Below are 72,089 nucleotides of genomic sequence, written 5' to 3'. Positions count from 1 at the left end.
ATAAGATGTAGTTAGTGCAGTGCACAGGCTTCTTAATTACACATATATTGAAGCATTTGCCTTAGTGTGATTAACATCCACCACAAGATTTGTTGGTCTTACCGATGTACTTTAAGCAAAATTCATAAAGGTAGCATTTTTGAATTCAGAGATAGTCCTACCATGATGCTTTTGCATGAAGACAGCATCATGGGGCCTGTCTTTGGGGCAGTGCTAGATGATAATGAGGCAATCCAGGGGAGATGCATATGTTGATTACCTTCCAGAAAAGCATCCATCACTCACTTGTGTAGTACAGCCATTTCTTGTACCCTGTGGTAGTGGCCAAAAGGACATAATCATCTATTGCTTGGGAGTTTATGGTAAGTTAGGTTTAGGAGATGTAGCGTGAGTGTATGTGAGAAGCTGCAGATGTGAGTTTTTCTTGCAGTATGTGTGTTTGCCTGATAGATAGTTGGAGAGTTAAGGGGAAAGTTAGACAGGTGTGTTTGCGTGTGTGTGTGTGTGTGTGTGTGTGTGTGTGTGTGTGTGTGTGTGTGTGTGTGTGGATGGGAAGGTTGGGGCATAGACTAATGAGCAGTTTTTGCAGCATTGCATGAAGAAAAACACTAGTTACCTGGAAAAACACTTACTTGTACCTGAGTAGCACCTAAATGGTATTGGGACTAGGGGTGAGGGAACAACCAATCACCAGTAGAACACTTACACATGTATGACCAGTAGCTAAACATGACAGGGATCAGGGGAGGGGTGGGCTGGAGCACTAGCCACCAGAAAACTGTTACTCATGCCTGAACTGCACTTAAGCAGAACAAGGATTGGTGGTTGAGGGGAACCACTAGCCACCAGGGAGAAGTCCTTAAGTGCCTGAGCTGCATGTAAAGAACCTGGGGATGGGGAAGCACTAGACTCCAGGGTACAAAATATGGCACATCTGAAAAGCACATATTTAATAAAAAGTACAGGGGACCACTAGAATCTAGGAATAAGTAGTATTACATAAAGGTCCCTAAATAGGTTTTAGACCCTTCATTCTCTCACTGAGAATATTAGTTCCATGTGCCACCTCTAGACACAAGGGATTAACTTTTAATATAAATAAAAATATGAAGGGAAAATAGGGATTCAAACCATGCACCTTTGACAAAAGGCACCCCTACATTAACCTGATGTACTATCTGATAAATCAGATCAATGTTTATTTTTAATATGTATTGAGGATCTTGGGCATTATGCAATGGTAGCAACTTGTCGTGACATATGAGGAAAAGGGACAGAAAATGTTGGGCATACCTGTCATCCTTGTAGCATGCATTTACTGATGGATATGAAGTGTAAAACCCAAATGTCTGGTATTCAGGGCAGACTGTACTTATTCATGAATTACTATGTAAGGGGAAAAGGAGATATCATGGAATTTTTAGGTTAAGTAGAAAGTGTACGTGTCTGTTTCACTGCGTGCTTGTATGTGTCGGAGAGTGACTGGGGGGATGGGTGCCTGTGGCAACATGATGCAGACAGTACTGTTAACTACTGCAGGAAGTACTGACCTGTACTTCATGATACTTGTGTGATTCTAAAACATGCAAATTAGTCAATAATAATGTTTTACTCACTGTGGCTAATGCATCTATAAATCTCAAAAAAACACATAACGGAAACAGGTCCTTTTTGCTAGGGCTTTGGAGCTATTTATGAATCCCTGGGTTAGAGTTATCAGGGCCTTAAACGCTTATGATGAAAAGTGTAACAAGATGTTTGTTGCATTAAAGTTTAACACCTCAACAGAATATGTCTTAAGTTTATGTGTCTTCATAGGGTGTGTGATCAGAAACTTGACATCCAAGTGTTGAAAGAGTTGCTCTATAACAAAAATGCATTTTTGTTGAATGAAAATCAGGTTTGACCTTTTCCCAAATGCAGCCACAGCTACAGTGAAGTTTATATTAAGTTCAGATATTCAGGAGGGTACAGTTTAAAATAAGGAGTGAGACATTTGCCCTCATAGAAGAAATGTATTTTTAATAACTGCAATGATTACTTTTATTTCCATACAGAAAAGTTTTTGATGAATTAAGTTTGATTTCCTACTATGGAATAACACTCACAACATTTGTTTGTATAATATATATATATATATATATATATATATATATATATATATATATATATATATATATAGCAGTGAAACTAAGGAAAGGTAAAGGAATCAATCTGAGATCACACCATTTTCAGTACGAATGAATACCGTGTTCTGCATTAAGCACCACTGCCACTGAAATTAGTAGAGGATGCTTAAAAGAATGAATATCTTCTTCAGTTATACATGACTAGGAGTTGTTGAATGTGGCATGTAGGAGACTAAACTGAGAACAGAAGCATGGTGAAGTTATCTTGATATACGAAGCATATAGAATGCATTTTAATACCCATTACTTTGTATTACATGATTAACAGTCAAACCAGCTCAACAACATGTGCATGCAAAAAATAACAGGTAAGTCAAAATAAAACTTCACTTAGCTTTATTAGCCTACAAGCCAGCAAAGAATTCTCATTAAATTTTTCTTTGAAAAAGAAGCTCTCTGATTTCCTGTTTGAAGTAGCTGCTGTGGAAAGGAAGCCAGACAAATCATCTCCCTGTGGAGACTGTGCTTTGTAAAGATTAAAAGCTCAGTTTTTCCAAGCAGCCATTATTCTTTGAAATATAAAATGGAATACATTTGCAAAAAATTTTAATTACAGCTGATGACAAAAATGACAGTCCACTTCCCTTTTCTTTGACATTTATCACAATATTTTCCTTGAAGTGTCAATTGCAGTAACCAAAGCGCTTGATTTTCTGAAACTACATCTCAGTAAGCTGTCAACAAGTATGCTTTGCGCACTATCTTTTCATAACTAGTGAGTGGCAAAGTCAGAGTGGGGTCCTTTTCCACAAGCAGGGTGACAAAAGAAATCCACATCCCATGTTTTTACCCTCATCTTCCGCTTGCTCTTTGCCCCTGCTGCCAGTTCAACCAGTACATGCCCTACTTTGGGATCAGATTCTTTCAGATGTTGGGTTTTATTCTTCTTGGGTAAGAAATTAAAAAGACTGGTATAATCTTTCCCCAGACAGTCTCCTTAGGAACCTATGAAATACATCCCCATAAAGGTTTATCCCATTGTCCCAAAAGATTCTTTCCATTCTCTTTTCCCATTTCTGCATTGTCCCAAAAGATTCTTTCCATTCTCTTTTCCCATTTCTGTCTCCCTGAACTCTACCTGACCACTATTACTTTCCATCAATAGCACACCGTCTTACTTGCTGCACTGCAAGTGTAAAGACCTCCTTGTTTGTTCTAACAATTACCTTGTCTGCAGCAGATTTAGTGGCTACAAAAGCATCTAAAACATTATCTACTTATCTATTTTTGGATGCTGAATGGAACATGATTTCATAAAATGTTCCTGAGCCTTCCTTTGGAATCTCAATTAAAATATCCATGATTCAAATCAGAGACCATCTTATCTTACCATATGGATTTTCCAAGGATTCCCCTGGCTCTATGACTTTCTGAATCAGCTGGCTGATGACCCTGGCAGTCACTTACACTGTTTCCTATAAAAAAAAAGTATGATGTGTACCCAGTACTCTGTTCTTCCATGTCCCAGTTATGTAGTTCATAATATCCTTTGCCGGAGTGCCAAGCTCCCTGCTTTACCATCATTCAGATTTTTAAGATTTGCTTTTTTGTGTGGCGAACTTGTTCACAGAAGTAATGTGACCATGTACTCTTTAACTTGTTTGGCATCAAGTTCCCTGCAAACTTTTATTCATTCCCACCTTGCACTGGCATACCTTGTAGCTTTTCTTTGTTTAATACATGTGTGTGTTTGTATGTCTGTGTCTGTGTCCTTGGCATGTCTACTTGTGTGTGTGTGTGTGTGTGTGTGTGTGTGTGTGTGTGTGTGTGTGTGTGTGTGTGTGTGTGTGTGTGTGTGCGTGTGTGTGTGTGTGTGTGTGTGTGTGTGTGTGTGTGTGTGTGTGTGTGTGTGTGTGTGTGTGTGTGTGTGCATGCCTCTGTTTATTATATGGTGAGTGTTCAGACTACGACTAAGTGGATGACACAACAAAAAACAAACACCGCTATTTAAAACTATGTTAAACATGCAGAAATAGCACTGTGTTCTGTACAAATCAAAATAAAATGGGACTGTGAAATTTGACAGTAAGCATAACTATTTTACATGCTTTTAGGGGGGCAAACCCTCTTTTAGATCCACACTGGGGACTGTGTCCCTCACACTTCCACAACTATGTATAAACTCTGGGATTGCACAATAGAGTGGAAAAAGAATACATTTATATGTATTTTTATAACTATATATATATATATATGTGTGTGTGTGTGTGTGTGTGTGTGTGTGTGTGTGTGTGTGTGTGTGTGTGTGTGTGTGTGTATGTGTGTGTGTTTATCTATATGTGTATCAATATCTCTATCTATATTTATCTGTATGTGTGGGTGTGTGAGCACATATACAGCATGTTAAGTTACTCACCTTCGCACCACTAGCAGCCTCTCTACTTTCAAAACCTTGATTAATTCTTACCTAACAACCCTCTGGAAATGCTTCTGTTCCCATCCCACATGAATTCCCCAGTAACACACCTATTTATATCCCCACTCTCTATCTTCTTCCCCATCCTTTCTCTATACTGTCTTTCTCCCCACTTCCTTCCTTACTCCCCTTCTTCCCTAAACTCATTGCCCCCTTACCCCATATACCCAATTCTATCTCTTCCTCCTCCTTCATATTTTCCTCAGCAGAAATACTCATTCTGTAAATATCTTCTTATAGCTGTATGCATTTGCAATCATGGAATTACATATTTGTAAATATCGTAATATTCACTTAGAGAGCTTTTAATTCTGTTTTTGCATCTTACTAAATTGCACCTTCAGATAGCATTGTTATCTGTACTATTGTTATTCTATACTAATGAAATATTGCTGTTCTATTCATTGTATACTGTGGCACTTTTCTCCCCAGGACTCCATTGAAAGTGGGCACTTCTGGTCCAAATGGACTATCCTGGAAAACAAACTTCAAATAAATAAATTAGTACTATGACTGTATTTTAGCATTTATTTTCACTTGAATCCAGGGTCCTCATCAACTGAATGATTCTTTACTGAGAAGTAACAGTTGTCTGGGACATGAATGATCTCACAGTTGACAATGGAAAATATGTAGATGTGGTTACAATATGAGTAACTATGATTTAGCTGACAGAACTTGCCGAAGATCTGAATGTGAGTAATATCAAAAAGAAACAACCATTTGTCAAATCAGAGTAAGTCTGTTGGAGTGCAATATGATATGAAGAATTATCCAAATTGTGTGACAGTAAAAAGGCTTAGTAAAGTGATTTGTCAGGTTATGCATTTAAAGCTCAATGTAATCGAGATGAGCAGACACTTAAGAGTTCAAGAGTGAAATATTATCCAACATTATGGAGAAAACTAAGACACTGTGGACTGCTGAATCATTTCTCTGAAATGTGCATGGATAAAAAGATGAAAAAAGTCACAGAAATTAGTTCAAATAAAACTGTTAACTTACTGAGTTAATCAACTCCTTGTTCACCTCACACCATTATTTGTCATCTGTTTGTAAATGCATTTAGTATGTATGTTGTGCATACTGTTCTTCAGAAAGCTTAGAAATACAGCATTAGCATTATTGTAAAAAAATGACTGGACTAAAATACTGTCTACAAATGCTTCTAAGCTTGATTCCAATCCAAAATATAATATTCTAAATTATAGTGTAGTCAGAGAATTAAGCTTGAATAGCATTATATGTCAGTCTAAATTTATACTATGGATTATTTTGACTAAACATTAACAGAATTAGAGCAAAAGGATCTGTATTGTGTTTGTAAAGACAAAATCTGCAAACTGCTATGTCAAATTGTGCCACTACAACAGACAAATAATTTGGGTAGATTGGCTTGTGAGCAGTTAGGTATTATTAAATGAACATACACTATGCACTTATAGTAACATTACACTAGATGGTAATATTCAACCAGTCATGCCACCTACTTGCGCAGTTGAGCAATAGACAATTCACTGAGTCAAAGTGACTGCATCTTGTAGGTATATGAAATAGTTACATTGCATATTCAATCAAAAACTGATTGATTTGTGAAGACAATAATTTATACAGCCATGATACAAATTATTTGCACTTTTGTGCAGTGCGGTGTATTAAGCCAAAGTAGCCACATTCAGTGAGAAGTGACTCTGAAAATTGCAATACAAACAAAAAATATGCACTCTGTAATTTCCTTTGATTTTTTTGGACAACATGTTGACTTATTTACAGGACTTCATAATATTTTATAATGATTTATTCAATGTGCTTAAATGAACATTAAAATATTTGCTGCTAAGAAATGTGGTACCATCAGGATGACCAGATGGAAAGAAGAAAGTTTAATTTCTCATCTATATGTACTATACTTTCTCATGTGAAATTTGTATTATTTGAATTCAACAAAGTTATAGTATCAAGACAATTGCATAACTAGGTGTTATATGGAAGATGTGAAGCATGTTTGGGTGCAAAATATAAGGAGAGAGTAAGCAACACAATGCTTTGATATAGTATATCAACTCAGATAGAAATGATAATGGAAACTGTCAGATTTAAAGTATGCTTCATAAATTAAATTAAACATGTCAAAGAGGAAATGTTACCACTTAAAATACCTGGTAGGCCAGACTAAAGTAGCTACATATTTGTTCCATTCCAAATACTATCATTGTCTCACTTTTCTTGAATGCTAACCAGAACATCCAGAATTCATAAAACTATGTGATACAGTATCAGATTTAGTTGTCATTCTTCTGAAAGCATTTTTCTCATCCTCAGTTTCCAGATATCCTTTATTCTGACAATAGTCTACAATCTACAAATCAGGAAATTGGTTAATTTTCAATTGAATAACAACACAACCATATAACAACAAATTGAGATACACAAAGTCAAATGGGCAAGCAGGAAAGTAACACAGACTCCCAGATTTAATAAACTCCATGTAGGAATAGTGTAATTCCTACACAGATTGTGTGGTGGCCATGTCCACAGCTCCCCCTTGGCAGCACACCTTGCATATTAATGAAGGCATGCTACTGAGGGACAGCCATGTACACGGTTACTGAATCAGTCCTAGGGGGTATGTTACAGCACTTGCAGATGTATAACACACCCCCTGCAGTACGAAAATGCCATATAGCACTAAATCAAGTTGTCCACGGACACTTATTCATACATTTGTTTAGTTATTTCACACAGGAGGTATGTTACAGTGTCCATAACAAACCCACTGCATTGTCAAAGTGTTGTACAGCACTAACACATGAAAGAAAGTGCCCTCAGACACTTATGAATTATTTTTATATTTATATCACACAGTGGATGTGTTACAGCATCCGTAACACACACCATCTACTGTCAGAGTCCCATATGGCACAGCAATTAAATGTTCCAATGTGGTTTTTCCTTTTATGTTTATTTATTTATTTTTTCCAAGTTTAAGTATAGCTGAGTGTGTTGGCGTGGTGCAGCACATTACTTAGTAGTGCTTAAATGTAACAAAAAGCTATATAGAAATGTATAGCTGAAATCTTCACAGTTGAGTTAGCTGAATGGTTTGAGTCATGGCTTTGTGTGCAGTCAGTGCATGGTTCGAATATCAAGACAGGCTATTCAGCTTTTACATCAGAAATCATTTCTATTTATATGTCTATTTTGTTTTTTATTGCCCTAGTTATTGATATTTGTCAACCAGGTTAGTTGCAGCTGGTCTAGAATCCCAGTGTCAGTGGGGATATGAGGTGAAAAGCTACAGTTAAACACAAGTGTGCAATACAGTGCAGTGACACACCAAGGTAGTGTAATTAAAGTAAAATGCAAACACATAATAATAATAAAGTATCAATCATGAGTAATTAATAGAAATATATATTTATGTTATTATGTAAAACTCGTTTGCCCTTAGCTAAATTTTGCTAAGCACTGCCAAACCAAGCTAAGCAATACTTAAACAGGACCTGTCTTAGCAATACTCAGCAATGCTTAGCTCCACTTAGCCAGTTTGAGTATTGCTAATCAGTCCCCTTCTAAGCAGTCCTCAGCTAAGCTAAGCAGATTTGCACACCGCTAAGCACTGCTAAGCATTTGCCACTTTAAGCACTGCTAAACTCAACTTAGCAGGTTTGCATACTACTGAGCTTTGCTTAGCATTATTAAAAAATGGCCCAATTGCAGCAAAGGGCAGAAAAATAGCCTTATTTAAGCTGCACAGGCAGGAATACAGCCAGAACCTGTTGGAATTTGACCAGTGCAGGAAATATATCAGGAGTTGGAGGCAGAGCATGCTTTTGGACACAGTGTTGGGGCATGTTGGAGTCCAGGGTCATGACTGGACTGCTAATTAAAGACCATGACACCAGATTGTTGCAGGACCAGTACCAGTGCTCCGAATACAAGTCTAAGACCTTAGACCATCTGGCACAAGAGCTCACCAATTCCACTGGAATCCCCCACACTGGTGAACAGGTGCATCATGATTATGATGACCTGAAGTGGAGGAATTGGGAGCACTTGGCCTAATGGATCCAAGATGCTCGGGACGGGAATGTCCCAGCACTTTGTAAGTATACGAATCAGTGCTTTACCAAATTCTAGCATGAATATTTGATAGACAGGTGTACATAATGGTGTGCTTCCCCCTACAGCTGCATAGGAGAAGACACGCAGTTTAGAGGCCCATGCCAGGCACCTGGTGAGGATGCATGAACAGTGTGGTGAGTAGAGATCTATCTTGCAATATATAGTACAAAAAATAAGAAAGAGTATATTGTATACTGCCAGTAGGTATAGTGTGTTCTGAGTGTACTGCAAGAAAAGTATCCTTAGACCCACATTGATATAAGTGAGTAATGCCAGGTACTGTGCAATACAGATGGAGGCATAAAACAAGCTACTATTGATGAAAGAAAGCTAATACTGTAGCAATACTGTGTAGGAATGACATAAGTATATACAGTAGTAATATTAAGGACCTTGTAATAAAGTACACTGTGACTGAAACTATAAAGGTAATAAATCACATTCATTCATCAGCTACAGAATATGCAGCACAACTGAAGTCAGAATGTTGAATGTAATAAACCATTGTGTCATGTCACCATCAATAAAGTTATTTCCAACAACTGTTGTGTTTATTTTGGCCTGTTGTTGAAGAAATACAATTGTACAGGTGCTCCACAACAAATATGGCTATGGCACCATGAATTGAGTGAAGTTTGGCTGATAAAGAACTGTTATGCTAAAGTGTAGCTGTGGAGCTATAATACAAAATACACTGCAATTTGATATACGTTCTGCACTAAGATCTGAACCGTGAATAGTAATGTGTAATGTATTATAGGGTGTTCCCTTCAGAATTGTTTTGTGTTAACCTGTGCATTTGTGCATTTCAGCTATATGTATTCCTGAATGGAGGTGCACTAATGCAGGCATGTATGAGACTGTAATAGGTGGAGATAGCAAATATACAATGTGCAAATATATATGGTTTGGGTATGCAATCCAGCATCCTGCTATGGGCTGTACATATCACACATATGCACATCCACTAGAGGTTACATGTGTACACCTGCATACAAAGTATTAATACACAGTTCACCAGATATCTCTGTCATACATGAATCTCATGCATGTATGTTCAACTGGCACTGCAGTCTTCTGTGACACTCTACTGACATTATAAGGTTAGACTCTGTAATCAAGTGACTTTTAGGCACAAATCAGTCAAGCAGCTGACATCAGTAGCTCAGTGTGATAAGAAATAGACATGTTCATTTTTGCACACACAGGCCATGGTTTGAATCCAGGGACTAGTACTAAGATGTATTTATAGTTACAGGCAAGCAATCCTGACCATTTGTAGAAACAGTCATGTAGTGTTAACAGATATCTTCTCCACAGGGCTTACAGGTAAAGAAATGTTTGTATTAGCTGTATGAAGGATATACTAAGAAACTGAATACAGATGTACTAGTGTTTGCCTGCTGTGTCTGTGAATTTGTGCTGAGAGTCCAACACCATGCCTACAAATGACAACAGGATAAGAATATACATCATGCACTCTTCCCGACACATCTCTCAAGTGTCACGCTGTCAGAGCTAGTGATCACTGTTGCCAATAATCTTGGACACAGATATAAATCCATTTGCAGTATGTCAGTAACACACTCACACAGCATCTGTGCAGGCTACACCTTGTTAGTCATATATGTAACCTTGACATGTATGAGTCCCCTGTAGTCATGTACCTATAGTTCTCACAGCTTAGCCCATACCATTCCAGGTTGACAACTTAACAGGTATATACATGCTACAGAAGCTACAGGGAACAGATAGATGTAAAGTATGGGCAGACCTGTAGAGTATTGAGCATTACTGTTGTGAAACATATAGCCTATACAGTTGTTAATGGAATGTTTTTCTCTCCTCCACCCCTTATCTGCATCGCTGATTATCATTCATATATTACAGGTATGTTGTTTTCAAAACCTAATGTTGGGACTTGTATTATTGTTCATAAATTTCAATGGTTGCATATTAACATACCTTGTTGAAATTCCACTGTTGTTGGCCTGTTGCCGTAACTGTTACTGGCATGCCATTACAATAATGACTGTTATTCCATTTATGCATGTGTTCTGTTTGCTATGCAATGCTATTCAATTCTGTTGACTGGGTTAATTGGAACACCCATGCATGCTGTTATAACTAATGTTGAAATTTTTTGTTCATGTCTAACCAATACACTTTGACAACCCTCAACACCATAGCACATTTGGGTAGGTAGATCCCAGCAGATCCACCTGTCCTGCCTCATCTGGCCACAGCACCGGGTCCCAGCATGTCTGAGATCCATCATCCAGCTGCCACCTTCACTAGTCTTGCACCATCCTAGGGTGGAACCACCTCAGAGGATGGGGCCTGTCTCCCCCCAGGCATGGGCATGGAGGGGACCCTGTCACCTGACACCAGTTCAGAGGTATGGTGCACAGGGTCATCCAGCAGTATTTGGATGACCACCTGCACCAGATAGAGGGCAGACTGGTGCACCTTGAGGGTCAGGCTAGCTCCAGTGCCAAACCCCCAGTACAGTCACCTTTGTGGCCGTGAAGGGGTAGTGGTGATTGCCCATGGATGGGGACCTCAGTCCCTCTGTTTCCATCTGGGAGCACTTGTTCCTCTGATTCCCAATCACACTCCACATCCAAGGTGTCTATCCCTTCACGTATCATACACTGTTCCTATCTACTGTCTTGTCTGTCTGCAAATACAACCTTTCCTACCCATCTTACCTCCCCAAATGTACCTATAACCCTTCCCCAACATCCCACTGTCACCTTAAAAAAAGGGCATCTGTCCAAAAAAAATGTCGTCCCATACACAGCTCTCCATTTCACCCCCACGTACACTGACATTAATCAATTTACCCATGAATTAATCAACAAATTTATGTCACCCACACCCCATCCCTGTGGGGTGTGAAGTCCTAAATTCCAAATTGTCCACATTATGCACAGCTGTTGCTGCACAAGAAATGGGGAGCAACAGTCCTTTCCTACACCTGTCCCGCACATCCCTAGCTGCCTTTCATAAAGTTTTTCCCCCTGCTTGCCCCCATTTTACCACTCTCCTATCACCCAATTTTTCTTTTCTTTTTTGGGAAATAGCGTGGGTTTAAGTGGGCTTAAGCACCGCTTGGCATCACTGCACATCGTGCAAAAACACACAAACCTGCTTAAAACTGCTTTAATTACTCTATCTGATTCAGGCACTGTTCTGCTCAGCAACAAAATAACCAGCTCAGACAATTCTTGAACCCTTGACCTTATGCACTACAGTCAGAGCAACACACCACTAGGCCAAATCAGCTCTGGACAACTCAGCCTACTTTTGGAAATATATCATGCAGTACAGTCATGTAACATTAGGGAAAAAAAGACACCTCTGCCAAATATTGAACCCTGAACCCTGTGTACTAGAGTCAGAGCAATGCACCAATTGGAAAAATCAGCTGTGGGGAATTCAGACTGTTTTTGGAAATATATCATGCAGTACACTCATGTAACATTAGGGAAAAAATATACCACTGCCAAGTATTGCATCTAGGACCTTGTCAACTAAAACACAGTGCATTACACCACTAGGCCAACTGAGCTCTAGAGAAAAAGTAGTGTTTTCATAAACATATCCTGATTGCCAGTGACACACTTCTCCAATATATACTCAGACAAATGACAGTGTACTTGGGCTAGGGTTACTAGCTGTCCGACTTTGCGAGGGACAGTCCCTCTTTGGGCAGTTGTGTCCTGCACAAAGATTGTAAACATGGCAAAAGTCCTGAGATATTAGGACATAATTATTTCCTATATTTTATGTAATAGTTACATAAATCAGTTATTCTGTATCTAAAACACCTGAATGTTATAAGAAACAGAATAAGCAACTAAAATGCTACAAGAATAAGCTTTTATTTAGGCAAAGAAATGAAATTCTGTCCTTTGTACAGGCCGTGGATATGTTTCTGCCTGCCAAATCTGACATTTGTACCATAAATGTCCCACTTTAGGCCTTTGAAAAGCTGACAAGCCTAACTTGAGCCTCTGACCCTGACAACAAACCAGTACACAGACAAATAAATGCTGCTGGATGTATGGGAGGCCTACAGTATCAGGTAGAGCTCACAACTGCACAGACTGTTACTGAATGAACACAGTTGTGCCCCTGTTTATGGCAGGGTTGTCATAAAACCTTTTCTGTGTGCTGACATACTGGCAATGAAGTGCAGATTGGGGTCACAAACCATGACAGACAGCTCACTGTCACACGTCATACCCATCTGAACACACACGCCCATGCCAATCATGAGTAACACACTGTAGGCATGCACATATGTCTTACAAATAAACCTGCCATAATATAATACATTATTGGTAATATATCATATATATTATTATAAGATAATATGTTAATATCATATTAGGGTATATATTATATATTATTATTAATATACAATATATATTATGAATATATAATATATAATATATGTGTCAAATTCCTAGCATGTGTCACATCTGGGCACCTACAGTCCTGGCCCACAGCCCAGTCTGTGGTACAACAACTACAAGAATGCCAATTCAACATAGGAATAACTGAGCCGTGCAGTGTCCAGCAAAACTCGTCCCCACTGCAGTCACTGTCACCCACACTAGCATGTTAAAGGCCTGCAGGATGGGACACAATTCACAAGTATGAATATGCGTTCTAAATGTCGCCTACCACTTTCTGGATGGCACTATAATAAAACATATGTACCAAAGGCACATGCTGCACCTGGACTGTTATGGGTACCATCAACCAGGCTATGCTGTGACACAACAGCTGACACCACTCCCTCACTGACAGCAATAGCCTGCTGACCCCCTATGTCTACACAACACTGGTCTCACTCCTGGCCAGACTACAGCAGTTGTGACCTGCTACACATGCAGCAGTATGTCCAGCTACCTGCTACAAACCTAACATACATTACAAACACAGGAACAGAGCATCCACACAACACCCATGCATCATGGGTTTGGGGTGTGCTCATGTGAGAGGGACATGTGTCACAGTCTTCCCTACAAACATAAACAGCTGGTAGAACAGCATCAACTGTAGCAGCATGCACATTCAGATAAAAAGGATGTATGACACTCACATCTGCCTGTCTCCTTACTGACCCCAACACACATTGTTCAACAGAATCTGAAAGTCTGTTAACAGTGGCCAGACATAGCATGCAAAACTGTGGACATAACACATTAATCCAAACAGTGGATAATATTCTTACCTACCCTCTGTGATGCTGTAGCACCCACACCTCAATAATGTCCTCCTCACAGGCCACGAAAAGGGGCAAGGCCTACATGAAAGCCTTAATTATAGCACTGTGTTTCCATGCCATTGGCTTATGGAAAGGCAACCCAGATGTTCTGGATGCAATTAGCAAGTGGTAGTCACAGACTGGTGCACAGGTAATCACCTGTTCTTGAGCATTACCTACAAAAGGCAAGCTGCTGCCTATGGTAAACAGATTTGACACTTTATTCATGAAGACAGACTGTGATTCTTTAGGATGCTATAACTGAATTTCTTCTCTCAAAGGAGTACAGCACTATACCAGGTATGTCATTGAATGAAGCATGTAATGGAATGCAGATGGGGGGATGCAGTCATGGAAAATAAGAAGTTAAACAGTAGATCTCCACAACATTGCCTGGACTGACATGTTGCTGTTAGTCTGTTGTCCAGCACCTACAGCCATCCCTTACGGCTCTGTCTGCAGTGACATAGATCACAGCTCTGGTCCCTGAATCACCCCAGCAATGATTATCTCACATTTGACTGCTACTTTTTGTCTGTTTTACAATACTGACAGTAAATACAGGTGGATACAGGTGGCATATGACATCATATACTGTCAGTGAGCCTCTCTTAGTCTGTGAATGTTATACAGTTTAGTTCAAAGAATGTCCAGGTGTCCCTAACCATTCATGACATACTCTGGCTAGGTCACTGTGTACCCCACACCTGTATCTGACTTCCTGACCCCTATGGCTAGCATACCCAGTGACCCCCTGCAGCAGGACAGCAGGTTTTAGGTACTAGTAGTGGGGGGACCCTGGGTCTGGCTCCGCAGCAGTGTATACATATTGAGCATAGAATGTAAAGGAATGCATAAAGTATCACATATTCATGTACCATTAGTGTTCTCTTTGCTCTGCCATGTCACAGACATATTCTCCAAATGCTGGGGACAGCCATCACGTATTGTCCAACTGGTGTGCGGAAATACACATTTGTCTAGCAGGGGGTCTACATCTATCAGGCACAGGTGCACATTCTGCAAACATCTGGGTACTGCAGATGTCAGACAGCTACGAGGATGACACCCTTCACCACATATGCACTGGTCTCAGTAATTGTGTATCACAGATGTTGCTGGAATATCTGCATGCACTTGTAGTACCACTCACCTATTTTTCGGATGTAGGCTGCGTGACATGGTACAGTAATGTTGCCCATAGGGGACACCCAGAAGTCAATGACAGTGATGGGTGTGGGCACATAACAACACAGTGTGTCACACCACTCAGGTCATATCTGTTAGTCCTGGTACCATATGAGGTTACTAGGCTATGGGCCATGAGCAGCCATATCCCTAAGCCAGATGTTAGCACATGTGTATGCAAGGCAGCAGCTGATACCCCTGTCAAACAGGGACACAGTTGGTATCCCAAGGGTGTATGTGCAGTTAACCATCCAGTTATCCAGGCTACACCTGCAAAGGTGTAAATAGATACCCTGCCTGATGTGGACAGAATGATCATTCCATCACAGGCTGATTGTGTGCGACACACATCTGAGCTGCTAACAAGCCCACTTCATGTCTCACACTAGGTTGAGGGTGTGTGTGTGTGTGTGTGTGTGTGTGTGTGTGTGTGTGTGTGTGTGTGTGTGTGTGTGTGTTAACAGAGTGGAGTATGACTTGCACTCATGCAATAGTCCCAGCAATGCGAATTCCATGACTGCCTTGCATGTGACACTGAGGACACCCATGATGACTATGTATGAAACCGGGTAGAAGGTTGGCCTTATAGACTATTGGTGTGTGGTAGATGTTTGATGCCCTAGCATTTCCTGGTGGTGAACCTCTGTGATGTCCCCAGCTGCTGCATGTGCTGTGTGATGTGAATGATGAATAGGGAATTATGCACATTAATGGTCCTCACCGGGGGTAATGCAGGGAAGTTCATACCCTATGTCCATGATGACATACCCTTATGTATGACATGGGCCATGTAGAAGGTTTATCTTACAATGGAATCACCATTGTGTAGACATGTCATGTTGTCAATGACTTGTATCCACAGCACCTCCATGACTAATTGTATTCCTAGGATGTTGTTCATGCTCTGATAATATGTGGGGACATTACTTTCCCCATAGGAGTTACACTTCATGTCCTGGTATGCAACCTGAGGCCATGTGTCTGGCAACGGTCATGTATCTGTGTCTGGCAACGGTCATGTATCTGTGTCAGACCCTCCTAGGCAGATGTCCACATCGCTAGGGAATCTGGGGATGACACACAGCATGGAGTCGTCCACAGACATGGTTGGACATAGGCTAATGGCTGTTTCATGCACCTCAGATGTGTACATTACGCATGACAGAGGCCCAAACATGGAACAACAGGTTACATACCTATGTATGGGTCAACTACTTGTGGTGCATTTCCCTATGTGGAATCGGTGAGTTGTGTCAGCGCACCACTGTGCTACCTCTATGGTAACATATAGTGGGATGAATACTTGGGAGTGTTATATCCATAATGTTCATGTAGGTTATACTGTCATATAGTTTGTCCAGGTCAGGGTAGGCATTCTGCACTGTCACCCACCCTTGCCTTTGGTAACTGTGTCATAGAGGTCATCTGAGTGTAGCAGACATGAAGCCTTCCTTGCAAAGCCTAGGTATGCATAATGGTGTGTGACCAGGTCGCACATGTCCTTATGAATGGGGTTCACTTTAAACTGTGCTATGGCCTTGCAGAATAGCCTAGTTAGGCTGCTGGGTCTATCATGTGGCTGAGTGGGGGACGCCTCACATTAGTTTAAAGGGGAGACAGTGGTCGTCCATCAAATGGATGGCACAGCCCCGGAACTCAGTCCTCCTTTCAATACATTTCCATATGGTGTTGCAAGGTTATGCTTGGAGTTAGGTAGTATGTATCCTGTGATGTAATAGGCTCCCATCACAGATATCTACCATGGGTATCACATGGCAGTGGTGACCTGTTCCCCACATATAGGAGACAGGAGAGTTACTGTGCATATGCTGATATACTGATGTGGAACACAGGGGGTGAAGCCTACACCAAATCTGTCCAGTATGCTATACCAACAGCACTGGTATAGCTGGCATCCTTGCACACCACAAGTGAGCAGCCGCTACCTGTGCTGTTGCAGACATATGTTCAGTAGGGGAGATGACTGTCTGTAGTGGATGTAGACAATGTAAAAACTGTGTTTGTTGTGCATGTTTGCAGGACCGATCCCATTGTCATGTACACCCTAAGGAGACATTGCCCCAGAATGGGCACCTGCCCCTATTTTGTGTCAGACAGCAGTATGTCATCCCTGTTATGGACAGTATGTATTGCACATGTCCACCGGACAGATGTAAATATCCTAGCAGAGGATGATGTAGGCCTGTTGGGTATACCTGACTACATGCATCTATACAAATTCACATATAGTGCTTGTGTGCATATGTGGATATTAGTGCCAGTCGATAATGAGGTGTTGGAGGCAGTGAGGCTGTGTAAACCCCCCAGGAGGATGTAGTACATATCAGAGGTGTATGTATGGCTGAGCCTAGCTAGTTAGATATTGTGGGAGATGGGGACTGCAAACCTGAATGCATGATGGTATCTTTGCCACTGAGAATGACACTGTCAGGATGCTTTAGTGGAAACCTGTGTTGTGTGATGTCAACTACAATACACCTTCACCTCATGTGTGTGTAGCCCCTGGCCACATCAAGGTGTTTGTGCTTTCACTGTTGATGGCTTCCTGGTTATTTGTGTGCTGGCATGACTACATCTTACCATGTATGTTAGGGTTGTTCAAATGACCCAGGATCAAGGTACAGACCTGATTCATAATACAGTTGATGAGGTCCATATAGGCAGAATGGGCTTCCTGGTCACATGTGGTGGCTGTTACCTAGCTGTGATTTGCATAGGTTTGTGTTGCGAATGGTGGTGAACTGCCCCTGCTGTGTCCCCTGTGCATCTTACTGCCTGTACAGTGTGGAGGTGTGGAGGTGTCTCATATATATATATATATATATATATATATATATATATATATATATATATACAAAAAAACCCATGTCCCATGGCATTACCAGATACACTTTGCCTTCTGTATGTATAACAGGATGGTTAACCATGTAAGGCTGGGGTGCTCTCTACAGCTTGGAACTATGATCTGTGTGAGTGCACAGATGTCTTCTGTTCCCAAGGTAGGATGGCTTACACTAAGGGCAAAGTCATGCGTACACTTCTAGGGTTTAGCAGCATGGCCTTCAATGTGTGCTGTACTGACACTTGTATGTTGGTAGTGATAACTTCACCAATGTTACTAATGGAGTCACTATGGGTCTGGTGGAAACCACTGCCAGACGCATGAAGTCTAGGGAAGACAGATGGAGGCCATCTCCCACAGAGCATCATGGTCTGTGTAGTATATCATCCCGGACTAACAGGTACTGGAACCTCTAGAATATCAGGATAAATGTGCACATGTTAAGGGCAATCATTCCCTGATTGTATTGCAGCATCCATCTGGATGACAGCATAATGCATAAGACTAGGGACATACCTGCCTGGGACACATAGCTAGTGTGCTCACTCATGTCTCACTGCATATAGTCCAGGGATGTACATGTCAGGTCAGGTCAGGCGCACCAACATGTACAGTGACAGACCCATGACAGTACCTGTTGGTGAGAGGCAGCAGTGTGTATGCAATATGGCTGAGTCTGGCAAGTGACACAAAAGTAACTGTGACCATCCACATACCCAGCCAGGACAGAGGCACACCAGTGCATCTTCACTGGAGTCCCCTATGTGTAACATGTTTGACATGGGCTCATGCCTGGGCAGCTGTGGGACACAGGTGTGTGGCTATGTGTGATATGTACTGTTTAAGGCTGTACCATTCATGTGTGGCTTTGCTTCAGTGATCCCTCTTGTTTGTGGATGTGTATGATTAGGACTCCTCCAGATGTTTGAGTGTGTGTTGCGTTGGTGTGGGTGGTGTGTGAGGTGTACTGCTTGTGTTGACAATCTGTTTGGCGATAGATATGCAGACTTGACAGGCAAACAGCATGGACTGCAAGCTCCTGCAGTCATTGCATCTCTCACACAGTGTGTTCTTTGGTGGAGTCTGTAGATGGCTACCCATCTGTGTACATGAAGCAAGTGCTACACAGTGCCAGGACACCAATATCAACCACACTGGCTGGGGAAACTGCATGACATTGTCCTGCCATATAGTCCAGATTCTGAGGAAGGAAGGCCAGGGAGCTCAGAAGGGTGGCCCTATAGATCAGGTGAGTACTACTACAGTAGGAGGCTGACACCACAGCAGTCCATGTAAACAGCCTATGAACAAGCAGTAATAGGTGCAACAGCTACATGCAGTCCAACACCTCATATCATATGCAGGAAGTAGCATGTAATATCAGGATCAGGGGCAATGCATGCTATATTGCCAGTATGTTGCTGATACCCACAAACATAATGTGGTGAGAGATGGCGGGGTATGATGTGAGGGTTAGCGGTGAATATTGCTGGCAAAAGTGGATGTGCAGGCTCTGTACATAATGGTGAGGAATGTTTGCAGTCCTGTGATGTGTTCCCCTGTTCATGTCTTTCAGCTCGGTTGTACAGATGACACAGCCCAACCTCCTCAGAAGCTGAGACCGCTGCAATTATTGATGCCGTAAGACTCCATCACTGGGTGCTGTTGTCAAGGAGCTGACATAACCAGCAACAACGCACTGCACTGTGGACAGACCTGGTAGCAACAGTGAATAATGTGGGCCATTGGGACAGCAGTTACGAACAGGTCTGACACCGTACTACTGATCTCATACACCACGAAAAGTAAAGGGCTGCAGCTATGGCCAGGGACTGTTCTGGCACAGGGAGAGGGCTTGCTACACAGCCACCACTCTCAGCCATAGAGGACTTCCTGGTAAACCTGGTGTCAGCCTCCAGCTCACAGGAAACCATACATATGTCATGGAGGTGGGTGGCACAGAGTCCACAGGCAAGGATAATCCAGGTAAGCCTCCAATGGTCATCACCTTAATACTGTAGCATTCATACTGGCAGCCTTTGCATACCTGTATGCATATGTCAGGTCGATATGCATTTGTGGTTGTGGTTTATTAATGCACACATGTGCACACATACTGTGAATGTCAGCAATTTGGGTAGCATTGCACCTTATACTGTGCATGCTGATAACTGCACATATTATCCTGTACCATCACCATATGTGTGTGTGCTGGCACTACCTCTCCCACACAACTCCATAGGTACCTTTGGTGTGGCTGGGGAACATCAGCCTGTAGCTGGTGAGTGTGTAACTGCCATGTTATGGCTCACCTATACCCTAGGAATGTTAAGAACTGCCATTTTGCCATGCACATAACTGTTAAGTGTACCCAAATTGCAATATGTGCATGTTACATTGTGGTGGGGTTCACTACAGTGCATCACATTAGTAATCACAGTAGCATATTTGTAGGAGCTGTAACATATTAGCACATAGTGTTGTATAGGTGTAGCCACTGTGCTATACAGGGATGCATTGCTATTGTTTACATGGGTGCAGTGTGTGTTAGGTGAAGGTCCATCACATACTCCAACTTGCCACATATCCCACAGGTGTATAGTACTAGCAACATTAACTGGATGTAGCTGCACTGCATGTTGTTGAGGACCTGTCCAGAGTGGGTTTGTTGTATTCTGATTGTGTGCTGTGCATGGCATCAGTCAGAAGGTGTGGTCTGTATAATGCCTTTGTGGCACCTCCACTGTGTGTGTGTGTGTGTGTGTGTGTGTGTGTGTGTGTGTGTGTGTGTGTGTGTGTATCAGCAAATATTTTAGTGCAGGGAGTAATGTAGTCATGTTGTCTTCCCCTCCCAGGTGACCATGGGGGTTGGACTGTGCCCCCCTCACAACCTGATGTCAGTATCCTATCAGACTCTGATGATGATGGTGGCCATTGTGAGGCACACGTGGAGTTGTTGAGGGCTGAATCTGTTCCATTTGTTGACATCCCACTTTCACCCACAATGTCCTCACACACGGTCAGTATGTCCACATATACCCAGTCCCCAGCGGCCACAGATATTGGGCAGTTGGAGGGTGGTGGCATTGAACAGGGTAGTGTGGCAACTGTGGCATCAGTGAGTGTAGACACTAGACATAGCCAGAGAGCTGGTGAAGTCCCACACAGGTTGACAGGGATGCTCAAAGGAGGACTATTGCCCATCCAGCCCCTGTCAGAGGTGTCATTGCATGTGTCACTTGACACATGTTTCATGGAGGTGCAGGCATGTTGTGAATGGTACACCAGATGGATGCCCAGGGTCAAGGATGCAACACTGCCTGGCATGCATGATACCCTCCACAGCACTGATGATGACTTATGTCATTTTGCTGCTGTAGTGGATGGTGTAGTGTGATGCTGTAGGTGGGGGTGAGACATTGTCAGTCCTAAACCATGCAGTGTCTGTATTTGAACATGTGATGGGAGTAGGGCATCAGACACTTGGACATAGGTCAGCTGAGAGCCCAAATGGCCATGCACAGTTACACTCCCTTAGTGGCAGTACCACCAGCACTAACAAAGGGAGGGTGCTGTCCACACCACTACATGGCAGACAATGGGCAAGTGGTCATGGATGGTCCCATGAGAGACACAGACCCAGCAGACACCAATCACCATCACCATCAGGAAGAAGTAGTACTGCATCTGGCCTTAGGCATGATGGTGCCACTGCCTATCCTGTCAGAACCAGTTCCCATATTTGTGGCTGGAGATGGTGAACTGTACATTCTGCCATGTATGGTCCACAGCTGCCCAACATACCCTCATGTAGGGCTGCCACATAGCTTGGCTGTGTGCATGCACACACTCACACATCACTGTCATATACAGGTCAGTGACAGATGCACACAGTTCCGTTCCATGGCCCAGCTTACCAGCACCATCTAGATGCACACACACATGGTGTCAACTGTATGGCATAGCCTAGGCCTTTGCCAGCCCGACACCTCACCCTGTGCATGTGATGATACCTGTGATGCATCCCTGTTATCCATATCATTAATGCAGGGACATGCTAATATGCGTCTGTTGCACAGGGTGAATACACTAGAGGTACTGGCAGTGTGTAGTGCAGTAGTGTTATGGCCTGTGGTGATGTCTGCTGGCCGTTGCCATGTGTATACATCAACGTGTATGTATCTTTGTGCCATTATGCTTTATTGCTGTTAATACTGCTGACTGACTGTTGTCTCACAGACCTTACTCATTTTCCATTCCAGGTGTCAGTGTGTGTAAGTCATGGTAGACTGCTGCCAGTATGGGATCTGAGGAAGGCAGAGTGGCAACGCAGAGACCTTTTCATTGGCAAGGTATGGTTGTATGTATCCATGTTTACCTAGGTGTGTATGCATGGAACAGTGTGTGAGGGGCAATGGGGGCACACAGCATACCTTGCATGCATACCCCTTGCCACAGCATGCTACTCTTGCTACATGTCACCAGGGGGTTCTGTAGAATTGCAGGTTCATAGGTACAGAAGAAGTTACTACAGTACTGGCCCTGGGTCCCTTACAAGCCTATCCAGTACTGTATCCCCATCAGAATCATCTATCAGCACCTGTTGGTCCAGCCATTGCTTGACACACTTTGGACCCCTAGAACAGATGCTTTTTTGACATCCACTCAACCTTGATGCAGTTGATGAGGGTCTGCATAGTACTCTGTTTGACATTTTTGGGGAATGCATTCCTGACACAGAGCAGCATCTGAGAGACAAACTGTCTCTCCAGCTGTTTATTTTGCTGTGTCATATGTAATTCAAGCCTGTCATGCTGGTAATGTGCACTCAGTTATACTGGCATATATGGGGCAGCTTTTGAATGGCTGAGCACAACATTGCCATCTAGGCATGCCACAGTGCACCTGTGGACAGCCTGTCCAATACCGATTGGTGCAGTACTGATTCGAGGCTGTCTGCATGGCACAGGTGTTGAAGGCAATGGATAACCTTTGTGTGTGTTAACATATCCTTACCGTTTGTGCAGATGTCTGCATAGGTTCATACCAGGCTAGTCATGCTGCTAATGTCTTGTACTGACTGAGGACTATACAGAGGCAATGTCCACCTTTTGTCTGGATGCAGTCCCTTTACCTATGTGCTGAACCACATGGAAGCCTTTTCTGAACACTGCCACTGCTTCATGGGTGACTGCAACAGTGTTATCAACCTGAGTAGCCAGGTCTGTCACCACAGTTTGTGCATTTATGGGGTTGTTGTTGATGTGGAAAATAGTGGGTCCATGTCCCTGTCATATGGTACGATAGTACTGTTTTCTGCATTCAGCTGGAGGCCAGGACCTGGCCACCATTCCATACCTGCTGTATGAACCCATTGTAGTCTGTTAACATCAGTTTGTGGGTCAGTGACAGACAGCATACTACTCACAGTTGCCACAGTGTTAGGCGGTAGCTACATATGTGGGACGTGGCATCTTGCCTTCATGCCTTCATACATGTGGGTCATTGTGGCCAGAAGCTACTCAAAGGGTGTACACATGTCTACATATTGCACACACATATGGAACACATAGTAGGGTTTCCACCTTATCAAATGTGGAATGTGGGACACATCTTGTAGTATTGTGACATTTGGCAGGACATGCCATAACCCATGGCAAGTGCACCAGACAGGAATTCCCTTTGTTTGACAATATGATTGCTTATTTGTGTCACATCACCATAGGTTATGCTAAGTCTCATACCAGTAAGGTGTTTCTGATGTGAAGTAACTGTCTTATGCAGGCAGTAGACAGCCTTAGCAGATTCTTGTTGTCCTACACTTTGGGGACCTCTGTATTTTTTGTGTCATTGTCACAGGTTATAGCTGACTAAGCATGGACTATAACTTGCAGGGTGGGACAGGTGGTGGCCATAACCACTACCTCTACAAATGGCTTCAGAATGTCTTGCTGTTTGCCACATATTTGGGTTACATTTGGCATAACATTGTGGTTTTCCGGCAAAGTTGTGTGAATTCATTAAAGACTGATGTTACACAATACTGACAGATAATTGCCTGTCAGACTTTATACCCTTCAGAAAATGCATGCAAATCCATAACCTGTTATGCTATCCCCTGTGTGTGTTTGTCAGAGGAATATTTAATGTTTCACCCTAATATGTGGTCTTTGTCCCACTTTTCTGTATGACTCTCTCCACATGTCTTTCTGTAAGGGGTCAATAGGTATGTTTGTATCCATAACACTGGCACAGTGCTGCAAGGGGATAGGTACACACCCCCCCACTCATGAACCACCCTTGTTTATAGTCGATCCTTACCTGGCTAGTTAAAAGTATGATAGTGCAATATACATAGTGCATGGACCACAGAGGTTATACAGTTTTGCAGTGTCTGCCACTACTACTCTGGGATTAACAGGGTGGCATAGGCACACAAAATGGTATAGGCATTACACACCCACACAGGCAAGACAGCCAGACTGCTACATAGGATATGCATGCACAGGCACACACCCACACAGTTGCCAGTACTGAGATCACAACCCATACCTATCTACTTTTATGTAGTATACTGCTATGTCCTTAATTCATATGCCATGGAGCTGATATGCCTGGGGCATGCCTCTCAACCTGTTAGAACAATATATGTGGACAAAGCTTTCAATAATGGGGTGATACAGACCCAAAAATAGGGACATGTTTTACATATTGCTCTTACAAACATAGATAACTGATAGAGGGATCAGTTTCATATTACCATTACTTTTGTGAAGGGTATGAAGTCTGACACTCAGATGTCTGTCATTATTGTCTGACTTCAGCTCTTAAAGCTTTGCCAGTGATTGACCAGAAAACCATAGGTTTATGGCACACACACAAAATATATGAGCCAATCATCTGGACATTCTGCAAAACTGTATACATTACTCTGCAAAACTGCTAATATTTGAGAGGTATTGCCTGCAGAGTGTGAAACAGTGGATCTAAGGTTGATGACATCAACAGGCCCTGTCATTTAATGCAATGGGGTTGTCAGGAGAGCAGAACAGGCCTCAAAATGGTATAACCAGCCCCCCCCCACACACACACACACGCACACAGCTGGCAGTGTTGAGATTAGAACCCCTACTTATCTAAGTTACTGTACTATAGTGTTATGTATTTATTGCATGCGCCATGGAGCTTATATGCCTGCAAAGTGTACGAAGCTGTGTCCAAGGTGGATGACATTGGCAGACCTTGTAAAGTAGGGCAATGAGTGGTTTACAGTGTGGAACAGGCCTCAAAATGGTTTACCTACAAACAGACACACACGTGCGCCCACACACACACACACACACACACACACACACACACACACACACACACACACACACACACACACACACACACACACACACTTGCCAGTGGTGAGATTAGAACTCCTACCTATCTAGTTGATGTAATATAGTGCTGCGTACTTATCGCATGTGCCATGAGGGTCATTAATGCAAAGAGTGTCTGACACTGCTGTTAGGGTGGATGACATCAGTAGCTGCTGACAGGTGGGCCACTGTTGTAGATGACAAAAGTATCAGGCCCATAAAATGGCTGACCATTACACAAACATAAGCCTGTTGGGCGTGTGTATTCTGCTGCCAATGTAATAGATACAGAAACACACACACACACACATACACACACACACACACACACACACACACACACACACACACACACACACACACACACACACACACACACACACACACACATACAGCAGCTGATGTGACATTACAACCCCTAACTCACTACTATTACACAATGGAGCTCACTTTCGTACTTGCATGTGCCACTGGTTACAGTTGGTGTGCAAATGGCTGCAGCTGTACTTCACTTGATGACTTTCAGGGTGTCTCTCTCTCTATATATATCCTTCTCTCTCTTTCTCTCTCTCTATCTATCTTTGTCTGTCTCACTCTCTCCCCCTGTGTTTGCTTGTCTATAATTGCTATATTTGTATATGTTACCTATATATATATATATATATATATATATATATCTATATATATATATATATATATATATATATATATATATATATATATATATACATATGTATATCACACTCATCAGATGCAGATATAGCTTACATGTGCTACATACAGATAGATGAGGGTAATCCTGTCTGTTGGGGGTGGTGAGAGACAGTTAAGGTGTACATAGCTGTGTGCAAGCAGATGCATATATGGACAACACAGCTCAATAGTCAGATATGGGTTTAGACATGAGCTGTAATTCTCTAATTGTAGGAGCATACCCAGTATGACTTGCACTAACGTGGCAGCCTTTATATCCTGTTGCTAGACTGCCCTGTCACAACCTGCTGTTTTAGTAGGCACTGTGTGGGTTACTCAGAGCTGTGTACTGTCCATATGTGTGGCCACATGTCCCTCCATTGTCCAGCTTTCCTGTAACAAATATTGACATCTGAACAGTGTGTACAACTCCCACCATTGGTGTAGTTGGCATGCAAAATAGTTGGCATGGCCAGTTTCAAGCCATGGACCCCGACAACCACAGTACTGTATTTAGACCACTAAGCCATAACACTGACCAGTAAGTGCTGTCTACTTCCTGACATTATTAACCAAAATCATACAAAGCACATTGACCTCTGCATATTGTAGAAAAGGAACAAGTTATCAAGTTGATTGGAGCACCCCTGGGAATGTGTGGTCTGCTGCTATTACCTTACAAACATAAATGTTACTGCAGTTGTATGTGAAAACGGATATGATGGGGTGAGGGGGGCATATCTCTCAACTGTACACATATTCACAGACTGTCCAGATGTTTGACTCATATTTTGGCTCCATTTTTCATAAAGTTGTGGTTGCATGGCAAATAATAGTGAAATCATTTAAGACTGAAATTAGAAAGTAATGACAGACATTTGAGTTTCAGACATCTTGTCATTCCAAGACATCATGCTACTGCAACACCTGTTATTCTATCAACTTTCTATGTTTGTAAGAGCAATACTTACCAGTTGTCCCTGCTTGTGGGCCTTTGCCCCACATTTATTTATGGCTTTGTACAGATTTCTTGCTGTAAGCGGTTTAGAGTTATGTATGGGACTCCAACATTGACATCCATGCATTTTTCCTATGACCCCGCTGTTTGTAAGTCCCTCACACAGTGCAGTAGATTTTGCTGGCTTAGGGACTACTGCATATTGTGGGACAACCAGTATTTGGGAGAGAGTTGTCCCACATAGGTGTCTGTTGTCTGCTGTATCCCGGTAACCCACTCCATTCCCAAGTATACATGCAGCAATACCATGCATATGGTACCACAGTCTACTACCCCATTAATTTATTGTTAGGAAAAGTGACTTACCTTGTGCCAGCAGCAGTTGCGAGGACAGTGCTTCTGGGATGACTCTGTCAGATGCACTCAATACACAGCCTATACATGGTAAGGAATAGGTAGTGTGATGTGGCTGGCATCCATTTTACCATGTGTATGTCAGAGTGCAGTGTTAGTCTCTGGGCCCCTCATCTGTCAGTGTATGTGCTGTGTTGCCTCTTTGCCAAGGCCAGGGCATACTGGGCATGCCTACTTTTGCCTACAGGGACAGGCTCAGGGGATTCCTCCTCTGAGTCCTCCTGTGCCCATGGGGACCTTGGCAAAGGTGGGGGGCTGTGTGGCCCTTCCTTGTGATGTTCCTGCTACAGTTGTTTCTACAGGATCATATTGTGTAGCATGGCAGATACTATGAACATGTGTGCACATGTGGCTGGAGAGTACTGCAGGGTTCCACCAGATATATCAAGGCAGTGGAACCGTGACTTGAGCAGCCCAAACACACATTCTATGATGTTCCTAGTTTGTGCATGTGCCTCATTATGGAGTTTTTCAGTTGGTATGTGTGCATTTCTGATGAGTGTCGTCATCCAAAATTCTAGTGTGTAGCCAGTATCTCCCACTAGATGGCCATACGGGATGTCCCCCTTCAAAAATGCCTGGTACAGCTGTGATGCATGACAGAGATGGGAGTCGTGATAACTGCCAGGGCTGCCAGCACACACTTTGATGATAATGCCCTGGGCATTGCACATGACCTGGTAGTTGATGGAGTGATACCCCTTGCGGTTGACATAGACTCTACCCTCCTGACCAGGTGGTGCTTTGATGTGCACATGAGTGCAGTCTATGGCACCCAGTACCTGTAGGCAGTGTGCTACATGGTGGAAGAGAAGTGTATTGCTGGTCCTCTCCTCATGGGTGTTGGAGAAATAAATATGCTCACTGGCATGTGTTAGCATGACATCCAGGAAGTGGTGGTTCCTCTGGATATGGAAACCTGTGAGATATCCATGATGTCCCCAGTAGGTCTTTGGAAAGTACCTGTAGCTAGTATTCTTAAGGCTACACATACCTTTGTTTCCACTGGGATGGGTTCCCCTCTGTTGGTTTGGGGTCTGAGTTGAGGCTGGCAGAGCTCGGTGAGTTGCTGTAGTACATCCCTGTCTACCCTGTAGCACTCCACTATCTCCAGCTTGTGTAACCCCTGAAAGGTTACCCTGGACCTGAACACTCTTCTCCTCCTCAGCCTGGGCCTGTTGTCAGCATCATCACTGACCTCAGCCTGTAGGGCATAGCAGAGCAGCAGCAGCCCCTATCATTTTGTCTGTTAAAATTCCCAAGTGTGTACTCCAATCATGCAGAGTATGTTGGAAAAAGCATATTGAAGGGTGTATACTTTATACTGGTATGCTGCAGATGCAGCCTGTGTGATTGGCTGACTAAGATACCTTCCACTTGCTAGGTATATCATTGAGGGGTTTGAATGGGCCAGTGTGAGTGGAACAGGGATTATCAATCATTTATGCTTGATTGGCTTTTTCAGGCTATCCCCCCCCCTTTTTTTTACATTTCTTCCACTGCTAAGTCCCATGGCACTCCATGTAAACCCACAGAGCTAGTGTAAACATTGCTGAGTAGAAAGAGCCCTTCCCTGTACATGGTCATGCTTAGCTTTTCTTCAACCAGCTAAGCACAGCTTAGCAGCCTCAGACATCCCCCTCCCCACTTAGCTGTGCTTAGCTGAGGGAAAACAGGTGCCGCTGAGCTCTAGTCTGCTTACACAAACCCTGACACACCCCGTTTTCATGCCAGTTATCTTTTCTGCCTACACTGCCACATTTCTAGCCCTTATGCAGTTAGTACCTACGGATAAGGTAGCTTCATTTGCATACACCTAATTGGGTATACCCTGGATACTGCACTAATCCAAGTTCTGTGTCCATAGCAACCACTATAACCTGTCATTGTATAAGTCTGCATGCTGGCCACTACAATGGAAAAAATCGAAATATCTTACGATATCATATTTTTTACATTTATTTATTTTTTTGGCAAAATTGCATGTTTGCGCATCACTGCGCACCACTTAAATGTGGCATATGTCTTAAAATAATTTTTTTAATATATTGCATTGCTTTTTTACATCACTGGCAATAGTTTTGGCCATTTGGATGCCTATTGCAACTTGTACACTCTTTTATTTGGGCTGTTACAGCCCCTGTTTAATTTTGATCCTCCAGTACATTGTTTGTAACCATACACATTTTTCTGCCTTACACAGCACCTAAACGGGTGCCCTCAGGTTTTCTTGATCACAAAATCACCTCAATTGCATGTTGTTTTAACAGCAGATGAGGTGATTTGCATTCTGTGGACACCTCCATGTCCGCACAGTGTCAGGATACTCCTGCATGCCTTGAGCCTTGTTTCCTGTCGCTAGGCAGCCACGTTCCATGTTTCAGCCTTATCACTATTCGTACATGAAAATTTGCTCCATGTAAGGTTTACTGAATTACCCCCAGACTGTCAAAAATAGAATTTTTTGCCAGCTCAAATCATGGTTGCTGCATGGCTTTGATTGAATACAGAAACACTTCATTACAATCTGTTGGACTATAACCTTCTCAGATGTTAATATGAAGGGAATGAAAACAAGTTAGCTATTTGTCTATGTTGCTGCAAGCAGAGCACATACCAAATATTAAATCAGCATAGGAATGGATTCATCTAGTAGAAGTGTTACAATGGTAAGACATCCAGAGTAGTGTCTACAGATTTATTACAAGAATATGTAACAGCAAGAAGCTGTTATAATTAAGCAAGGTGACAGTCTGATATCCTATAAAGCCAAGCCAAGGTTAATGGTGAGCCACTGCTAAGACATAACAGTAGATATCTATATGGTAAGAGAATGCCTTTGGCTCAGACATATAAATTGCAATTAAGATTATCTGGCATGGAGAGTCTGCACCAGGAGTTAACATAAGCAAGACAAGTACCACAGTATTTTCAATCTTCTAAGTATCTTACAAGGCCTTCCATAACTTAAAACTTTAAGGTCAGTATTGGTAGAAAAAAGTCATACTCAGTAACATAATCATGTTAGGTAATGCAATGTCACTATTTGGAATGCCGTGAAGATCAGGTGAGTTACAGGCTGGGATACTTCTCAACCTCTTTGAGCAAGAAATCTGGACAAAGGCATAAATAATGGGGGGACAAAGGCCCAAAGATAGGGACACTTTTTAAACATTGCTCTTACAAACTTGGAAAGTAGATAGAATAACAGTTTTTGCATCAGACTGAATTTTTTGAGGGGGATAAAGTTTGAAACTCAAATGACTGCCATTATTTTCTGACTTCAACCCTCAGTTTTATTTTCCAATGATTTGCCAGAAAACTACAATTTTATGAGAAACTGACCAGAATTATAAGGCATAATCTAGACATTCTGCGAAAATATGCACAGTTGAAAGGTATGCCTGGAAACATACCAACTTTAGAACAGTTTTTATTTAAAGTTTAGATTCTGTAATAAGTGTTTGTTTTAGCTCCTGGTGCAGATTCATGCCTGGTTTAGCACCCATGCCTTTCATGGATTGGGGCAACATGTACATATACATAACATACTAATACATTAAATTCACTTCCAAATTAAGACCCCTCGGTGCAAGTGTCTTATAGTTTAAGATGAACTTGCTCTCTAATTCTAATAATTTCCTAACTACATCACCCCTCCTGGAGCAGAGGCTGGGCCAGGAAGTGAATTTAATGTATTAGTATGTTGCACAATATTGGATGATATATTGTATGATGATGTTTGTTTGCATTGGTTCGGTTTCATCGTTTCTGTTTTTGAATTTCATCTTGTTATTTTTGTTTATGTAATTTTGTTTATTTATTATTATCTATGAACTTTGTTAATGAAATTTGTTTATGTAATTTGAAAAGAAAAAAGTTTGATAGAGAGAATATAATGAAATGTAAATGTTGACGGCTTGCTTAGTAATTTATTTATGAATAATCTAAACTTTATTAAATATGTTACTAAGAGTTGAAAATTGTTGATATAAGTTTTATTAAATAATATGGTTAATAATGGTTTAAATAAAAAATAACATATTTTGGCCTTAATTACTGTCAATTAAGTGTTATTGAATGATTGATGTTTTTTGTAATGTATTTAAGGCAGTTGTATTTTAAATAATGTATCTGTTGAAGGCAAGTAGCCAAGGTACCAGATCTTGAAGTAAAATGATTTCTATCATCTCTACCTGGTGTTGGTGTTTCTTGAATCTTCAAATTCTTATAATCTCTCATAATTGCAGAAAGTTTTTGATGGCCCCTTATCAAATGACTGAATACCAATAGCAATAAGGCAACACTCAGAAGCCCAAATAATATGACCAAACTACAAAAATCCTCGACACATAACCATAAATCAAGGAAACTACTGAATCACTAAGCATCAATTATATGTTAGAAATGGGAAATAACTGAGCTTCAATATATCACAGGTTCAGATTTAGATTTACAAAGATTCATGTCACAAATGATATATTACAAGTAGATAACACAGTCAATGAATGTTTTGTATTTTAATGGAGAAAGAATGCCACTGCCAACAACATTAAAAGAATATTAACATGCAGGCAATTGCAGTAATAGTGTGATTTAGAGAGTGTGTCAGCAAACTATACAACTTTACAGTATATGTAGGGGGCATGCTCATTTGCAGCTCTATACACCAGCACTTGTATATTGTAAGTCTAAAGTCATAACAAATTTGTGACTGAGTGGTTACAAATTGTGTTATTCTGCTACAGTACAAGCATTTCTACTTTCTTTGCCATGGTACAAACTATAAGTCCAAGCAGAGGTTTGGGAGAGTGTGGGGAATGACAAGTCTTGCCTACCTGAATAAATACAGTCCTGCTGATGTCACTATGTGAAGTGCAAAAGAAGATGTAGAAGATGACCTTCCTATATGATGTTAGGCTATGAGCTATATCATCTGGACTCATTTTTTGTAGCTGGTCTTACAGAATTTCATGTGTGTATCTTTAATCTTTTGATCATGGTCCTACTACCTTGTAAGGTGTCTGTAGTTTTAACATCTTTCTCTGTGTTCCATCAGTATCAACATACCAACATCTTCTTTTCTTTAACAGGCTTACACCTAGAGAATGTTAAGCCTGTAACTTAACACCATATTTTGTTTTCCAGCTAGAAAACGTCCAGCTCCACAAATGCCTTTCAAATTATGATACTTATCAAAAATACCATGACTTCAATTCCTGGTTATCGTCATTTTCACATTGGTATATCACTGAAAATGGGCAGTTGGAGCTATCAAAGAGGCAGATTTTATTGGCACAGTAAATGCATCTAGCAAAGTGGATCATCATATGCTATTCAAACTCTTCCCATTCTTCTGACTTCTTCATTTTGCTCAGAAGCTTTCGGTAAAACAACATCTTTCAAATAACAATATTTGTTACAGTTTCCTCTACAAGCTCATCTTCCTAGCTAGTTAAAAAGGAACACTTCAGATTTCAGCCCTTCATATCTTAGTCTTCCTATTTATCAGTAATTTAATCTGTGACACAGTAAACTCACATGCCATTCTTTATTAAATTATTATTTTTTTCTTACTTCTGATTTATTTTACAAATGCAATGCATGCGGTTTTACTAATTTGCATTTTATATTTTGTCAATTAGTGTGTAATGGAAATGCCCCATTAATATTAGTTATATGGAGGTCAAGCCAACGAGAAATATGACTTCATAAATAATTAAAATGTATTACTGCTGCTACATCATTAGACAGCTACAGCAGATCAATAAATGTCACATAATGTGATCAGCACTGACCACTTCACAGACAAAAATACCATTTTTGAAGTATGCAGCACATAAAAAAGTCATTAGTAAAAGAATATACCTTCATTTAATGTATATGCAGTACACCTTCTGAATGTTTTTTATTACATTTATGTAACTGTAGTTCAAAAATAGTTTAAGTGCTGTTAATTATTGTTAACTATTAAGCTGTGCTAATTAATTTGAGCAGCTTCTATCCTAATGGCAGATTTTTATAAAAGTATTTCCCAGTTTGAGATAGGCTTATAACAGTGTAATTTGAAATGTGTATTGTGTCCAGGTCTTGTAATAGTGCTCTTGCTTCACATATTGCATTTCCTCAGTGGTAGTCATCTGGATGATGTTTTCTGTTATAAAAATAGAAAAGCTGCATTGATTACCAATTTTATGCTATTGATTTTGCTTGGCCATGAACATCAGGAAATCTTAATTGTCAGTCCAGTAAACAATGATAAATCATTTCTGACATAACACATACCTATAAAAAAACACCAGTTGGTATACAGTGAATTAAGGTCCCAAATCACACAATGTAAAAAGCATTCCTACGTATATCTGTGCAGTTTAAAATCGAGTATTTAAAAATATTGCATTTCCAGAAACTTGATTTCACATCTCTACCCTTCAATAGCTTGTAACATTTGATGTAAATTTGGCCAGCAGTACTAATAACAAAGGGCTAACTAACTTAAATAGTTTTAAGGCTGTTTTGTCTTTCCAGGTAGACACAACACAATTACTAATGTTAAATAATGATATATTTGCCATATTATGCTTTATTTCTGATGCTGTCTGCAATAACATTGCATTACATGTACTTAATGCTGCTTGAGGTCAAATTAGATTTCTGTGATAACATGGTACATTGCATTCTAGCTGATGTACTAGTTTGCAAGCAAATATGCCCTCTAATGGGTGAATAATTCCATCTATGGAAAACTAGAAGGAAGTAGAGTATAGAAACTGTCTGTTTAAGTTACTTGTTCTGTTAAATGTAGCAAATGTATGTTCCAAGAAGGAAGAAGAGGGGATCTGCAACTCCCTACCAGACCTATGATACTCAACTCATTCTACAAAATGTAACTGATCACTTGGCCCATTTGGGAAAGGAAAGGCTGTAGTTTAAAAGTTCTAGAAATGTTTATGACTCAAACCAAAAATACAGATTTCTTCACCCAATACTTGTTCAGTTTATCTTCTTTGTGGATAAGCTGCAAGCTCTACCCAGGAACATGTGCTTTTATTTCTTTCTTTTTAAAATGGTTTTATTTCTGTCAGTATAATAATTGTCTAACATTGTTCTCACCCATGACTGAATTCTGTCCCTGCTTTGATTCTGCAGTCACTTCAGAAGGGGGATCCAATTGTCACCTATGCCTCTTTTAAAAAGGCTTCCTTTTATCTCTCTTGAATGTCAACCTTGTATCTTTAAATTACATCAGCTTGTTTTTTATATATGCCTGTTTTTCTTTCACTGAATATTTCTTTGCGGACTATATGTGTTCCAGTGATGTACTCATGTATCTCTATCATGTTCTACCTTTGTTTCCCTTCTTAAAGACTGCACCTACTAAGATTGTGTAATTCTTTAAGTAGCATTCAGTAAATGCCATGTATCATTTTTGTTTTCCTCCTCTCTACTCTGTCTAGCCATTCTATGTCCTGATAGCAATGATGTCTACAGAAGTGCACACAATACTTTAGATGTGCTCCTGCCTTCTTCTAATGAAGGTGTTGTTATAGCAAAATGATTATAGTATTTTTATGTAACAGAGATGTGACAACACTTCCCCAATATCAGGACTTTGCAAAGATTTGCTTCTTGGGAGAGACATATACTCATATAGGCAGTAAATACACCTATTTTTCAAACAGAAGTATTTCCTGGAGACCCTAATGCTTAAAGCATGATTTGATGCATTAGACTGTTGGGACTTGTTCTAGACCATATATTGCCTTACCATTTTCTTGTTATTTGTTAAGCTTCTGCCAATCTTACTCTTTCTCATGTACTACTGTTAAACATGTATATATATATATATATATATATATATATATATATATATATATGTTTTTATATATATATATATATATATATATATATATATATATATATAGATAAAACAATCTACAGATGTGCTGTTCGGCAGTCAAAGATATGCACTTGAATAAAATGCATAAAAAACAAAAAGACAAAACCAAGGTGATCACCAGGCTGACTATCATAAACGTTTTCTTTAATAAAAGTTTACTTTAATAAAAATGAAATATAAAAACTTGAAATGGCAGGATAAGCACTTTCAGGGTAAACCCTTCTTCAGATCTGCCATCAGAAGGCAAAGTGAAGCATTCATGGCTGAAGCTGACAAATCAGATTTGCTCCTTTTAGACACTGCCTTTTTATTATCCAATCAGTGTCTGCCACCCAAATTTGCACCTCTCTAATGTGGACAGGTCCATACTAAAGTCAATTAACCAATAGAATTCTAGTTCTGTTATCCAACTAATCTCACAGTGTGATAGCAGATTTTACTTTCATTAGACTTAAGGTCATAGGTAGAAATAATAAAATTTATAAAAATTATAAGAATATGACTCATAAAAAACTAGTAAAAATAATAACCCGAAACTTTAAAATGTTCACAGTATATACTCAGTTCTTCTTCCAAATTGGCTTTATTCCTGAATTGGTTGCAAAGATGTAAAGACTGTATCCACTCTTAAAGTGAATCAAGTATCTCCATTCAGGCATTGCCTATTCTACATCTGATCATGGCTTTCTATGCAATTTACCCCGCTTAAGGGCAGGTTTGAGAGGCAAATTAGCATTTAAACCAGGTGTCTGGTATGCCTGTAATTCTTTATATATATATATATATATATATATATATATATAGAGAGAGAGAGAGAGAGAGAGAGGAGAGAGAATGTAACCTAGTACCAAGAAAATGTAGTTTTCCAGCCTTAAGGGTAGTACACACTTTCCTTAAGGAAGAAGGTAATCAACACATAGAGAAAACTAGCTGTACAGAAACTACTGCTCTAGATGCTGGCATAAGAATTACTACAATGAGCCATTGGCACAACTTCTTATGTAAGATCCATGACAAAGTTCACTTTGCATTCTTATTAAAAAAAGATTCAAGCTGGAATTTCTTGCTTAAACCATGGTTTATTAAATTAAGACAAGAGGAATCTGAACTTATTTTTAATATGTGTTGAATGATAACGTCTCCCTGAACTAAAATCAATTGATGTGGGGGATTAAAGAGAAAAGATCTACATTAAGAAAGGTGGTGAAGGACTGATGAATAGTTTAAGAACACACTGCATGGAAACCAAAACTTTAAAATAAACTTTGAGTCCCAGAAGTCATAGGCAGGGTCAGAAACTGTACCCTTAACAGTTCAGAGATCAAATTATTTCAAAGGCTGGATCCACACCATGATTTAGAAGTAGCAGCTGTTACTTGTTACATCAAAATATGCACTATTTTGATAAATGCTGCTTGGTACAATACCCTACTTTTGTTGGAAATTCTTAGCAATATTCTTCTAATAGAAACTGCAATATTAAAATTTGAATATAAAATAGAAAAACACATCATTATAAAGAATAGAATGGAATTGTATAAAAAGTAATGAAGGCTAGGCTTTGCTTTAATTGTTTTATCCCTGCAGACTTGCCTGAGAAAATTTATATAGCAGCACATATAAAAATGGCAAACCATGTGCATGTTCTAAGGATTTCTTTAGTTAATTTAACAATGTAGCAACAATGACATGCATATTCCATACAGTGATAGGTTTAGGATTAAGGTTAAAGAAAGCACACATGAGTATGGTGGCACAGATTGTGCTAACCCTAACCCTGCTGATGTCCCTAACCCCAACCTTATCATTTATCCTTTTTTTTTTCATTTTTCCCTACCACTCTTCCATCATTTTACCAGCCCAGCCCTTGTGTCCTGTCTGTGCTGTGTCTACCAGCCACTCAGTGCCCCCTGGATGTAATCTGGTAATTGCTGTGGCTGTTTGCAGATTGAAGGCAATGGGGCTTGGAATGTTTGAGCTTCCATCCAGGAGGGCCTTATTTTGGCATGCTCTGTTTCGTCCCACTTCCTGTCTAGCAAAGTGTTATGGACCCTGGGTGGGTATGCAATGTGGGCTTGTGGTGTATCTCCCCACCTCTACAGCAGCTCAGCCAGGCCCACTGCCACCCATTGACCACATCTCATCTGCTGATGTCACTTTCCTCCACCAGGGATCATCATCAAGAGACATCCATGTACCATTGCCCCGCCACCCCAAAATGGGTACTTCCATCATTTCCTGATGCTCCATCAGGCACCTGAGATGCTAATGAAACCAGGGTCACTTGGGTCATTGTCAGGGCTTTATTTCTCTACTCCACTGGAGCAGCAACCCTATAAATTTCCTTACAAAAAACTTTTTCCTAACAGTACTGCTATTCAGATAAAATGTGAAGGTATTTTTAAGATTTTTCCTAGCCGTTCACTTTTTTGTGATCTATATACTTTTGATGTTTTCTTCCCAAGTGAGTTTCTATGTGTAGAAATCCATATAATATGCATCAGTGTTTCTGCATGTTGATTTTGTGATGTATAATTATCCTACACCATTAAACTAAAATAAAAAAGCTATGCAGAACAATGACCTCTGCAACTGCACATCCCTGTCTCTCTATATACAAACATTGAGACTGCACAGGAGAAAAATGGAAGCTACCTAATCCCTACTGTTATGTGATCTTGTTAAACTCCAGTCATATTTGTCAATGTATCAAGTGATCTATCAAAACACTTCAATTGCTGTCAGTAATCTGGTAAACAATGACTATGTGAAGTTCTCTTTATTTATTTATATGTATATATAAGTATATATTTACAGATGAACATATATATTGTACTCAGTCATGCACCCCTTTTATTCGCTACTGGATATTTCAGTAAAGGCTCTATATGAATGCACCTTATGTCTAACACCTCTTACTCAACCATCTTGACACTGTGGGGGGAATTTAATAAAGCCTGCACAGTCTTTTTTAATGTGTAGGCATCATGACACACTGCTTACATGAAAGTAAGCAAGTTTTGCGATCCAGTAAGCACTGCTGACCAGCACACATGAGTGTGCCATCACAGGAAGTTCCATGGCATGCATATCACCTCATAAATAAGTGAATCTCATGCAAATGAAGCAAGTAGAGTGATCCGGCAAGCAGATAGGCAGCCCTGCAGACCCTGTGTCAATGTCCATAGGGTACATGGAAAAATTCCATGTACAGGATTTCAGACAGACAACAGGGGCTGTAAAAAAGCAGGTAGATGGACAGAAATGGCATAGCACATACAAATATGAGCAAAACTATCCATCCTGTGTCCAAAAAAATTAAGGGAACTTAGTTAAAATAATTTTATTTTTATTAATGATTCGGTCATGTTTGTGCTGCATACTGCAATGCACAAACATGCATTTATTAAAATAAAAATAAAAAAAAAGTGGAAAAAAACGCATTTAATATTATGTGACAGAAATGTATTATAGGACAGTGTGTGGAGTAAATGCAGTGGTGGAATGGTGCTGTTGCTAACGATGCAGGGCCTGGAACTGTGTAGTTTGTAGGTTGTGTGCAAGGTTCCATATGCAAATGAGGTGGAGTTACTGAATAGCACAAATGGGTATCCATGCCCATACATCCCTTCCTTGTAGGCACAGAACTGTGCTGTTGTTCATAGAAGAGGTAGCTGACATCAAGAGGGAGTGCGTCTAAGGACTTATAAGCTCATTGGAGCTCAGCTGTGCCTGTTTGCGCAGAGTGCTGCTGTGCTCAGCAGGGGGGTGTGTACACTGGCTTTTAAGCTTTATTTACATTTGAGGCACGTGTCTTTGCGTGTCTGCATGGTGCACCACATTGCTGAGAGTATCTAAAAAGCAATGATGTATTAATTGCTGGTCACCCTTGTTTAACTTAAACTAGGGCCAGTAAACAATGTTAATGATATACTAGGCAGGTGGAATGCATCATAGGTAGCCAATCACACAGTCAGGACCTACAGTAAAGCACTATAAAGTATGCATGCACCCTTTATTCTGATTTTTCACCCATACTCTGCACCATTAGAGTACAGACTTGGGAATTGTAACTGAAAGAATGCTAGGGGCTGCTGCAGGTCTGCTACATCTCTATGTGCTAGATGCCAAAGTCAATGCTGCTGCTGGTGCTGCTGACAATAGGCTTAGAATGAGAAGGAAAGGAGTGTTCAGGCTCAGGGTAACCTTCCAGGAGCTACATGAGCTGGAGATTGTAGAGCGCTACAGGGTGGACAGGGACATACTACAAGATTTCACTGAGCTTTGCTGCCCTCAACTCAGACCCAGAGCCAACAGAGGGGAACCCATCCCAGTGAAAACAAAGGTATGTGTAGCCCTAAGGATAATAGCCACAGGTACCTTCCAAAGACCAACTGGGGACATGATTGGAGTCTCACAGGCATCAACATCCAGGGTAATCCATCAATTCCTGGATGCCATGCTACCACATGCCAGTGAGCATATTTTCTTCCCTCACCCTTGAGGTGAGAGCCAGCAATACGCAACACTTCTACCGCGTAGTACACTACACTGAGGTACTGGGTGACATAGATTGTACTCATGTACACATCAAGGCACCACCCGGTGAGGAGGGTAGAATCAACATCAATCACAAGGGGTAACACTCCATCAACTGGCAGGTCATGTTCAATACCCAGGGCATTATCATGAATGTCCATGCTGGCAGCCCTGGCAGCTATCATGACTCTCATATCTGGCATGCAGCACAGCTGCACCAGATGTTTGTTAGGAGGGACATCCCACATGGCCATTTAGTGGGGGATGCTGGCTATGCACTAGAGCCATGGATGATGACAGCCATCAGAAATGCACACACACCCAACGAAGAATGCCATAATGAGGCACATGGACAAACTAGAAACATCATAGAGTGTATATTTGGGCTGCTGAAGTCACGGTTCCATTTCTTCAATATATCTGGTGGAGCCCTGCAGTACTCTCCAGCTACATGTGCACATGTGCTCACAGTATGTGCCATGCTGCACAATATGATCCTGCAGAAAAAAGCTGCAACAGAATCAGCAAAGAGCAGGGATACACAGCTCCCCACCAGTGCCTAGGTTACCACAGCCACACTCACAAGAGGACTCAGAGGAGGAGCCTCCTGATAATGTCCCTATAGGTAGACATAGGCATGCCCAGTATGCCCTGGCATTGGCTAAGAGGCAACACATAGCACATTCACTGACAACCTAGGACCCTAGGGACTGACACCTTACTCCTATTCACATACATATAGTAAACATGTTGATGCCAGGCAACCAAAACAAACTGTACCTATACATGTATTGGCTGTGTACTGCTTACATAACAGTCCAACCTGAACTACAGGTCTCTCAACTGCTGCATTTTCAAGGTAAGTCTCTAAGCTACACACTAATTGTAAGGATAGCATATGTATGGATCTGCTGCTGTTATACAAGGAAATATAGTGGGCTAATTGGACAGATGTAACATTTGCATGGGACTACAGATAATCAGTCCAATAGTATGTGTTCCTTAATAGTCACTAGGCCTCATGACTGGAATATTCACTACATCACTCAAGGGAGATATTAAACAGTGGGGTCACATGATATTTGGACTACTGTATATCCCAGCAGATCATGTGCTGTTGTTCCCTCACCCCTAACACAGCAGTGTACCCATGCAACTTCTTTAGCATAAAAGCACCTATGATATATCAGTGGACCAGGCAATCTTAGGGCTGTAATATAGACATTGCTCACACCATTGTATGTCTCTCCTCATGCAGGGCAACAGTGTACATATCTATGCTGTTGACTGTGTGATGAATGACTCCTCTCTGTCTGGTGACCTGAGTGGCTCAGTGGACTAGGGAAGCTAGCATGGGTGATGGTGTTGACGGTTCTAATCTGAAGTTACTCACATCTTTTGCATGTGAAGTAGTACTATGCTGGCATTTTCACAGACTGTCATACCTCTTACTGCATGAAATTTGGACAAAGCCAGTAAGACTGGGGGTCAAAGGCCCAAACATAGGTCAGATTTCAAATATTGTCCCCAAAAGCCTACAAAGTCACTGGAAGTAAAGGTCTTGCATTATTACATATGTTCTGAAGAATATAATGTCTGAAACACAAATGTTTGTCTGTAAGTAGTATAATGTAGTTACGTCAATATTCAATACTTCAACAGAAGACCAGAAATGTATGTGGAATGGACTAAACATATGAAGCAAAACTCTGGACATTCTGTGGAAACCAGGAAGGTTGAGAGATATGCAGACTGACAGTCTGCTGGTGTTGTAACAGTACCAACTGCAGTCACAGATTAAGTATAGCACACAGCTGGGAAATGCTGTGGACAGTTTGAGTGAAGTGCAGTACTGCAGAAACAGGGGCAGATGTTAATGTCTGTAACATACAAAATCCTGACTGGAGTACAGGTATGCGTGGAGTGGACTCACCTTATTAGTACTAATAGTCCCACTGGGCATGCCCATACACTTAGCTAAAATGAGCACAGTCCTGTTGCCCCTTCATCAAAATGACCTTTTATGTAAAATGAGCACAATCCTGTTGCCCCTTCATCAAAATGACCTTTTATGTATAAATGTCTATACAGACAGATATACAGTACATATATATATCCATCTGCCACTATCTCTCTCTCACATGCATAATATAGTTATCACTGTGTAGTGACAAATAGATATATACTGATATATATATATAGCTATATATATTACAATTATACACACACCCTCCTGTATATCTACATAACACATATGCATATCATACACACACATGCAGCTATAGTTATAAATCCATCCCTGTTATATACAGAAATATGGGTGTGGATGTCTGTATTGTTCAACATACCCTAATATTGGTGAGTAAATCTCCACTAACACACAGCCATACTGTTGCTCAATGGATCTAAACTAAGGGTGCAACAGTACAAATTCCACTCACCCACAGACCCCTGTGCCTGCTAGATGTCACCACATGGATATTCACAGGTGAGCAGGTGCTGTAATGTATAATGTTGCTAACACATGTATGGACAAGGCAACTTGTCCCTGCCTACAGGTATGTCTGTGTAACTGCAACCAGCCACATATGGCCATACTGGTAACTCTACACACATAGCTAGAGTAATTACAGTTATCTTACTGCTATGATACCAGATGCAGATAACAGTATAAAGCAATATCACACTGCGGGCGACAGATGCTGGGCAACACAGACTTTGTTTGTGTAATGCAGAAGTACTGTGCCTGCAATCACACATACAACAAACTTAATGTGTGGTGTGTGCTGTGATCTATAGCATATAACACTAGATAAGTAGAGTTTCTAATCTCACTCCAGCCCATTTGGTGCGTGACTGTGTCAGTGTGTGTGTGTGTGTGTGTATGTGTGTGTGTGTGTGTGTGTGTGTGTGTGTGTGTGTGTGTGTGTGTGTGTGTGTGTGTGTGTGTGTGTGTATCTCCCTGTAAATGAACAGACATGCTTCATGGGCTATACACCAGAAATGGTTATACACTTCTTGGCCCTTTAACTTGCTGCTACCTTCTATACTACCTCTTCTACAAGGCCTGATGATGTCAGCCACCATAAGACTACCAGCTGAGAGAGTAATATAAATTGTAAGCTGTGGTGCATGCAAAAAGTACTGTGATATTTAGTGTATATGAATAAATAGGTAGGGGTTCTAATCTCACTCCAGCCCACTTGGTGCAACAGTGTGTGTGTGTGTGTGTGTGTGTGTGTGTGTGTGTGTGTGTGTGTGTGTGTGTGTGTGTGTGTGTGTGTGCGTATCTCCCTGCAAATAACCAGGCATACCCTCATGGGCTATCCACCTTCAATGGTTATACACTTTTTCACCCTGCAACTTGCTGCTACCTGCCACACTGGTCTCTTCTACAAGGCCTGATGATGCCAGCCATCTTAAGACTAACAGCTGACAGTGTAATATCAGATGTAAGCTGTGGCACATGTGATAAGCACTGTGATCTATAGTGTATAAGACTAGACGAGTAGGGGTTCTAATCTCACTCCAGCCCACTTGGTGTGTGTGTATGTATAATATTACATGTAAGTGGTGGTGCATGCGGTAAGTACCATGATCTATACTGTATTAAACTAGATAGGTAGGAGTTGTAATCTCACTGCATCCCTGTTGGTGTGTGACTGTGTCAGAGTATGTGTGTGTATCTCCCTGCAAATAAATGGTCACAACTTCATGGGCTATCCACCTACAATGGCTTTGCATCTTTTGGCCCTGTAACTTGCTGCTACCTTCCACAATAGCTGGTGGCTGACAGTGTAATGTCAGATGTAAGCCATGTTGCATGCGATAAGTATTGTGATCTGTAGTGTATAAAACTAAAAAGGTAGAGGTTCTAATCTCACTCCTGCCCACTTTGTGTGTGTGTGTGTGTGTGTGTGTGTGTGTGTGTGTGTGTGTGTGTGTGTGTGTGTGTGTGTGTGTGTGTGTGTGTGTGTGTGTGTGTGTGTGTGTGTGTGTGTGTGTGTGTGTGTGTGTGTATGTGTATCTCCCGGTAAATGAACAAACGTGTCCTCAGGTTATACACTTTCTGGCCCTATAATTTGCTGCTACCTTCCACACTGGCCTCTTCTACAAAGCATGATGATGTCAGCCACCTTAAGACTACCAGCTGACAGGGTAATATCAGATGTAAGCTGTGGCACGTGATAAGTACTATGATCTATAGTGTATAAGACTAGATAAGTAGGGGTTCTAATCTTACTCCAGCCCACTTGGTGTATATACATATGGTATAATGTAGGTAGCCTAGACATATGTAGGATTTTGCAGTGTTTTCTTTGAAGTGGGTGATGTGACCCCCCCCAAAGGAATGACCAATACAAGGCCTCTGTATGTCATCAAGTATATGTCCCAAAATGATAGTACTAGCAGACATGAGGTGTTGCGTGTATCATGTACTATGATCTGTAGTATATACCATTACATATGTAAGTGTGCACACCTACATACAGCCAACCTGCACTATATGTATGCCTTGGCATGTCCTGTACGCACTGATTACAAGTGGTGCTAGCGTCAATGTAGCCATGTGGTTGTGTGAGCCTATTAGAGTATTTTACAACATGTTATGAAACCATGGGACATATGGATTGAACACAGATAGTACTGTAACCTTCAACTGTCACTGGTTGGGAAGATGTGAATGAATTCACTGTTGTTCAATCAAGACCGACAGGTTTGGGACATACATCCCAGACTGGAACTGGTATACTCAATGTTGCAGTCATTGCAGCTATCAATGTGTGCAATGGCACCCTTGTCATGCCACTATGCAGGCATATCATACAACTGTCGCAGTGACACAGGTTCCAAGGTACATCAATACACATTTATATTTATTTATTTCTTTACTGGTATTATAGAGAACATGTCCTGTAGAGTTCATGTCAGGACCGTACATGTGTAGTCTGTCTCTGAAATGCTTTAGTGGGGATGTGTATGGCTCCATACAGGGAGGTGTCATTTCCCACTGTGTACCTCCTGTGTATCCATGACAGGACCCACACATGTGTCACATGTGCTACACACCAACAAGATCAGTGTGGTATGCATAGTACATGCTGGTAAGACAGGTATGTAACAGAGGCAGTACACCCTACATGACACAGCCCCACCATGCATGTCACGCACACATCTGCTGTGACATACATCATGTGCAGGTTACACATTGGGATGCAGACACAACAATCATAACTCTTGCCTGGCAACTGTTGGTACTTAACACAGGATATATGTAGATGCGTCATCTCCATCAAAACCCTAATGGCACTTATGAAGGGTAGCAGACCTACTCACAGAAGAGAGGGGTGCATGAGTATGCTGAAAGGCAACATTGTCCTTGTTAGCCTGTTATACACATATGAACCTATGGAGCCATGCAGTTATAGCGCTGTACCTTGCTGATGACATATGTCCGCTGAGCTGACATGCCATCCTGTACTGCTTTATTTACACTGGGTATCCATAGGTTATCCCAACAGACTCCTGTAACAGAAACAAAAACATAAACAGGCCAGTGACACACCTGTCATTGTGTACCTATGCAGCCAATTCAACAACATTCAAAAACATACTACATAAGGACCATGTAAGGTACACAAATATATGTGGCGTACAATGGACAAATGCCAGCATACAGTATCTCTTGTTAACCACTACCAGTAGCATGGTGAACCAACATTGCATTACAAAAGTACATGTTAAGTAATACAGTCACCCTGTGCACCCTGTGCATCAGACATATAGCTTCATTTCCCTGCATCAATGTTAAGGATGACAGGGATTTGGCACTGGTATCATCACATCCACAGGGTGTTGTGTGGGTGTGTAGGAGGCCTCAACTGGCCCACATGATAGACAGCCTGTGTGTGAGTCAGGAGGAGCATGTATGATGGACCATGGAGAGGTGCTGTGTGTGTCTATAGGTGACCTGCATTTGACAGTGGTGTGTGAGTGTGTGCATGTACACAGTCAAGCTCAGTGCTAGTCCTACACATGTGTATGCTGGACAGCTTTGGACCATACATGGTAGATTTGACAGTTCACCATCTCTGGCCCCAAACACAGGAACTGGCTCTGCCAGGAGTTACACTGGCACCTCCATGCCCAAGGTCAGAAGTTGTGCTAGTACCTGATGGTGACTGCTGTCTGCTGGGACCATGTCCACCATGGGACCGCCCAGTACCATGATCCCATCGCATGCCATGTTGTAGTATGGACAGCACACTCCTCTCTGTAGCACTGGATGTACTGCTACTACAGGAGCATGAGTGTGCACAGTGACGTGGGCTCTCAGCAGATGGTGTTGTTGACCTATGTCCACAGGACCAATGCTCAAATCCAACCACACATTGCAGCATAGATAATGTGCGGTTCAAGAGAGACACTGTCTTAGCCCACCATCTGTCTACTGCATCAGTCAACTGATCCAGGCTGTCACAGATGTTAGACTGTGTGGCATCCATAACCCTAAGCATACATCTGGTGTTCAATTCAGAATGTGCCTCCATGATGGCCCAAAACATGCGCTGGGTGACCCGTGATGTGACATCTGTAAAAGGTAGCAGACAGACAACAGGTCTTCTACAAGCACCCCTGTCAATCCACATGTGTGGGACCTCAGCACTAGAGCCGTAATTGCCACACTTTCCAGTTCAATGTTTCCACGCTCTGACTGTCCAATATCTGTGGCCTCCAGGGATGGGGTATAAGTGGACATACAAACTGTGTGCAGTGACAATGAGGACAGAAGAGTGATGTCTACCTCTGGGAGAGATACAGCCTCTAACACCCTCACCTGTACCTCACTGTGGCCACCTCCATCATCAGTGTCCAGGGAGACACTGACATCAGGTTGTGTAGAGGACAGACTCCAACCGCCATGGTAACCTGTAATAAGAATATAAAAAGCAGTACATTAATACCTGAACTATTGTCTTTGAAATGCATCCAAGACTCCCTTTATATAGACTTGTCAGAAATAAGAAGAAATTTGTTCCAGCACTATTCCTAACTGAACTTAGATCCTGTAACTGGTCCAAGCTAAAAACCCTGCCCCTTGATGAGAGTGTGACATTTTTTACCGACACATTCCTCAACATTCTTGACTCCCACACACCTAACAGATGCATCCGTACCAAGACTCTGATAGCACCATGGCTAACTAGAGAAACCAAATCCAAAATCAAACTTAGAGATCAGGCCTGGGACAAATGGCGAACTACTAAGGCACCTCAAGATCGCATTAAATTCCAGCAACTTAGAAATGCAACAAAAAAAGACTCCACCCTAGATAAAAAGAACTATTTCTGTCACCTCCAAGATAAGCACCAGAACAATCCAAAGAAGTTTTGGGCAGGCTTAAACAACCTCCTCCACTCAGGAAAGCGTCCCTACCACCCCCTGAAACACTTATTGGAAAAACCCAGAAGAGGTCGCCAATACTTTTAACTCCTTTTCACTGAGACCATTCAGACCCTGGCTAATCAACTTCCCCATCCTTCCTCCCCAACTAAGGTCAATGATGAATCTCTACCCTTCTTTACTCTCCAGCCAGCTTCCACCTCCTATATTAGATCACTACTGTAGAAACTTAAACCAACCACCCTGTCGGCGACCGACTCCCAGCTGAATACCTACAAATAGCAGCAGATGCCATAGCATATCCCATCTCAATTCTAATTAACCAACTATAACTGAGGCCACTATCCCCTCCATTTGGAAGGTAGCCCATGTCATCCCACTTCATAAGGGTGGCTCCTCTACTGACCCATCAAATTATAGACCTATAGCAATACTGTCGCCAATAGCCAAAATCTTGGAAAGATGTGTTCATAAACAACTCCTTAACCATCTCACCCTAAATAATCTACTGTCCAAATCTCAGCACAGTTTCAGACCCCACCATAGTACGACCACCACCCTCCTCTCTTTTACTGACTCAATCAATAAAAACCGCAATAACAAAAAAATTTCCTCAGCCCTCTTTCTTGACTTGTCAAAAGCCTTTGACATGGTCAGTCACCAACTACTGCTCCACACTCTTGAAACCTTACACCTTGATTATCCGGCCCTTAACTGGTTCAAAGCTTACCTCTCTGGAAGACAACAGGCAGTTCGATGGGAAAATAAGCTCTCTCAACTGTTGCCGAATACCATATACCATAGGGGTCCTCCAAGGCTCCATACTTGGTCCTCTTCTCTTCTCTGCATTCATAAATGACCTTCACTCAGTCATCCCTAAGGCCACCTGCATCCAGTATGCAGACAACTCCACATTGATCTGCTTGGATATCTCCCTCCCTGACCTACAAGTAACAACCCAAAACTGTTTTGCTATAGTAGAAAAGTGGCTCTCGGAACGAAACTCATTCTAAATCCAAAAACAACCAAGTTACTAGTATTTTTCCCACCTCAGTTAGTCCATCAGTCCAACTTACACCCCAATCCAATAATAGTCCCTTCCTTGTTCAATCTATTAATGGTACCATGATTGAGCCTGTTACCAACACTAAACTATTAGGAGTCACTATTGATAGTAGGCTTAGATTTGATATGCATATCAGTCAAACCATAAAGAATGTAAATAAGAAACTTGGATCCTTGTATAGAATTAAAAACTTTCTAACCCCTACTGCCAAACTAACTATCTCTCGCACGCATTTACTTTCCACTTTATTGTATGCCTCCTGTGCTTTCATTCCTTAACAATAGTGAGATCAATAAACTCTCTGCTGCCTACAATCACATCACCAGATTTGTAGTAGGAGGTCCTTACAGAACTCATCACTGCATTAACCTAAGGAAACTTGACTGGCTAGAACTACCCAATCTTCTCAAACTAAACCAACTCACTGAAGCGTTTTAAAATTATTAAACCGGATAAAACCCCCCTCCTTGCATAATCTTCTGATTCCATACTCTAATCTAAGCTGTCTTCGCCCTCACATAGAGTCCTGGTCCAAACCATCAAATCCAACAACTCTGCTGGAGAAGCCCTTTTGCCAACTCTATAGGAAAAGTCTGGAATTCCTCCCAATAACTTAAGACTTACTACATCCCAATGTCTATTCAAAATAATCTTAAACAATTTTAAAAACATTGGCTATGCCCATGTAATAACCAGACTAGTTCTCTCTGACACTCAACTAGTAGCATTCTCCACCTGTATTACTAGGTGTTTTTTTCTTTTTCTTAGACTAAAGAATTTGTAAACTCACACCCACTAGATTCCACCTCCACTGGTACTTATGAAGTCAAGCTCCCATTGCCTGACTTGACTCTACAAGGGATGGGTAATAGTAACCTAGAATATCAACTACACTGTATTTTGAACTGTTATCTATTCATATGGTAGCCAAGTGTATCTAAAACAATTGTGAAGTATTTTTTGTGTATCTGTAATTTTATTTATTTGCATTAGGAAGTGTATTTATCTGTATGTAAATGAAAGTGTAACTTTTTCCTCTGTGGAGCTTTTCTCCCCGGGCCTCCGCTGAAAATGGACATGTATCCAGTCGGACCATCCCGGTCAACAAATGTAAAATAAATAAATAAATAAAATAAGACTCATAACAATGAAGACCCACAACTGGATTAATGATCAAACAACTTTCTTCTCTGCCTTTGTCCACAAAGCACTACCTCAGAACACAATTCAAATTCAACTCAGGACCTTTATAACCATCACTTGAAGTAAATCAAGTCAAACATAATTGAAAAAAACAACACATAAAACCCAGTACAACTCTCTTCACAATTATAGGGAAATACACATTTCACTGCCTAATGTTTTTGCCTTCAACCTGTTGTACTTTAAAAGGCATTTTAGATTCCTTGCCTCGTTTCAACCAGGCGCCTTATCTACTCTTACCTGTAATGTCCACAGTGCATCTGTTTGTTGAACTGCACTCCTGTGACTACCCCCTCTCAAAACCTTAGGTACCTCTTCCAGACTGGCATTTAAAAACATCCTATGCTGTCTACACACATAATTATGTGTACATATGGCATTATTCTGGCCCTTAACCATACTACACTATAACTGTTCCTTAACAAAATAAGTGTCATACTTACCAGGGGCAGGACCATGGCCTTGGGCAATATCTGATGGACCTGTGAAAAGTTGCAGCTGTGTTAATGTCAGTACCACTGCATGTTGCAGCACAACAAGGTAATATGTCCATATATCTCACATTTACATTAGCTACTGTGTTACCATCTAAAGAACAAAGACCTGACCCCCACATAAAAGTATCTGCAGCCTGACACACTGACTGCTGCAGTATTACAATGTTGATCACAGTAAGCTTACCTGCATGCTCCTCAGCCTTGGAAACTGTGGCACCCATCTCCACAATGTACTGTGTTATGGATGCCTGGGAGCTGTCGCATGTGCCTAGGTACACTAGGAATTCCTCAGTGGCAGAGAGTTTTTGTTCCACTGCAGGCCCTCCACTGGTGACAGCACAATCCCCAGCTGTATCCATTGCCCATCGACGTGCAGCATTAATCATATCAGTTGCCCACTGTTGAACCTGCTCATATGTCCTGCTCTGCTGGCTTGTGGCATTAATGTCATGGACAGGGTCTGACCATAATGCACCCCATTGCTCCCTATTATGTCTCCCCCCTGTATAACAGGATGTTATGATGTTGCCTTAGTCCTTGCAAGATTATCTCATTCTCTGCATCCGAGAAGGGTGGGCATCATCTGTGGTACTTTATTCCTGAAAGACAACACAAGGGGAACACATTGCAGAATCAGATATGTGGGCATCCACTATGTGCAGATACAGCAAGGGCAAAATGGCTAGTACTATCCACTGCTTGCTCACACATGGCATAACCCACAGTGAGACAACATACTGTGTGTGGATACAACCAAGATAGTGCCATTACCGAGGTATTCCATGTGTGCCATGACAGCTTCTACCATATGATCATACACCCAACACTCCAGTCCACTGTGGTGTGTCAGCTAAGGCCAACCACACAATAATATGTCATAGAAGCAGTGCCAGACAAATAGCAGTGTGCTATAACAACTACTATATAGGAACAGTCCAACAACACCAGTGTGCCACATGGACAAAAGGGAATGCCACATTGATGTATTGTACATGCCCTTTAGGTGTAAGTCAGCAGGGTATCACTGGCATGTCATTACCAGAGGTCTATGATGAGCTTACTGTTGTAATCCCTATTCCCCATACCTCTATCCTCCCATCTGAATCCTGTTATACACAAAAAACAGTTATATACCTGCTAGCGTGCACTACTCTTCTTTTGAACTGTGTGTCTGGTAAAGTTTCACAAAGGTATGCACTGTGTGAGTAAGGTCTCATACAGAATGGTTCCCCATAGCCAGCTGCCTGCCATTTAATCATGCTCCCCATCGGCAGGTGATTGCCTCTAAACCGATCTGTGGTTCTGAAATGTTAATTGCAGCCAAAGCAGCTGAATTGCACTATCATATAAGGCCTTCATGGAGACCTGAGCCCCTTTCATAGCTGTTGAGATGAACACTACTGGGGTGAGGAGACTACATCATCACAGAGTATAGGTCTGTAACAGAAACCTTTACATAGAGCTGTGTGTACCACAGGCTGCAGCTGCTGCTGCAGGTAGTAGCCACAGACAGAGAGTGTGAACACTTTGGAGGACAACAAGCTGTAGGTGTATCTGTGTCAGCTGTGTCAGCTTTGTTGTAGAGGAAGTGCCAGGGTGAAGGTACCCTTTACACTCCAATTAAGGCATGTGTTTAAGGTATGGATGCTAGGCAACTGTGTCAATAACAGAGTACAAGGAGATATATAGTACTGCTATATAGATATGTGATGTGTTCCCTACCTGCATGCCTGGACCCAGGACTTTGTATGGCTAAATGTACTACATGCAAGTCATTTAACAGACTGAACTACTGAGTCACTGTTGCAAGTGTACTTGCAAGATATATGTGCACACATACAAGCTATGACAAACATTTTCTACATCCATCCGTATGTGCATGGCTTTATATGGATGTATTTCTGTACCAGAGTCCCAGCTGAACATGTGTTTTGCCATGAACGCCTTAGCAGGAGACTTTCTATATGTTGCTGATAAAAGGGCACATTTACTTGCTATCACAAGTGTCAGTTACATCCATTATGATGTGTTTGGTGTCTAGTGGTGTGCTATTGCACCAAAGTCCAAGGTACACTCCCATTTTTTTCCATTAATTTTTATACCAGTTTACGTGGTGTGGCACGGCATGCAGCTCCACTGAAACATGCCTAATAACTGTAATTGGCAATTACTATGTTTTGTTTAAACCACCTGTTTTAATTAAGAGTTGCAGATTAATTAAGAGTGGGTTAATGCAGTGTGCTGCAAGTGTGATGAGCTTGGTTTGAAACATGGCAGAGGTGTTTATTTTGTACATGTGACTCACAATGTTAAAAACACATATACTCATTATAGCTCTATTTAGCTGAGCTAAGCGACTCCATGCTAACAAAATATAAAGAAAAGAAAAAAGGGGAGATAGGAAAGTGTTGAAATGGGGGCAATCAGGGGGAAAACATATTGAAAGGCAGGGAGTGATGTGCAGGAAGGGTGTAGGAATAAACCATTCCTATCCATTTCTGCAAAGCAACAACTGTGCACTTTGACAAATTTGTGAATGAATTTGGATTCTCAAACCTCAGAAAAAGGGGTGAGGACAACATAACTGTGTTTTCAGGCCAATTGGACCAAATTATGTGTGTCCAATGGACACATGCAAAATGGAAAACTATGTATAGGATGATATATTTTTTTTTTTTTGGGACAAGTGCCCTTTTTTATGGTGACAGTGAAATGTTGGAGAAGGGACATAGGTACATGTGGGAGAGATGATTGGGTAGGTCAGGATGCATTTGCAAACGGACAAGACAGACAAGACAAAAGACAGGGGTGGTGTGTGACACATGAGGGGGGTGAACACTTTGACACTGAGCGTGTTGTGGAATCCGAGTCCCATGTGCCTCCAGATGGCAGCAAGCATGACTCATGTCCCCACCCATAGGATTGTCGACTCTGGTCCTTCACTGCCTTGAGGTGGCTGTGCTGGAAGTTGGGCACCAGGGCAATGCTGCCCCACCAGGTTGGCCAGCATACCCTCAATTTGGTGCAGGCATTGATCATAGCCTCACTGGATTATCTTGTGCACCAGGACTGGTAGCTCATCATGGTTGACCACTCTCCCTCTGCCATCACTCCCAGAGGGGGACTGGGCCCCATCCCATGGGGCAGTACTTCCCAATGCCACAGGTAGTGTAGGAGCAGCAGAGGGTGCACCACCGGTCTGGGTCCCAGATGTGCTGGGACATAGTGCCACAGCCAGTTGAGGCAAGGTAAGAGGATCAGCCAGAACCAGCCTACCTTGATGTGCTGTGGTATATGAGGCAAAGCAGTATGTTAGGGTTAGTAACAACCAAACCATTGTTAGTATTAACAGAATGGAACATCATATTTATTAATCCAAATACATATTAATGTATATTATGTGCAACACAACATAATGTCAGTATGGTAACAGCAAGCCAGTGTGAAGTAAACCATACGGCCAACAAAACAGTTCGTTTAACAAAATATGTTAATATGGAATCATAATAAAGCATAACAATAATCAACTACATTTCCCAAAATATAGTAAGTTTAGCAAAATATGTTAATATTAAAACATAATAATAAATTACAATAATGAATAAATTAAGATAAGGGGTGGGAGAAGAGAAAGAGTATAACATTCCAATAGTGACATTGCAGATGATATCCCTGACAACACTGATCATATATACTTCTACAGGTGTGTACTGACAGTTGTGATTAAAGTGACTAAAATTCTCCAATAGCTGTTGCAGCACTTACATACCTCTCAAGCTCATAGCATGGGACAATAAGGGTGAAGCACTAACAAATGCAGGTACAGAACTATTCAGAATGCTTTCACATAATGTGGACTTATATTTATTTATTTATTTATTGTAATTTACTAACTGGGTTGGTCCAGCTGAGCCAGGGGCCCATTTTCAGTGGAGACCTGAGGAGAAAAGCTCCGAAAACCAGTTGCACTTTTACAAAAACATATTTACAAATTTTAAACAATTTGCTATTTGATACAATTACAATGGAGTACAGTCTAGATGTTATACATCAAGAATAAGAAACATTAATTTATGCAGCTGTGTTCAAGTTACATAGGATGCTCTAGTATCAAAAGTATATTTTTTCTGCAAGAGTAAATATAAGTAACAGCTATAAACTCCACAAGTAAAAAATATGTACATGAATAAGATGTAGGTATACAGTAGAGCAATAATTAGAAAGAAAAATAAAAGTAAGCATGCTTAGAGTAAGGGTGCAGAAATAGTAAGGGAGCAGGATGATTTTATGAATAAGATGCAGGTATACAGTAGAGCAGGAATAAGATTATGGAAATATTAAGGAAGCAGGAGGATTTCAAGTTGGAGTTTGACAATGACAGGACCAGGTCTTTTGCAGGTATTGTTTAAGGTCAAGTTTGAATTGTGTTTTCTGAGAAATACGTCTTATTTTGAGGGGAAGAGTATTCCAGGTATGAGCGACAGAGAATTTATACAGGGACTTCCCAATGTTCTTTGTTGGTTTATAGATGTCTAAGAGATGTTTGTCAGATTTATGAAGCTGATGCTGTGGGTTATAGAGTGATACAATGTTAGAGATGGAGGGACAGGATGCGGGGTTAAATAGAATAGAGTGTGTAATATGTAGTTATGGAAGAACTAGTTGTTTCTGGAATTCAGGCCATTGTAAAGATTTAAGGGTGAGGCAGTGGTGGGTTTTTGTAATGTAAAATGGAAGCAAATTTAGCTACTTTGTTGTAAGTTTTTCTAATTTGGATAGTAGAGATGACTGAAGGTTAGTAAGGACTGAAGCTGCATACGGAAGATAGTGTAAGAGAAGAGACATGGCAAGGGAGGGTTTGGTCGAGGGTGAGAGTAGCTCTTGGTTACAGTAGAGAAGACCAAGTTTCTGGTGTGTTTTTTACAGTGATTGATATGTATGTTAAATTTAAGTTTATCATCGATAGTAACGCCAAGTAGTTTAGTATAGGGTTCGGGATGAATGGTTGTGTTGTTAAGTGAGGTAATGGAGAAGGAGGATTCATGGTGAGCCAGTGTTTTAGATAGGGAAAGCAGCAGTTTTGTTTTTTTTTTTTTTTTTTGGATTTAGTATTAGTTGATTATCAGTGAGCCAGGTTTTGATGGAGGTGAAGGTGTCTTGGGTAAGAACAAGGAGTTCTGGGATACTGCGGGTGAAGGTAATGAGGGTTGAGTCATCGGCATATTGAAGAGTGTGGAGTGGTTAGTGGCAGTGTGTAACTGGTTGGTGAAGATATTGATCAATAGTAGACCCAATATAGAGCCTTGGGGGATGACATTGTTAACAGGTAGAAATGGAGAGGTGAAAAATTGCCAGTTAATAGATTGCTGTCTATCAGATAAGTAACTACAGAGCTAGTTTGTAGAGGGGGTCGAGAGATGGAGATCAGAAAATGTGGATAACATTTTGGGGTGAGACCATATCAAAAGCCTTGGAGAGATTAAGAAATAAACAGGAAACTAGAAAGTTGATGTCGTGGGCTTCTGCAACAGTTTTGGTGAATGAGAGAAGTGCAGTAGATGTGCTGTGGTGGGGTCTAAAACCATGCTGGGTGGGAGTTAAAATATTGCTGTCTAGCAGTTGTTTAAGTAATTGGGTGTGGACACATTTTTGAAGAATTTTGGAAAGTGGGGAGAGTATAGAAATGGGACGATAGTTGGATGGGTCATTGGAGTTAACACCTTTATGGAGAGGGATAGGGAAAAAGGGTTTCCATATGTCAGGGACAAGGGCTTCGGTAATGGAACCATTTATAAGAATAGAGACATGGTAGGTAATGGATTTGGTAGCAATTTTAAGGAAGTGATAAAGTAATTTATCAACAGAGGGTGAGCAGGGTTTGAGTTTATTCAGTTGGGTTTTGATGAATGTGGTGGGAACAGTTTGAAAGGAGAAAGTATTGGAGGAGGATGGTCTGGGAGGTAAGGGCAGACCACAGGCAGTGGGACTTTGTTGAGTTAATATTTGAATTGTTTCAATGAAGTGATTGTTTAGTAGAGCAGCAGTCTCTGTGACAGTATGGTAAGGGAAGGGGTTGAGGGTTGAGGGGATACTGGGGGGGGGACTTTTCTGATAGTAGACCAAAATCTTTTTGGGTCTTTGTGTTGGCTATGTTGGTTGGAGTTAAGGAATTTTTTTGTCTTTAATGACTAGTTTTTTACACAAGTTTCTAAGTTCTTTGTAATGTTGTAGTAGGGAAGGGGTTTTATTCTTGATCCAAGTTTTCCAGGCAGCATCTCTCTGATGCATAAAAGAGCATGTTTGCTTGGTGAGCTTATATAACTACCAGGGTGTTCTGCAAACAGATTTGGTAATACATTGTATTCCAGGTAATAATTTACTGCTAAACATGTGACAGATGATTTAGTCAATTCTAATTACATTATGAGAAATTTTGACGCTTGACAGGCATGTTTGTGTATAGTAATTAAACTAGACAGCTGTCATGGCTTAGTTGGCAGGCATGGGAGCAGAACCTACTAGCTGTGACTGCAGGGGACATCTGCAAAATAATTTAATAATTGACTGCAGCAGCATAGTATGGACAAGAAAGAGATCCAGCCATACTAGGATTACAGTTTTATTTCTGAATCAACAATCCTGATGCACACCATTCTTGCTAGTGAATGTAACATTCGGTGAGCTCTAAACACAATATCTGCACATAATATGGACTAACTTACCCATCACATTTTTGTGTTCATGGGGAGAGAGAAATTGTGAGTATTATGTGATTGATACTGAAAATGTAATGTTACGTAGCACTGGATTCGAACCCAGGACTGTGTGTGGCAAAATGTACAGTATACAAGGAATTTAACAGAGTGAGCTATTGAGGTGCTGCTGACTATAGGGTGACTGATACTTACTTGGAGACCATCTAGAAACATACTATGAATTGTGCAATACAAGTTACAGAACTTTCTTCTAGCATTCTAGCACTGTTACAGTGTTTTACTAGACTGCAGTGTCAATAGAATACACATGCATGGTCTACAACCATACTGCATATATTACTACAGCTTTATTTCACTTTCAACAATACAGCGAACACATATTATTGTTATTGGTTTGCAATATCTGTGAAGTCTACACACACAATATATGGCCTTGGAGTGGGCTAACTCACCCATATACGTTTATTACCTGATGTCTGTGGAAGACAGAGCATTTTGTAACTGGTATTGGCCTAGAGAAAGCCTTGAATGGTACTAGAAGTTAAGCAACACACTTTGCAGCCATTAGATTTGCATTCTACAGCTATTACAGTGTTATACTTGACTGCAGTAACCTTACCTTACAGACGCAATGCATACAGCTCTATTGCAATGGTTATGACAAGACAGTTCTGATGTACCCCATTTTGCTTGCTGTTATTGGTATTGTTTCTAGTTTGTTTTGCACTACAGTTATCATTCATTTATTGCACTACAGCTCTAGTTCCACATTTATTGCACTACAGCTCTAATCCCAACTTTATTGCACTACATTTATGGTATATACTATAGCAGTTACTGGTTTACTCTTTCTTGCTCATTACACTACAGTTGTCATAATACATCCATACTCACCATGCCCATGGTGCAACCAGCCAGGTGCCTGGCATGAGACATGACATCATGAGCCTTCTCAGCTGCAACTGTTGAGAGAGAAGCATGCCATTATGCATACCAGTTTTGCAGGCATTCAGATTAAAACAATGAGTAAAAAGGTCACACAGAAAAAACAATCAGTAAAAGCTAAAAGAAAATTCTTGCCAAGCTAGAATCTCCACTGTGTGATCCCTTAAACCTCTTGTTTTAGAGGCACATGGGATATATGCAAATGTCCTTAAGGACATCAGGTGTTTCAGCTATTTGGCAATTCTGAATGCCTCTGAAGTATTTCATTTTAAGTCGTTTAATGGACAACTTCATGCCAATAAAGCCAAATTCCACCAGCTGTGGACATACATGTTTTGCACTTGTTATGCCCTCATCAGCATAGCACAAGTGGACTGTTTGACTAAGCATTAAAAACACATGGCTGTTATATTCAGCTGATGTCCAAAACAATTGCAGTATCTGCAAAATATCCCAATTAACAAACTGAAATAATGATGAAAAAAAGTCACATAGAAAAAAAAATCAGTAAAAACTAAAGGAAAATTCTAGCCAAGCTAAAAGTTCCACTGTGTGATCCCTCAAACCTCTTGTATTAGAGGCGCAAAGAATATATGCAAATGACCCTTAAGAACATCAGGTGTTTCAGCTATTTGGTGATTCTGAATGCCCATGACTTTTTCCTTTTTAAATCATTTAATGGACAAATTCAGGCCAATAGCTGTGGGCATACATGTTTCACACTTGTTATGGCCTCATCAGCATAGCACAAGTGGACTGTTTGACTAAGGATTAGAAAGACAGGGTTATTATATCCAGCTGATGTCCATTATTATTAGGGTGTCTGCAAAATATCCCAAATAACAAAATACAACAATGAGTAAAAAGGACATCAGAAAAAACAATCAGTAAAAACTAAAAGAAAATTCTAGCCAAGCTAGAATTTCCACTGTGTGATCCCTCAAACCTCTTGTATTAGAGGCACATGGGATATATGCGTAGAATTTCCACTGTGTGATCCCTCAATCCTCTTGTATTAGAAGCACATGGGATATATGCAAATGACCCTTAAAAACATCAAGTGCTTCAGCTATTTGGCAATTCTGAATGCCCATGATTAGTTAGGATATTTTGCAAACCCATTTGTTGCTCTCTGCTCCATGCCACGCAAACATGCAGTTTTAAAAAGGAAAAATAAATAAAATAAAAGACAACACTATAGATTACTTGGCAAAAAGTTTCCTCTTAGAGATGTTATGAGTATCATTAATGTTTCATAAAAAGCTTGAACAGCCACCATATTATCCACTTTGGCTGACATATCTAAACAGTTTACATACTGGAGGCTATAGATAAAGCATTATGAATCGGGAAACTTTGAAGTTAAGGGAATATATCAACCATAGATGAATATTTTGGAAAGCTTGCAAAACTACGAATTACAGACTCACCCACCATGCATCCCTAAGTAAACATGTAAAGCAGATTTTGAGTGGCAACAATTATTGATGTTTAACTCTTAATTATTTCTTACCTTGCCCCAATTAACGTATTCAGTCTTGAAGGCAATAAATATAAATTCATATAAAATAATAACCATGTTCTGAGTAAGAACTATAATTGAGCAATATTAAATATAGTAACAGCAGATTACTATTTATGCTGTGGTTCTAGAATAAAAGTAAATTGAAAAAAGGACATAAAATAACACACATGTATTATTGTACAGCCACACTGAACTTAGTTATACTGAACAACAAAATTATCATATTATTAAGGTATAAATACAGCTGTGACATGACTCCAAATATTAGTAAGCTTTAATAAACATGTGGATAAAGGGGTAACTGGAGATCCCTACTGTTTGTCACCAAATGGCTGACTAATGCTCAGAACATCCATCTTGATGTTTTAACTACTGACATCCCAAGGTTTTAGAGGTTTTAGGTATGAATAATCTTATGTTGACTAAAACAAGATGTAATTATTCATACTGTACCCATAAAATAGCTTTATTGAAAGTTGCTGTGCTGAACACCCCATCAATATACAAGCCATGAATATACAGGAAATTTAAAAACAGAAATAAATTTCCATGAGTAAATCCTTTGATTTTCATGGATTCCACGTCAAGATGACTGTTAACTTCTTTATTTTTGCAGTAACCCCTTACTATGGACTCTCAAAAAGAGCAATAGATATGAGGACTCCCACAGCAAACACTCAACACTCCTCATATCCTATTACAGAGAAGGGTACTAAAGTACCACACCTCAAAAATTCCTCCCTACTGAAAGAGTTCTAGATGGCAACCCCTCTATCAACAGTATCCCAAATGGTAAATCCCCAGGATAGCATATACGTAGAGGAGCATGAGTATAGCATATGTCAATATTGCCCTAAGATAAAATAACATTATCTTGCTATAAGCAACAGTATTAACAGTTGCCTAGCATTCTGCTGCAATGTTTAAACTTAGTTTTTGCTTTCATAAGTGAATGAAATCTAGCTTCATACCAAAATGTACCTCAGTAGACCACATAAAGACATACCATTTGGTATTTAATATAATACGAAAAGATAATAAAGATAACAAGCATAAGGATCTGAAACAATGCAGCCAGCGTTACTTGTAATAAATAGTCCATCACTTTGGAAGACTGGGATGTCCCATCGGTGAGGGCAAGGGGTTGGCTTGAGTAACTTAAGTAAAAATTTATGGAAAGGAAATATGGACTTCAACGTTGCAAAAGATGTGGGATCTTGAGATCTTGTACCTTCTGGTGTATAACTGAAGTCCTTCAATTTTTAGTTCATTATTCTTACCTAGATTGATAGAAATGGTTTTCTATACTCTTTTTAACCCAAAGTGCACATTGCGGTTAATATTTATGGGTATGACATTCAAAAGCTTAATGTGGTTATAAATTCAAAAAAACTATATTGCTACTAGCTTAAAGAGATATAATTAGCTGTCAACAGGAAGGCTAGTGCTGCTAACATCATACCTGATTTTGGTGCATGAATGAGAAGGACTTTCCATTTTTTTAGTGAGGCAGAACCATAGCTAGGTTACTTAGCATCCTTGACAGTCCCTAGAGTGGTATCCCCCTGAACCAAAAAAAATAAACAAATAAAATTGAACACCAAATAGGACAGCCTGTTAAGGACCAGAAAAAAAATTCTAACTACTGTAGCAAAGAGCATGTTAGCTCCTTTTTGTAGCTCCTTACACTTAAAGATAAGAATTTAAGCAGGAATATTGAAACCCCTTTTGAATGAATGCCAGTACTGCACTCACACCCAATTTACAACTCTTGTAATGTGGTGATTGTTCCCCTTAACAGCATGTGCTTGGCACAGCCTCCCCCTTTATAACACCCTAGCTACAGTATTGTAGTGTGGGGGTGATGCCCATCAGTTTTAGTTGAGGAAAAATGAATTTGTTCGTAATTAAACCTAATAAGTATCTGCTGGATCTTGCATTATAATGAATGGAAAACTGTAGTTAGCATGTTGTGAAATTATAAAAGTGACAAACGTAATTTTGAAACCAAAATAAGGGTTGGGTTTTCATTTTGTTCATAAAATACTAAAAAACTACTGTTTCTGCACCTTTGCTGTACAGATCACTGCAGTGAATATAAATTCACTGACAGTATGCAGTGTGGAAGTGGAAGACGATGGTAAAGAGAAGACTGGATATCATGTGTATCTAGAAGACAAGGTGGAAAGGCAGTGGAGCAAAGTTGTTGCTTTGGATCCAATGTGCAACCTGGATAACTGGATGGGGAACAGAAAATACACCCCTGGGAGTCTACCTGTGTCCCTGCGGGACAGTGGCATCAGGTGCTGACTTGTTAGAACATGGGCTAAAATCTTGGTTAGGCTTGTAATGGCCTCAGGGCTAATACCCTAGTAACTTCCTATAATCCTATGATCCCACGTGAACTGTGATGAGAGAGAGAGAGTATCCTGGAGACAGTGAGAGATGTTGTTAGAATCAGTGACCAAGACAGACTGACACAAGATCACATACAGCAGTGATCAGCATGTAGCACAGGTAGTCAGCCTGCTAGTAAGGAAAAGATATTGGAATGAAATTAAAGATTTCAAAAGTCATGCACAGTGAAATAGTCATCCACCAGTATCAACCTCTGTAATGGCCATAGTCATCTCTGCAAGTAGTAAGCAGAAAAGGCTCTAAGGTAAACAGAGACTAGACTGAGGACTTGAAAACTGACTGGAGTAATAGCATAGGAGTTCAAGGAAATACTCAAGGATCTAGCACCTCAGTTAGATGAGGAAATAGGTGGACTTGAAGAACGGCAGTGCATCAAAACAGCAAGTGTAAGGACTATACAACAGATATGTGCCTCAACTAGGTATAAAGAAAGCTATCAGTGGATTGTAAAAGGCTGAAAAGTTATCAAATAAATGAGGGCATGCAAGAAAAAGTAAGCTAAAGAAAAGATGGACCAGGCTAAGATGGAATACTGGTTGTCTAACAATGAGGTTAAGAAAGCTGTTGGAGTGTTGGAAAGATTAAGGATATAGAGAAACTTTACCGGCTTCAGGAATGTAACTCAGCAGATGCTACAAAGAAGCAGTATCAGACTGCAGGCAGAAAGATAAAAAGGATAGTTTTCAGATACAATTCATAAAAAATGCCAGCAAAAATCAGCTCACCAGTCCAGTGGATTTCAAAAACTAATAGAATGACTATTTCAAGAAAAAAAAAGTTGTACTTTGCCATGCACAGCATATAATGAAAGAAGACGAATCGACCTTAAGAAGAAGTATTAACAGCACTAATAAAATGGAAGTCAAGGAAAGCAACAGGCACAGATGAAGTCATGGCAGATATAATCAAAATGTTAGGTGAGTTAGGATCCTGAGGGCACTCACTGTGGTATGGAGAAAAAGGCATTTCTCAGATGATTGAAGTATAAACACTCTAGTGCCAGTGTATAAGAATAAGGGGGATATTCTCAGGTGTGGGCAGTATACAGATATCAAACTTCTGTCACACTGCATGAAAGTGTAGAGGTTGGTGATAGACAAATGAATACACCGAGCAGTAGAGAGTAAGATGGGTAATGAGCAGTTTGGATTCAGATCAGGATGCAGTTCAACTTATGTGATGTTTGCAGTTAGGTAGATAGTGAAGTTGGAGATGAGAGAAAAATTGAGCATACTTAGACTTGGAAAAAACACATTGACAAGGTCCCAAGAAAGCTGATCTGGACAGTCCTGTGAGCTGTTTACTTGAAGTTTCAGAAACTTTGGAAGAATTAGTGCTGGCTATGTGGAAGGACTCAATGACACTAGTCTTCCGCCAGCATTGGGTGATGTGGTTGCGGCTCTTGATCTCCTTTGGATGACGTTTAGTAAGAACCTGTGAGTCTATGAATCTATGAACCTATTACACAAATATGAGCAGTTCTCAGATTCACAGAAGGGGTCCTAGTAGCAGTGGTTGTGCATGAAGGTCCAGCTCTGATCTCACTCTTGTTTGTACTGGTGAAAGACTACAACAACAAACAGGTTGGAGAGGAAAGATCAACCAACTTACTTTTTCCGGACAATGTGTCTCTACAAGCTGACTCTGAACAGGCCCTTAAGCAAACAATAGGGGACTAGAATGCAAAACCGTAGCCATATGAGATGAATCTGAGTACAGACAAGACAGAGGCCACGGCATCCAATGGGAGGAAATAGGAAGAGCATGTGAGATAGAAAATAGTGGAACAGGTTAATTGCTTCAGATATCTGGGAGGTTTGCAAAGAAAAAAATTCTGAATGAAGAAGTCAGAACTGGAATCAGAGGTGATACAGCCAACTAGCAAAACATGTCAGGGGTCGTGTATAGCACAAGACTGTCAAAGAAGCTGAGAAGCGATATGTACAAAACAGTTGCGTTATCAGGGCTTTTGCATGACACAGAAGCTTTGGGCAATCAAGGCAGAGCAACTGAGAAAACTTGAAACAAAAATACATTCTTCACACAATAATGTATTTCAGATTGCTTCACAGGCACACAGACATACACTCACATGCACATACAGAGACACACATACATATGCATGTGTGGGAGTGTGTGTGTGTGTGTGTGTGTGTGTGTGTGTGTGTGTGTGTGTGTGTGTGTGTGTGTGTGTATGTGTGTGTGTGCACGTGCGAGTGTATGAGAATGTATGGAATTTGTTTGGTTTATCTATTAAAACAGGTTGCAGTGGGTAAGAAAATTCACTTTTCTCCAAGAAACAGTGATCTCAGAGTTACTGTTTAAGCAGCAGAGAAGTGAGGTACCAGGAGTCCTTGGTAAAGACTTTTGATTGTTCCTTTTTCTCTGTTAGTTTGCTGCTTACTGATCACACTTTTCTGGCTGTGGATCATTCTTGATATATGTATCTATACACACACACACACACACACACACACACACACACACACACACACACACACACACACACACACACACACACACACACACACACACACACATATATATATATATATATATATATATATATATATATATATATATATATATATATGTAGATTAGATATAGATATAGACAGGTATAATGTGTGTGTTTATATATGGGTGTATGTGTGAAGATCTATATGCAAATATTTTTCTCAGTGGTTCAAAATCTGAACATGCATTTAATCAAAACATGCATAGTGAGACTAGAAACACTGAGTCACCAATATTTTGACTTCATAACTGACTGAATCATGTAAGGACTAAGTCTTGTGAATGGAATATTGTGCATAGCAGGGTTTATTGAGGAGCAGTGCAGCGTGGAAGTGAATTATACATATGGCTGTTTTTCTAGAGTAAATAACTGCTGCTGCAGGCTCTCAATGTGCACCAACAGTGTTTCCTTTCTTTAGGGAGATGTATTTCTTCTTTGTGTTTGCATAACGGTGGAATTGGTATATATGCAAACATGGAGGTGTGTTTTTTCTCCCTTATAGGGTGTGCGGGGGCTTGTCCCCTGGAAAAAATAAAAATCACTTTATTGGGGTTTAAGCAGCTCATAAGTGTATATGCTTAGTTTTCATAGTTCTACGTTATAGTGTTTTGTGTGACTGGGTTTTATGTGTTTGGATAATTGGTTTTAGTGTTTGGATGTTCAGGATATGGACTGTTCTAGATCTGAGGATGTAATCATATTGATAGATAGAGAGGCATTTAGATACTGGTTTATTTTTATTATTATTTTTTTAATTTGTTAATACAGCATAGAGCACTGATCAGAAATGACCAATTTCAATTTTAGCCTAGTAAGAAGAAAGAAAGAAAAAACACCAGTGTTCAAAAATAAGTCATGTAGATAAGAATGAACAAATATCAATGGATTTATGTACAATATGTATAAAAATATTATGTATAGTATTATTATATGAAATGCATAGCTAGAAGGACGAAGAAGGAGACTAAGGAGTTAGGATGACAGTGAGGGCATATATATATGTATATATATATATGGTATACATTCAAAATACAAAGCAATTGAAACACCAAATGGCAAAAGATCACCCACAAAAGGTGAAAAACAGTGATTGCATGAAATTGTGGTACAGGGTACGGGTGTTTTACCCTTTTCTTCGGTATATATGTATAATTAGCAAGAGGTGTGAGGGAACAGGGTACTTGCCCTCCTACACAGAATGTGTGTTTCTACGTTTTGTGTTTTGACCTTTTATGGACAATTTTTTGTTTTTCATTCAGCATTTTTAATGTATTTTATCTATCTATTTGGATACCTTGAGTCTGAAAAGAGACTAGAAATGCAAGGTATCCAAAAACATAGGATTATTAATCTAGAAGTAAATGAAAAAGCCAATGCTGTCTCCTTAAAACTATTTAAAATATTTAAAATATCATTCTCAGTTTTCAGTCCTTATTTGTTCTCCATCAGCTTTATATTATCCAGTCTCTCACAGCCCATTTAGCAAGTAGGCTGTATGCAATAGTCCATCCCCAGGATTCAGCAAGCTCTGCACGATGTGCAGGAATAGTGCAGGGGCTGCTGGAGGCAATATGGCTGCCAAGAGATCCAGGAATAAGCTACCGGGCCATGCACAAGTGCTCCTGCACTATTCCTGCACAGACACAGCTTCTGTATGCTAATTACCCCATTTGTAGATGACAACCACGTGAATGAGGTGAATTTGTGATCCAGGAAGATGGCAGCCGTCTGTACAGGATTAGTGTAACCTGCAGATATGTACTCAGTTAGTAACCGAGTACATTTCTGCAAACTACAAAACAGATGACCGCTCTAAATAAAGAGTGCATATAATGTGTAAAGCATGCCAATGGCCAAATATATGGCCATTGGCATGGAAACAGTTGCAAAAAAATATATAATAACTTTTATTTTTTTTGGCCGATTTTGGCCGTTTAAGCATAGGGCAGCGGCGTGCAAATGGGATCGAACGGAAAATAAAAGAAAACCCCTGAAAAAAGATTTCTCTGCAAAATCACAATTTTGCCATTATAGTCAATGGCAGGCAGAAGGCAACAAGGCCAGTGAATACTGGTTGCTAAGGGGAAGGCTCAATGTGGGACTTGTGACTAGGCATTAGCAGGCAATCCTATGCTAATGAGGGGAATGATACTGAATTACAGATTTCTCCTCATGGCTAGCCTGTACCCAACCATGTAGGTGCAGGAAAACAATGGTGGAAGCCTAAGAGTTAGCTGACATCATAGAGGCATGTGTCAAGCATACTATAAGCTTACTGGAGCTCTGTGGCTTGAGTCTGCCCTTAGCTTAGCAGAGCTAAGGAAAGGGGTGTGTCTGAAGCTGCCTAGCACTCTTTACATTGCCTAAACAGGTGTGCGCGCAGTGCACCAGGGTTTAAACAAAAAAAAAAGTAAACCAGGAAATAGCAGCTCTGTTCACATCTGAGTACTGTGTTTGCGTGGCATGATCCTGGGCTTAAACAGGAAGGCAATGGGAAGGGAAAACAGCAGTAGGAAGGAAATAGCTGGCAGATGAAATGTATCAGAATCAGCCAATTACACAGGCAGCAGCCCAGCCCAGCACACTACTATAAACTATGCAAACACCTTTCTCTCTGGTTTTTCCCACAAACTCCATACCACCGGTGTACAAAAATGGGGAAATTTTACCTAACAAAAGCAACAAAAATGATAGGGGCTGCATTCACTCTCATAAATCAACATGTGGAAGAGGCTGAGGGTGGTGAGGGTGAGAATACTGACGGCCAACCCACAGTGAGGAGAAGGAGAAGAGTGTACGGACCCAGGGTAACCTACCAGGGGCTACATGAACTGGAGATAGTGGAGAGCTATAGGGTGGACAGGGACCTCCTACAGCAAATTGTTGAGCTGTGCTGGCCACGCCTCACACACAGAACCAACAGAGGGGAACCCATCCCAGTGGATACCAAGGTATGTGTAGGTTTAAGAATAATAGCCACAGGTACCTTCCAAAGGCCAACTGGGGATCTCATGGAGATCTCAAAGGCATCAGCATCCAGGGTACTTCACCAGTTCCTGGATGCCATGTCAGCACATGCCAGTGAGCACATATAGTTCCTCAACACCTGTGAGGCATTGACCAGCAATATGCATCTCTTCCACCAAATAGCAGAATACCCTGAGGTAATGGATGCTATAGACTGCACGCACATACACATCAAAGCACCACCCGGCAAGTGGGGTAGGGCCTACATAAACTGCAAGGGCTTCCCCTCCATCAACTGCCAGGTCATGTGTGATGCCCAAGGCATTATAATGAATGTGTATGCTGGAATCCCTGGAAGCTATCATGACTCCCACATCTGGCATATGATGCAGCTGTACCAGAGATTTGCCAGTGGGGACATCCCATATAGCCACCTAGTGGGGGATGCTGGTTATGCACTGGAGTCATGGCTGATGACACCCATCAGAAATACACACACACCTGAACAAGAACTCCATAATGAGGCACACGTACAGACCACAATCATAATAGAGCATGTGTTTGGGATGCTGAAGTCATGGTTCTGGTGCCTGGACATATCCAGTGGAGCCTTGCAGTACTCACCAGCTACATGTACCCAAATTGTCATCATATGTGCCATGCTACACAATATGATCATGCGGAAACAGCTGCAGCAGGAACAGCATGGGGCAGGGCCACACAACCCCCCCACCGTTGCCAAGGCCTCATAGGCAGAAAGTGGCTCAGAGGAGGAATGACTTGAGCCTGCCCCAGTAGGCAGAAGGAGGCGAGCCCAGTATGCCCAGGCCTTGGCACATACACTGACATGGTAGGAATCCAGGGAATGACACCTCTCTCTGACTCGCACATACAGTAAAAGGGATGCCAAACATGACACTACCTATGCTTAACCATGTATAGGGAGTGTACTATGTGTATCCGACATAGTCAGCCCTCCAGCACCATCCTCAATACTGGTACAGTCACAAGGTAAGTCACTCTCCCTATCAATTGCTGATTGGAGTAGTATGTTCTGCTACTTGTATCTATGGTATGGATGTGACCATGCAAGGGAATCAGGTGTCTGAATGGGATGCCAGCAGATAGTAGACACCTATATTGGCAGCATGAAATCTGTAACAAATACTGGTATCAACATAATAGCCAGTACTAGACAAGGTGAGAAAACCCACTGCAGGACATGTGGTGGGCCAAATGTGTGTCCATAGGACACACACATGCAAGTCAGTGAGGCTCACATACCCAACAACAATCTCAGCCAACAGGACAGGCATAGACAAACACAAATAAAGGCTGTGCTAAGGCCTCTGATTGATGGCTATGGAGAACAGCTCCCCTCCAGACCTACACAGACAGACTACAACAGGTCAGGCAGTGGGATGTTAGTTCTGAAGGGTAAGAAGTCTGAAACTGAAATGTAGGTCAATAAAACCTAAGAAATGTAGTACACTGATATGCTTCTAGTCTGCATGATAGGCCAGAATACAGAATGAAATGGAGTACCTGAAATACCAGTACAGTCATAGCAAATGTGTACAGTTGTCAGGTGTGCCCCCCCCAATCCTATGTAGAAATGTAGTAACATATATATGTAGGTATAATAATAGCGGAGCACAGATTACCTGAGCCGTCCAAAGTAGCAGGATAGATTGTAGCATGTGTGTTAGGCTGGTGTGTGTTGTATATTGTGTGAAAATGGTCAGCATGTAGGCATGGTGGGTTGTGTCCTGGTGGCCAATGGCCAGTACTTCTAATGACAGGGCCAAGTTCTCACAACTGCAGTGCCAAACACAATGCACCCCAGCAAGACACATTCAAGCAGTAAGCCATACTAATTGTTTGGAGGCAATATCTAGCACCATCTGAAAGATGGACATGGCATGAATGTGTGCCCAGACATAAAAACAGTACACAGGTGGAAGTACCCTAGACAGAGAGTGTATAAAATGTTATAGTCAAATGGACACACCTTTAGAATTGTACAAACAGGTTAGCAGCACATTAGCTGGGTTTGTAGTATGAAATACTGATGTCATCTGGCCAAACACTGGCAGACCACAAAAGTCACAGGTATGAAGTACTGAGAAACTGCTGATGTCTCTGCACAAGCCAGCATAAGTGGAATGCCCCACATATATCTGTGAGTCAGCTGCAAGTAGCTTCCATAACACAAATGCACCCAGCTCACCCCACCATCAGCCACAGGTACCTCACAGGTCTTATCACGGATGTTGGGAATGAGTACAATATGACCCTCACCTCTGTATGGGAATAGACACAGAATGCAGCATGCTGAAGAGGTGTCACATGCAGATGTGTCCCTAGCTGTAAGCAGCACCCTGCCAGCATCCACACCACTGGATCAATAAGGACAGAAACTATTGACATTAACGTCTTGCACACCTAACCTTTCACCCCAGGGGAATATACTGTATTGCAGCCTGGGACTGTAGGAGTGACACAATGCAGTGGCCTGCTACAGATGGCCTGCATCACTACCAAATGCCCTACAGTCCTCTGTCAAAGGCCTGTGTCTCACCCGTACTGCCAATGTATATTATCTCATGGACTCCCAAATAACAACATAACACAGTCTACAGAACCCAAATGCAAAGCCATGTTGACAAATCCCAGTAGCATGTCCACCATGTCCTACTGCATGAACTGTGGACCAATCCCTAAATACTGCTGGGATGAAGTGATAACTATAGGGAACTTATCAGATAATGTTTGCATAATGTGCAGAAGAAGATAGAATAACGGGGGGGGTAGAAGCATGGATGCCATGGAATGTGTGAAGTCTGAAACTCAGCTGTGTGCACATACTATCCCTCCCTACAAACACAGGAATGGATGGACACAAACCTGCTTGTAAACCACAATGTGAAGGGGTAATGATCAGAAATATGAGCCCTGCCTCTGGGTAACCTGTGTGAATCTGTACAGTGTGAAGTATGGCCACAGCAGGATATGGCCATACTGTCACATTGATGGATGTACAAGCATGGGATCCTCAGCCACCACTGTACCAAGGGGATGAACCATTTACACAGACCCATCAGCAAGTGTCTGCAGCTTCCCGCCCAGAATGGCATGATTGTGCAAGAATATGTGGGCTGCAGACCAGAATACTGGACACAACTTCATTCACCCTTGTGTTCCCCAGGAAATTACTGAAAGCAAATATGTATACATGATAGCAGTTGATGACATAAAACATCACAGTGTAAAACAGTACATATGTCTGAATATCTCTGCTAACACCAAAACCATGTAGCAGAAGCAACACAGACACAATTACCTACAGTGACCCACTATCCTTTGCCCATTGTGACCCCATATTGTTAACCGATCTACAGATATCCTGCAGAAACAGGTTGCTAGCTGTAGGTGTAGAACACAAAAGCCTGCACTGGAGTACAACCTAGCTGGAATGGATTCACACATTCAATACAGAAGGTCATACTGGGCATGCACCTGCACTTAGGGAAATGAAGCCCATGTTTGACAACAAAATAATGAAAGGTCATACTAGGCGTGCTCCCACACTTAGAGAGATGAAGCCCATGTCTGGCAACAACAGTGGACCTTACATTTATTTATTTATTATCAGTTTGATTACCGAGGAAGTCCACTGGGCCAAGAAGTGCCCATTTTCAGTGGAGGCCCGGGGAGAAAAGCTCCAGGAGCAATACAATACAATAAAGGTTGCAAAATACAATTAAAGGTTACAAAGTGAAATACAAGAGTAGGATTCATATATTCAAGAATTGCAAAGTGTTATATACATTATGAGACAGTTTAACAACAGAAAATATATATATTTTTTTTCTTCAGATGATTACAATATTTACATGCTTGGAGTCAATTAAAGTCTGCTAGTTGTGGTTCTTTGGAGCAATAAGAATAAGTATGAGAGTATAGTGGAGAGGGGGCAAGGAGAGCTTAGTGGGGAATCCCTAGAATTTACGTGGGGTGAAAGCAGGAGCATTTCCATTTGGAAGATAAGTGTAGGAAAAGTTGGGTCTTATCATATCTGACAGTTGGCCCATGTCTGGCAACAACAGTGGACTATACATATCCTACAGTTGCAGATGTTTGTGCACACACTCCACATTGCACACCAGTCATGCTTTGCACACACATCGGATAGGAGTAAACACATATATCCAAGGACAACACACTATAATAGGGCAAACTTACACATACATAGATGTGTGGAAGAGAGTGACAGACAGTGACAAAGAGCCTTCCATCACGAGGCCTGTCCCACCCAGCACACATCTAATTGGCTAAAACCACATTATGTGCAAATGTCAATCACTGTAGACATTTACCTCTGGTATCCCTCAGCACTAAAGTGTCTGTGGTGGTTGTGATAACAGTGTAACATGACTGTACAAGTCATTATTTATCTAGCAGTTGTATACAAGTACCTGTTAAATGTAAACATGTGTGTGAGAGAGTGTTGTGTGTGTTCTTCCAGATGAATGGTTTATGTCCCATTCACACACACACTGCACTCCCCATTGCCCTACTTTTGCAAACCTGCTAATGTCATTCACATTGAAACACACCTTTGGGGAAGGAGTAGCCTAATAATCTCAGTGACGCGTGCTATAACTGTGTAATGCTATAGTGTGAGGTACTAGTTAGGTAGGAGTTCTAATCGCAGAAATGGTGACTGTGTGTGTGTGTGTGTGTGTGTGTGTGTGTGTGTGTGTGTGTGTGTGTGTGTGTGTGTGTGTGTGTGTGTGTGTGTATGTGTAGGGATCAATGCTTTTCTGGCCATTCACAGTCACTACACTCCCCATTGCCCTACTTTGGCAAGCCTGCTGATGTCACTTACCTTGAA

This window comes from Protopterus annectens, chromosome 3.part0 (assembly GCF_019279795.1).
Source record: "Protopterus annectens isolate FY-2018-M chromosome 3.part0, PAN1.0, whole genome shotgun sequence".
Classification (NCBI taxonomy): domain Eukaryota; kingdom Metazoa; phylum Chordata; order Ceratodontiformes; family Protopteridae; genus Protopterus; species Protopterus annectens.
Note: the sequence above shows the minus strand (reverse complement) of the source record.